The 63,661-nt window shown below is 39.8% G+C and overlaps 1 protein-coding gene across 1 annotated transcript; it reads right to left on the bottom strand.

The window, feature by feature from the left end:
- Positions 1–14,673: 14,673 nt before the first annotated feature.
- tmem170b (transmembrane protein 170B) lies at positions 14,674–31,101 on the bottom strand. The gene is made up of 3 exons (XM_039820758.1): positions 30,924–31,101; positions 22,704–22,874; positions 14,674–19,361 (listed from the first exon to the last, which is right to left on the bottom strand). Exons 1-3 carry the CDS (start codon positions 31,099–31,101, stop codon positions 19,231–19,233), a joined length of 480 nt encoding a protein of 159 aa, XP_039676692.1. The 3' UTR covers positions 14,674–19,230.
- Between the last annotated feature and the right edge of the window lie 32,560 nt (positions 31,102–63,661).

Below are 63,661 nucleotides of genomic sequence, written 5' to 3'. Positions count from 1 at the left end.
CATACTGAGCACTGTTGCTCATCCCACAAATGCATGTTCCTTACAAATGGGGCAACATTTGAAAAGGGAACTAAACAGGCTTTCCAACGGTATAAGATTTATTGCCGAAAAGCATTGTTACCACAGAGAAATAATCCAAACACAAATTTCCTTACTTTTTGTTTTAAGTTTATATTGTAAAGCGTCATTGTTAAACACTTCACTTAAATTATGTATATGAATTTCTTAGGTTTTTTTTATTGAATTGCAATTCTGCTTCCTCTAATTCAAATTTTAAGTGTAATTCTAGATCCTGTTTTTGACATCAATTCAAATTCAAGAATTGAAATTTAGGAGTCATTCTCAATTCAATTCTGAATTGTGCACAAGCCTGGCTAACAGTAGCTTTGTCAGTTGTTTCAGTTACTCTAACCATGCAACTGTGACACACAGTTACCAACTCTTAGCCAATGAAAGTAGCTAGCACTAGCTCCAAAGGTCGCTAAAAGTCAGGAGACAGAGACCCCGTGCTGTTGCAAGAAGAGCCGTGGACGGATTACTCTGAACAGCATGGATGGAAATCAATTACAATATAACATATTTTGCTTTTCTCCTGATGGTCTGAAGTCGTTAAATTTGTTGCTAGTTACTTTTTAGAAAATATAAAGTCGAAATGTCAACTAAACTTTTGTGGGTTGCGAGTCATACCATTTCCTAAAGGTGGAGTGGCGTAACGTTGCACTGAGCTCACCATTTCTTCAAAAAGAGATTGCAGATACTTCTAGGAATACTGAACTGAAAGTGAAAGGGCCATTTAAAAACTGGTATGCATCCTACTCCTTTTTTTTCCAAAACAGCGCATGAGAAAAGTATATGACTGCGTCTCTAACACCAGGGAAACACCAAAAATCATAAGCAAGGAGTTACTATCCCTTGCAGAAATCTACACCATTAGAATATGGACGAAAAAATACACAATATTTTTCATGACTCCTCTCACCCTGTGAAACACTTCCTCCCTACTTTTAAATGCCGAAAAGGTTTAGAACCAGAACAACCAGCTTTTGCAACAGCACTTAGGCTGTTCATGCATAACCTTAACTCTTGATCCTTAATGCTGTTAGTGCTGCTAGTATTCCTGTCTGTAAGACACTGTAAGGGTAGGTTTACTGACAGTGGTATGAAATGGTATGCATCATAGCTGCTGGTACTGATAGCATCCCTATAAGATTGCTTGCTTTAATTATTTATTATTTCTTAATTTATGTCCTAAGTGGTCACTGCTATGCAAGTGGGTTGTACGTGTTTTTGTTTTTTTGAGCTCACCAAACCAAATTCCTATCATGTATTAAAGTATTAAATCTTGAACTTTATATCTCAAGTATGACACAGCACCTCAAAGTTGGCAATGAGGTTTTCTTATCTTTTAAATCTTTTAAGTCTTCTTGGTTTGTTTCCACTTGTTAGCACTCTGAATGCGTGGAAAACGTTTACATGAAGAAGAGGGGAAAGAATCATGTCAGCCGTGTAACGCGTAACCCGTTCTCGCTCCGAACTCGTAAAATACAGACGCTTGGGCAGCGGCTGTCAGCATCAGATACGACGCAAAAATCACCCTTCAGTGTGTGTGGAACGCACCGGGGAGAGCAGCAGCTACACTGCGCTTGAAGATGATGTAGCATTAAGAGCGACAATGGTAGTGAGTCGTATGAAAGCCCAAAAATCTGCATAGGGAGGTTTGTTGGAGTGGTGGATGGGTCAAACAACACAGGACTTTCACCCAGGAGACCGGGGTTCGTGTCCCTTATGTCACATTTCCTAAACCCAACTGTCGCTTTCTTCTTTTCCTAAACCCAACTGTCCCGTTCTTGTCCCACGTGTTATGGAAACGTACCTTTTTATAAGCCCACCCACGACCTTTTCCTTAACCTAACTGGGGTCAAAAGTGAGTTTAGATAAAGCGCGTTTAGATATGGCGCTAAAGGAGACTTTTAGCGTCAATAACAACGCCAAAGGCACCTGACCAAGCGTCTGTATTTTACACGATGGGAGTGAGAATGTGTAGGTTGTTGCTACATTTCAATCCCTCACTGGAAAGGAAAAGAGAGCAGGAAACAAAGAAACGCACTGAGTTTGCTTGGAAAAATGCTGCATAAGCCAGAGCGGGGAGAAGGAGCCGGATACCGTTCCCCTGGTACTTCATACATCAGCTGATTTATGGGTTAGTACACACAGCACTTAATACCCTCTACTGTCCCTGTGAGCGATGGGCCCTGGGGACCGTCAAAGTAGTCCAACCCCTGAAGCAGAGAGCACAGAGACCCAGGGGTCAGTGTGCTGGGGAACCTCCAATTTAATGATCTATCAATTGTTCGGAGTGCTGCAAAGTAAATATTTTGTCCTTGACTTGGAGATCTACCTTATGTGATGTTTTTCACCTCAGATCCACACTGTTGAGCATTTAAGGTTTGTGTCACATTCAAATTCTGCTTTATTACAACAATAACACTGTGACAATGCTAAAAGATGTCCAAAACATCTGCAGTCATAATATCACACTGTTTGTAAACAAGTAAAAGCTAAACCATTTTATTTGGAGGGAACATTCAAAGTGAGCGCACCCAGATGGTGAGTATGGTAGGTCAAAGACAGACCATGGAAATCTGAAACGGTTATTGACAAACAAACAATTTAGGTAATAATTCTGCCGTTTTATTTTCCAAATAGACTTACCAATGGATTTGTTTACAACCAGGAATACACTTATTTGTCTTCTTTCCAAGAGTTACTTGAGAAGATTGATCCTACTCTCTAAATACAAAGCTACAGAGCCAGGAGACAGTTAGCTTAGCTTAGCATACCATGCTAAGCTAATGCCTACCAGGACCTCTAAAGCTCATCAATTAACAAGTTATACTTTGTTTGTTTAATCCGTACAAAAAGTGTAAAACTACAAGATGCGGTTTTACAAGGTTTACGTCCCAAACTGTTTTTGGTCAGGAGCCGAATTCCTGCAGTCTCGTCAGAAAACCATCGGACACTTGGTTTGTGCACGGATTAAACAAACAACATATGAAGGGTTAATGCTTTAGAGGTGCTGATAGACGGATTTTGTTACCTCTGGACAGAGCAAGGTCAGCTGCCCCACTCTGTTTACAGTCTTTATGCTAAGATAAGCTAGCTGTCTCCTAGCTTCAGCTTTATATCTAGTATAAAAAGTCTAATCAGTCTTCTTCTCATTTCACTCAACAAGACGGCAAATAAGCATATTTCCCAAAATTTCAAATTATACCTTTAAGATGGGAGACCAAGGCTCTTGTTGAGAGTAGAAATAAGTGATTTAAATGCTAGTTCCTGCATTTTTTATTTTTTAGCTTGTTTAGTTTATTTTTTAATTTACTGGTTAAAACTGATTTGTTTTGGTCTAGTTTCATCCTTGAACCGTTATCTGACATTAAGGAGGAGGAAAGTATCTCGGTTACTTGTTGTTGGCATATAGTGTTTCCCCAAAGAGACCTGAGTGGGTGAAAATGGGTTACTTCCTGCTGTCAGGGTCACGCAGAATACTTGAAGTACTTCCCTGTGGATATGAAACTATACAAGCTAATTATATTCTTAAAAATATATTTTTTTCTTCTAATCAACCTCAAAATATTTTCAAAATGTATCATATGTGTGTCTCAGTTGTGGGAAGTGTTTCTTCAAAATTATTTTTTCCAGACTTTCAACACTTCTTTCACTTCTTCAGTCAAATCTGACCGCAGTAGACTGGAAACATGTGATTAGTTTCTTTATAGTATCTTATATTAGCTGTAATCAAAATCAAATGCAGGCTTTCCCCATGCTGCTCTCTCACATCTTTACTGCTCTCTTGATACCACTGCTGGCAGCAGCTCTTGCTTTCATTTTCTTTTTCTCTCTGATAGTTAGACATTCAGGTTTAAAAAACAAAAACAAAAAAAACAAGTCTTCTTATTAGAAAATGTTATTGTTTAAGGATAATGCAGCATTCCTACAGGATCATGTTAATGGTAAAGTAGGAGGTATTTAGTTTACTGTTAAGGAGTTGATTGCAGTGGAGAATCATACATTTGTTACTGTTTAAAGCTCTCTTACGCCCCCTGTGGACAAATAAAATTAAAATAATTGAATATCTGACCCCAAACACTTTTGTTGTAATATTTATAAATAGATGAGTCTCAGTTCTTTACCTGATAAAAAAATAAAAATAAAATCACTTTATTTACAAAAACAATTTTTTTGTGGTGGCAGTTTTGCAGCATGCACAAAACATATATTATTTATTTCATTCTATGTAATTGCTCTGTATGTATGTATGTATGTATGTGTGCAACAGTGTAAAGTAAGTATTTGCTCAAGTAGGCTACAGTAAAATTAAACCTTAAATGCTAAGGGAGTTGTAGTGCTTGAGTATTTTAATTCCATGCTATTTTATACTTCTACTCCACTATTTTTATATATTAGGTATGGTATTCTACACTACATTTATTTGACATATCATATCTTAAAAATCCTATATAATACAATGCATCGTTATACACTAAATTCGGCCACCTGATAAAATGAGTGAAATCAGCAAGATGTGTGAAATGTTATCTTGTTTTTCCAACTGCGGACCTTTAAATAAAGTAAATTAAAGCACCTATAACCCTAATTGTTATACCAACAGTGGGTTAAATAACTAGTTGTATCTGAGGCTCACAGAGAATAATTACCTGACTCTGCAACTCCCCTCAGCACAGATCATTTTTGCATCTCTCTGCTCATTGTTTTGATTTTCCACCTCCCAACTTTATTGATTTGGTCCACTCTCACTGCTCTCATTTTGGCTGCAGCTGTGAGTCTAGAGACATCTGAGACTAGATTTGTGAACATAGTGGAGCATTTAGCAGCTAAAGAGACTGGTATTTCCCTACAGAATTGGAGGAGACCAAAACAGAGTTAAAAGAGAGAATATTGCCAGAAACACGACTCCAAAATGTGTGCAAATCACGATTATACAGTATGTCAGCGTTGTGTTTTACAGCTGTGGCCAAAACATTGCAGTTTTAAAATGAATTAAAATTGAATTGACTCTGGTACAACATTATATCCTCCTCCAACTCCTGGGAGATTTTTCAGTACATCCTCGTGTCTCCACTTCTGCTCTATCACTGTGACAATCTGATCTTTCTCTTCCCTTCCTGTCATATTAGATGATAACCGCTCTGTGCTGCAGCCTCTGGGCCATCTGTCACACTCACCACTGCAACTGACTGATTTAACACTCAAGTCTTGATTCTCACGTTCGTCCATGAAGAATCGAGCATCAAACCCAGAATGTTTTCGGGGGCTTGCTTGGGTATAAGAGCTACCCCTCAGTTGAGTCCCACATTGTTGAATTATACATGCCTCGCATCACACCTCCCACGCTCCATCTTATGTAATGTCAGCCACGCGTGGAGAAGCGTATGTGTATACGTGTGCCTATGTGGATGTATTTATATCCAGACTGGGATTGAGGGAACGGTGACTCATTCTCTTTGCTCTTTATTTTTACCCCACAATCTGCCAACCCACCCATTGCCTATTTCTAAGAAGAAGAAAAGAAAGAGTATTAGTTTAGACATTTCCCAACTGTACAAAGCTGTTATAATATCACTGCATCTTCCTCACCAAAACCAACAACATTTCTTTCCCAGAATGATGTTCAAAATAAATATAACAAGTTTGATCATTTTCTCCCAAATGCTGCAGGGTGAAATAGTGGAATGAATTAAAGGATCATTAGACATCTTTTCCAGGCACTTCCTCTACAATTTGTGTTTTCTTTGTTCCTCTCCAGAATCATCAAACTATTGGTTATCTACACGTCAATCTCCCAAGTGCTGTTTTCTTCAATCACAGGCTTTGGAATGTAAAATAAATCACAAAACATCAGTTAAAATAGCAAAATGTTTTTTCTATATGTATTTGAAACTCTTGAATACAAAAGGCAAGCAAGCCTTGGAGCAGTCAAATGTCTTTTTAGGGGCATTTTGAGTCACTGGGTATTCACTAAGTGACTCAGATCATTTCAGTAGTTAATACAGTTTTAGAAGAACCCAAAGCTGCTTCCCATAGCAGCTTAAACACCTTCTAATGTGCCTTGTATTATGCCTTATTTATATTTGTCTGCTTTTTGTAATTGTAAATCAGTTGGAGTATAATTTATTTTATAAAAAGTATAAAATAAAAGGCTTAGCTGATTAAATTATACAATAAAAACATCAAATGCATCTAATTCCAGGCAAGATATCATTATGATTACATTATGGAGATAAAGAGTGCAACACAGCAAACACCATAAAGTATACTCCATCCCATCATTATTTTAAGAGACTGCAGTGTGCACAAATCCAGCATTATGTTTCATTACATAACACTACACCTGCCTGAAACTCTCTCATCTGGTGCTCAGCAACCTGCAGGCTCAGTTCACACCTGCCAGCACATCACTGTCACATTCCTGCTCAGTACAACTGTGCTAATCAGCATTTACCGCCAAACCAACACTGATGAAAAGGTCAGCGTCCCAGCAAGTGGACTGAGAGTAATGGCCGGGATAAAACTGCTCCTATCCCTCCCATCGCTGAGGTAAAGTAACAGGATGGCAGACAAAGCCCAAATCAGCAGCGACATCTCAGCGGTGGCTTGTTACCGCCACAGACCTCGTGTGCTCAGTCAAAATGTCAGGGCTGGGGCCTAGCAGGAAGGCCGAGGTACAGGCAGGCAGGTCTGGAGGTGGCCTGATAGGGGTCCAACCATTGTCCCCTCCATCTTAAAGAATGCCATCCTCCCTGCCCGTGGCATTTTACTCGTCGGCCATGTGCTACACATGTGTCCCCCCGACCAGAGTCACACAGTTTTGGGTAGTTGGCTTGTTAGCATCATGGATGGATTACTGAGCTGAGCTTCTGGGTTCAGGCCCAGGTGCCCCAGAGAGACACAAAACAACCACAAAGAGACACAAAACGACCACAGAGACTTGAAATGATTTTAAAGAGATGCAAAACAACCACAAAGAGACAGAAAACGGCCACACAGAGAAAAAAAAAAAAATGAACATAAAGAGATGCAAAAGAGGCCCACAAAGAGATACAGAACGACCACAAAGAGAGACATAAAACGACCACAAAGAGACACAGAAGGACCACAAAGACACAGAACAACCACAACGACACAGAACAAAGAGACAGAACGACCACAAAGAGACAAACAAAGAGACACAGAACGACCACAAAGAGACAAACAAAGAGACACAGAACGACCACAAAGAGGCCGACCACAAACAGATGCAAGCATTATGTTTCATTACATAACCTAAGAGATGCAAAATGACTCTAATGACCTCTAATTATTTATTGCCACACATTTTTACTAACTTTACAAATGTGCCTACCTTCTTTAAAACTGAGCTCAAGTCCTCCTTCCCAGGTTTCTAACCCCGCCCCTGGTGTTACATAACTGTTCTGGTAGGATGGTCCTGAAGAGCAGGGACGACAAACGTTTTTACAGTTGGAATCTATTATTGATGAGGATGAAGATGCTTGTTTTTAGCACAACTCATTTGGATCAAGAAACCACCAGACACTTTGCAGTTATAACTGAACACATTACATAACTGTGCGTTGAAGTGGATGAAGGAGAAAATCCCTTAGTCTTGTGTCTGAAAAGCATCCGACATGCTCGCTGTGCAGCGTGATGCTATCTCGGTGGCGAGACATGTTCCGTCTCATCATCACACTGTAAAACTTGCCAGCCTCAAACAGACACATCGCATCTGATAGAGAGTCTTATCACAACGACAAATCACTTTTGGCCATCTGGCTGGATGGAATTTGTGCAGATGTGAACGTGTTTGCCAAAAGGTTTTAGAGGCAGAGTGACCAGAGGAATCCCAGTAAAAATCAACACAATTACAATCACATTTTATACTTCATATCCTGTTCCTCCTGGATGATTCTGTTAATTTCAGATGTCTTCTGCCTGATGTTCTTTTCAAACTTCTGTTTTATGACGTCATACAACTATACATTATATTGCTGTATCTTTCCAAGAGAAACGCCAAGAATGCACAATTACGAGGCTCAAACATGATTAGACAAAGTTAACCGGGTCACAAACATCATGAGAAAGAGAGAAAGGACCTCTGTCAAAACATTATCAGAATAATCAACTATATTAAAGATTGTTCTGTGATGAATGTCCATTTCTTTTAAGGAAACGTTGGCAGAGTTTTTGAAAATGTATAATTGTTAAAATAGTTGCTGATTATTTTTCTGTCGATCGACCAATCAATTAGTTGACTAATCGTTGCAGCTCTGTTGCCTTTTTAAGTTTCCTTCAGGTTCTCCAATGTCCTCCTACAATGCAAAGACATGCCGGCTGGGAGATTTGGAGACTAAACTGCCTGTAGGTGTGAATGTAAGCTTTAACCCTGTCTGTATCAGCCCTGTGATTTACCGATAAACTGTCCAGGAGGACCCTGCCTCTCACCCAATGTGAGCTTTGATGGACTGCAACCCTCCCCCACCCCCGGGACCCTGCACAGGATAAGTGGATATATTTGTAGATAATGGAAGGACGGATAGATGGATAATTACCTGTCAGTTAACTGTAACATCCACTTTACATGGATGTACTTAGTTTTTTTCTTTGCAAATATACCTCGTGGTGGTTGTGGTGAAAAGAGTTACTCATATATTTACTACAGAGTAGAAATACTCTGTTAAAGTCCTCCATTCAAAATCTTACTTAAGTAAAAGTATTCATCATAATATACTTGACAGTACCAAAAGTAAAAAAATAAATAATATAATAAAATATAAATATAAAATGTAAAATAAATAAAGGTGGTAGTAATTTGAACGATTTTATGTACTACAGGGTACCGTAGCTTAATTTGTTGTAAACAAAAAAAAAAAAAATCATTTATTAGTTGATTTATATTTTCTGTTATTGATCTGAAACGTAACTACTGTCAGTGCAGTAAAAAAATCTTATTTGTCTCTGAAATGTAGTGCAGTAGAAGTATAAAGTAGCACAACGTGGAAATACTCAAGTAAAAGTGCAACCTCAAATTTGTACTTAACTACAGTACTTGAGTAAATTTCTTCTCTGGATATGTAATCAAATAAAAACAGTAAAACCAGTACTCCTCCTGCAGATGGTTCATTTTTCCAAGCTTTCCTCCAGTTGGTGCCACAGCTCTGTGAGAAGCTTCAGAGAAGGCCATCACTCCTGCCAGGTCTCAGGTGAATATAAGGTTAATGCCACGATTTATGGGGGATCATCGCTGCTTGGATCAGATATTGACCGGCTAAATGAGCGATGGGCTCCCAGCGGCTCGGAGGCTGAATCATTGTGGGGATCCCAGTGGGTGATGTCTGGACAGCCAGCAGCCACAGAGTGAGGAATGTGATGCTGCTCTCTTGTGGCTTTTATAGAGAATAACAATTGATGTGGAGCGTTGAAAAACTGCAGCTGTCCATTCGTTATTCTAGAAACCTGCTACACCGACAGTACTGTAAAATCTCACAGCTGGTTGTACCGGATCGTTTATAATCTCTACCGTGTTCTGCTGTCAAGGTCTTGTTTGACTGAAGCTAGTAAAGAAAAACAAACTTGTCGGATACAAGTTGAGGTCCAGATGTGGTGAAGTAGATGTAATAACTGAACAAACTCTACACTCAAATAATTGCAATGACAGAAAATGTTTGTGCTTCGAAGATATAACCCTTTTGACCCTTAACACAATTTATTTTGAGTGTAAAATAACAGCATCTCTCTTTACAAAAAAGACAAGATAATAATAAAAGGACATATCTTCTAAGGAACATGAATGTGTTTAGATCCATTTACATCCATTTAAAAGTTGTCGATATATTTCAGTCTGGAAAGTGTTGGACAGACGGACGTTACCATCCCTGGAACCATGCTGCTAGTATACGGCTAAAGATATGCATGAATGAAATGGATGTAAAAGGCCAAAAGATCAAAGAAGAATGTGGGTATGTTTAAAGGTCCAGCCCTCATTTTTCAAAGTTTATCAGGCCCCATATTAAGGATTGTCAAGGCTTCCTGGATTCTCGCTCTGTCAAAGTGGATGGTCCTTCCTGTCTGGAGACCGAGCCAGAGAATCAGGGCTGTCTGCTGATGTTTGTCACACTGTCCCTTGCATGCGACCACTGTTGGTCGAGACAATAGTGCCTCATCAGAAAGTAATCATCAACGAGGGAGGAAGTCAGCAGGGGATCCCACATTGTTCTTACCTGGGAGTGTCGAGCTGACATTCTACAGAACAATGGACGCAAAGAAAAAAGGGTATTTTTCATCATCAATCTAATAATCTGTTAACAAAACCTGCCCCAGAGACAGGAAGAGGAGGTGACTTGCAATTTTTTAATTTTATTAATTGTAACCATGTTTTCTGTAATCCAATTATTTTGTTACCTATCTGATGATAAGAGACATTTATTCTAATATATCACCTGTGATTAGAAAACCTCCAGCTGCTGTTTTTTTTTTTTAAATCTACATACCGATATAAAGTCATCATCCATCCATTATCTGTAACAGTTTCTTTTTCGGGGTCAGAGAGAGGTGGGGTAATTTCAACTTCTTTCAGTGTACTTTAACTAACCCCTCAAAACCTGTCAGGGTGTCAGGTCTTCACCTTTGAACAACAAAGAGGAAAAGAAGCCTAAACGTCCACTGTTCATACACAATTAGCCAACTGCTTTCAGTGCTAACACTTCACTCAACATCTTTTTTTTAGTTTATACAAATTGAACTGGCACCAATTTCTTTCAGGACTTAAACTAAAACCTGCAGCTCAATTTCTCACCAACACTTCGGACATTTCATTTTCTTTCAGTGCTTGAACTTCAACTACATTCATCAGTTTTTCCTTTAACTGAGGTTTCAACTCCTTCAAATGCAGACACAGGCTGGTACTTCAAAGTCCTCATTGTCTCAGGTCCCCTTTGAACACCAACAAGAAAACGTCTCCAGCTTTTTACACTCCCCAAATTTCCACTGTTCATACACAATTATCCAACGGCTTTGAGTGCTTACATTCCAATCACACTTTAACTGAGATCTTTTGCTTATACACTTGAACTGGCGCTCATTTCTTTCAGGGCTTACACTTCAATTAATGGAAATCTGCAGCTCAATTTTTCCCCTGCACTTTGACTGACATGTCAACTCTTTTCAAAGCTTACAGTTCAACTCCTACTCAGTTGCTTACACTTTCAGTCCTTTCAGCACTTCCCCATTTTATCTGCCATTTCAACTTCTTTCAGTATTTGTATTTTAACTGCCACTTCAACTACATCTTCAACCATGGAAGTATTTTGGCTATTACAAATGTTTCAACAGCAAATGTATTTTCTAGTTATAATTTATAATCTTAAATAAAACCTTTGCTACCCTCAAATTCTGCAACCAGCTGCTGTTTTTCTTCTGATTAATCCATCAAAAGAATCATTATCAGGCCACAAACTGAACAAAAATTTGGAAAATAAAAGAGACATTCTTTCGAATGTAAACACAGCCCAGTCTTACTCAGATGCCATTGTGTTGACACTGTAGGAGAATATGTTCCATGGTTAGGACATTACAGGAATCGGAGGAAACCAAGACAGAGATCACAGCTTCATCCAGACGGCAGGCGCGGTTTGTTGTCTGTGCTTTATATACTGTACATTATGAGCAACTGGAGTCAAGTCAATGAGCACAAAGGTAAGGTCAATAATGTGAAGTGATCTGCCGGGTCAAAAGACTTGGCCCAGTCCCAGTCATTGTTGAAGGGGTGTTTTTTTTCCAAAGTAAGCATGCAATCCCCTTGTTTGCACTCACGCTAAACTCTTTGAGTATTTCCTGTGGAGGAATCAATAAGACAATAGCAGCGAGTGGCTCAGCGGTCAGCATGAAGGGGAGTCGGGGGCTCTTTACTGCATGATTGAATGTTTGGATATGCAAAGTGGCTGTAAACAAACTGTAAACGATCGCTGCAAACAATATAAATTTCCAGAGCCCCAAAGAATCTTTTCAGGAAAGTCTGTAACCTGTCCTGCAGTTGGAAACACAATGACAAAACAGAAATCAACCTTTAAAACACACACACACACACACACACACACACACACACACACACACACACACACACACACACACACACACACACACACACACACACACACACACACACACACACACACACACACATCCCATCTCTGGAAGATTTCATTAACTGATATTGTCATGGATTTATACACTTAAAGCTATAGCTAATTAAGCCTATCAGCTCCACAAAACTCACTATGTATTTCTCAGCATGGTGCCGCCTGGTGCCTTTTGCGCGCAGCAGCTTGAGTGATGCGTTTTTTACGCCACCGCTGAGACAGGATGAAGAAGACATCAAAATTACAAGATAATTATTTCTTCTGAAGAATCCTCCGTGTGCTCCTTGAGCTACTAGCAACTGCGTGGAAGAAGGCTGGGGGCGGTGTCCGTTCCTCAAAGACTTGTGTCATGTGGATGCACCAACAGTGTGGTTGTCATTATTTAGAATTCCTCATGGGGGCGACAGAAACTACACACTATATCTTTAACCTTTCAGCCCCTGACAAATAATTGCATATCTGTGCTACTTAAATATTTCTGCCTGTCAGTGTCAGGTAGGTGAATGTGAGGTAGCAAACACAGATAGTCCAGGTAGACAAGAAGAGTTCAGCTCCAGGACCAAGGCTCCAAATGACTGGAAATAAAAGCCACAAACATTCAGATATCAGAACAGGTTGGAGAATCTGAGGCGGTAAGGGGGGATCTGGTGGATGGATGGAGAATGGCAACGCAGAGAGCTCGGGAAGTGAGAATATTGCTGCAGGGAGGGACAGAGAGGCAGAGGTTGTGACACGATGGGTACATCCCAAGTTAGCACGACCTATAGTCAGACTGTAAACAAACTCTTTTTGGGAAAATTATGCATCAAATCTGCAAGAACACACGCAATAATGCATAGATAAATGATTCCCATGTTGCAGTGATTCAAGGTGATTTAGAGTCAGTTAAGAGCATAAACATTATTGTCTCTGCTGTAGGCCTAAAGTTCATTTTTCACGGTTTACCAAACACTCCACCACATTCCCTGGCCTCTTTTAAAACACGTCCTGCCCTTAGAGCAGCGACCGACCTCTTATCAGCTCTGCTCAGCCTTTTCTCTTCTATTGGTTATAAAACTGCCGTCCACATAGCTGCTGCTGCTGATGAGGGGAAACCAGGAGCACAGTCACAGGCTCTGTGCCATCAAATAATAAAATAACAAAAAACAAGGTGATAACAACTCAAGACCTTTGTCCCTTCAAATCCACAAGCATGCTGATTAAATTCCATCACAGTTATTCATAGCCCCCTTCCCTCCTCTCAGCATTATAAACATATCACATTAGACAACTGGCTCGACTGAGGCATGGCTATGTTAGCCTTAAAAAGTAGCCAGCGGTCAAATCCTTTCAAGCCAGGGAGGAAAGCACATCACACGGGTGGAATAGCAACAAAATGTCAAATCAGATATGAGAATTAAGTCTGGGTCTGAATTGTGTATTGTTCATTCATGGAGTCTTTGGTACAATCAAAATGTTTTAGGAGGTCCTGCCCCTGTCATTACAATCATGAGGCATCACGTACTGGAAGCTTTTTCTGGGAATGATACCACCAAATGAAAACAGCCAACTTCCTTGGACAAAACACGTTTGCTTCTCTAAAAATGGTTGCTGCAGGAGAGCACGTACAGGAAAGTGAAGTGCCTGAGTGGCTCTCAGCTGTGCCAGGAGGGCCGATGATCTCAGTCTGACCCGGTGCCACCAGGAGACGAGCCACGAATGGAGATGATGCTTCTGACCCCGAGGACAATAGAAAAAGAGACACAGTGAATCATAATGCATTCACAAACTGGGCTTTGTGTGCCAGTTTGATGCTGCCTCTAATTGTTTTCATAAAGAGGCAAACACAACAGTAACGGACACTAATGAGTCTGATACTTTACATTCATAGTCAGGCAGTCAATTTGGAGTCAGGCCGGATTAAATCATTTGCAAATGTGCACTTTCTGAGGGGGATATTAGCTGTTGAAAAGTCAAATACTTGAGTTTTCTGTTAAGTTATTCTTTGCTTTTAGGTTCAGTACCCAGAAAAACTGTCAGAGAATATTAACTGTAACTTTGAGAATATAAAAACAAACACAATGTCAGTTTATGTTTATCACAGACCATTATCAGCTCTAAGAGCAGACAAACGACTCCCGAATCAACACCTGTCAGCTTTAAATAAATGAGTTCTAATAAACAGTGGAAAATCTGCAGCATTCCTCGTTTTAAGGCTGACTGAGGTCGCCACCACGATGGATTGAATCCACACCACACAGCAGATTTCCCAGCCTTTAGATGAACTGTAGCTCTGAAAGAACTTAAATTACTGCAGAATGTGGAAAATTTTGCTGAGTTTAACTAAATTGGGAGAACATTTTCTCTCCTCAGCTAATGACGTATTTCATGTTCTGTCTAAGTAATGATTGGAAAGAGGACAGTGATGGTAAAAGGTAAAGAGCACAGGATGATAATACAGATAAAGAATGTAAACACCTGAGCGTTTATACTGCAAAAGATTTTTAATTCAACTCGCTGTTGAGTATGTACAGGAGGAACAATTTGTACATAAATAGGCAATAGTTATAAATATCAGCGGTTTGGCTGGTACAAAATTAAAAAAGAACATATTGTACATTATCTACAAGTGCCACTTTGGGTTTTTGTACAACATTGTCTCTTGTTGGATTGTCCATATAGTCCCATTCACACATTATCTGAGCTGCACTGCACATGCAATCACAGCGGGTACACAGCAAGTGTCCGAGGGGAAATATGTGGCATTTGGACAACAGGAGACTGAGGGGGCAGTTTTAGTTATAAGCCTATGAAAGAGACAGGATTATTGAGCTAGGCGTCTTGCTGCAGTGCGATGGCATTTTAAAACGTCTAGAGGGGATTATTAGTTGCTGGGTGTCTCCTTAGATATTGCAGTACACAGTCACACAGCCACTTAGACGGCGGCTGAATCACAGAACCTGGAGCAGAATAAAACGCAGTAGTCATCATCAGAGCGATCATGGCACTGGGTGTGAATACTCCCAAAATCACCTTGAATACTATCCAGTGGTTTGTTTGTTGATATCGGCTCTTGGTTACACTCTCCAGGTGAAGACTTGGTACACTATGGCTATATACAGCTCAGGATGTACAGTACATCACATCACACAACTTATGTCCAGTCTGCCGGTTTCATCTGTAGTAATAGTCATTTCTAACACATCAAATAAAAAAGTTTTCCAACACATTTTGTAAGACATTGCTCAGTGAGCTGCTCCTCTGAACGCGGTGTCACTTACAATTAAGTCCTCACCCTTTCTGACGCTTTAGGGGTCCGCTAAAGAATGTGAACAACCCACTCTAAGGAAAGAAAATAAATTCTGTTATACTACTCACATGCCGACACCAAATACAGCAACAATACTCACATGTCTCCTATGAACCACACATACAGACAAACATGCAGAAACTGCCCCACAAACAGCTTCACAGAGATTTCATTGCTATGACAGCAGGTGAGTCATCAGCAGCAACTCACATTTGGTCCCTGAAATTGAGCTAAAACATTCAAGCAGGTAGTATGAACAATATGTAGAGCATTCAGTGGATAAAAAGGAGGGGGGTTCTCAAATTTAACACTTACATTTTTGCGGGGGGAAAATTAGGATAGAAAACATGTTTTTTGTCCAATGTCTGTATCAAAACACTCTGTAGCACTTTCATTATTCTTTAAAATCCACAATCATCTTTCAGGCATTCAGGCTGCCACTTCATTTCTGTGCAATATCGCCCTCTTGTGTGCTGAGCTGGTACCGAAGGTGAGCTGTGTCAATTACATAACTCATTTACCTTTAGAGCTACAAAACTACACAGCACACACACTTAACGACACAAGCATCTTTTTTTCTTCTTTTCAAATTCATATAAACTGTGGTTTTATGAAGTTGTACCACAGGTCTGGGGGCCGAGCCAATGTGCAAATGTTTCTAAAAAAAAAAAAAAAAAAAATCCGTGGCTATGATATCAATTAAATGACTGGCACAAAGATAATAAATAAAGCTAGAACGTCAGTGATACTTTGGCATTACAACCTAACTCCTCTCACCCTGCTGCACAAAAGATAATCTGTTTGAATTTTGGGAGGACTTATGGGTTCACAAATGCATCAACATGATAAACCAGTTTGAGTAAATACAGTAGCTTCAAGCACATTCTTTTTCTTTGATTATCACTGATGTCTGTGAATAATAACAGTGTTTACTGGATTGGGTCACACCAGAGTGGTATCACCGCACGCTGTGCTAAAACAAGGCAGTTAATTTCAGTGCAATATGCAAAGTTAAACTTAAGGAACATGGGTTGATAAACAAAACAAGGAAAAGAGGAAGCCATAGAAAAATGGCCATCTGAGCAGCAGAATCGGTCTGACCTTCTCCAGGAGGGATGGCTTTTCACGGGGGGATGTATGCTGTAGCAGTTCAGACAACGTTCGTAATACTCTGGTTGGATTCCATTGTTATTACAGAAAATCTGCACCAGGACTCACAGACGCAGAATATTTTGTCTGAAAATGTAAATCTCAAGCAGCAAAACAACCCCCATCTTTCTTAAAACCTGAATAAGAGGAACCTGATCCTGATCTTACGCTAACCACACCCAAATCAAACCTGCTCAATGCAAACCCTTCCAAGGGCTCGTCCAGCCCGTTCTGTATACTTCAAAGACATATTTCAACGCTTAATCTCTTTCTTGCTGAGAGTTTGATTATCTGGCACCCACATTCTGCTTTAAAGTGCTCATATTATGCTCCTTTTCAGGTTCATAATTGTATTTAGAGGTTGTACCAGAATATGTTTATGTGGTTTAATTTTCAGAAAACACCATATTTTTGTTGTACTGGAGATTGCTGCAGCTCCTCTTTTCACCCTGTGTGTTGAGCTCTCTGTTTTAACTACAGAGTGAGACATCTCACTTCTGTTCATCTTTGTTGGGGGAGGGGTGAACCCATGAGCCTTATTTTTTTAAATATTTATGGTAGTGAATGGCAAGAGACAAATCATTTTTTTGACCTAGATTTAGACACAATGTTTCTCAATTTAAAAGATAATTTTGCAAGTCAAGAAAGTCTTAGTTTGTCGTAGGTGTGTCGTAGTACCACTTAGTATTGTGTGAAAGCAATCAATGAACTACATATCTCGTCTCACACAATATACGTCAACGAACATCACGTGTGTAATTCATGGCTCCATTCAAACGGGATCAATTAAATATTTGTCTCTCGTCATTCACCACTGTACATATTTATTTTCCGAAATAAGGCCCCATAGTGGTCCACCGGAAAGGGGAGGGACTTTGCCTCTCTATGTGGTGGACTATTTTTTGGCTTGGAACAACTACTCTCGACTCCATGTTCCAAGTTTTTGCTTCGAGCAAAGAGAAAGGCACACAAGCCCCGTAAAACTGCAAATTGTTGTATTTAAAGAGCCCCTATTATGCTTTTTGGATTTTCCCGTCTTTTAGTATGCTGTATAGTTTTTTGTGAATGTAGTAGATGTATAAAGTAAAAAAAACAAAAACATTTCACTCCAAATGGAGCTTTCTCTCCCACAGACAGCACTTTTTCTCAACTGCCTAAAAATTACCTCGCCCACATTCCTGACTGAAATTCCTCAATTAGTGATCTCATTGATTGAGAATGCCAGCCCAGTTTTTCATATGTGCTACCCACTGGTGCTGCCTGAGCAAGCACAGCCCGCCCAGTGGCTTTTTTGAATTTGGTTACCAATCACAACAGAGTGGGCCAGTTGACCAATCAGAGCAGACTGGGCTTTCCAGGAAGGTGGGCTAATAGCTCAGACAGAGTGTTTCAGGTGGAGGATCTGCAGCAATAGGCAGTATGAGAAACATAATATATTTTTTGAACATCAAAGCATGTAAACAGTAGACCCTAACAGTACAAATATGACGCGGAAAAGGAGTATAATAGGGGTTCTTTAAACTAAACAAGCTAACTTGGTAATGATTAAGCTTTAGAGTTGCTGGTAGGTAGATTTTGTTAACTTTGGACAGAGCCAGGCTAGCTGTTTCCTCCTGTTTCCAGTCTTTATGCTAAGCTAAGCTAGCCACCTGCGGACTGTAGCTTCATATTTACCATACAGACGGGAGAGTGGCATGTCCTTATGTATCTCTCAGCAAGAAAGCGAATGAGCATATTTCCCTATGTGTCAAAACATGCCCTTAACTCCAATCGTTAAGTTCTCGTTGGCACACAATGAAAATATATTTTAAACCAAACGTAGCGGCGATGCTGGTTTTCTCCTCCTCGTCTACTGATTTCACACACTGTTAGGCAAAAAGCGTCTCAAACATTTACAAAGTGCAAAATTCAAAGCTGCATGTCGCTCGTGAGTTGGAGGGTGCAGCTTTAAAACCAGTTAAGGGCAAGGACTGATCATGATAAACCGTACGTGAAGACCGAGAGGTGAGGCTGGGGTTTAATACTGAAGAAAAAATGTTGGGTCACTCCCTAAACACCTCGCATTGCTCAAATTTAGTTCTCCCACTGATCACCGAAGGAGATCATCAGATCATCCTTACAAGTCGTCACTCTGCTTTAAAAAACAAAAACAAAAAAAAGAAGAGGTTTCCCTTCCCCTCCGCCCACAAGTGCAACAGAAAGCCTTAAAGAGTCAGTGGCCATAAAAGGCATCTGGATGTCCCAGAGAAGGCTGTTGGCATATAGAAGTGATGTAACTCTGGAAACACCCCAAAACATGGCTTTCAAGCCAACAAGATAAGGATTGGGCCGTCTCCGCCTGGTGCTGCTCTCTGACACGAAGACAACCGGCCTGCATCGAGTTCCCTCTGAATTGCAGTGTGATTGTGGCAGTAACAGAGCAAAGACACCGGGGGGTGCTGTCTCCTACATCCAGCCCCAAAGGTCCAGAGCATCTCTGCCTCGTCTCCTTAAACAAACCCAGCCACCGAGAAATCTCGGACTGGCTTGATTCATTCGTTCTTGTCTCAGCGTCTGTGCTTCTACTCGTCGAGGGGTTTCGCTTCACAGAGTGGCGAGGACGCGTGAGAAGGATATGATGATGGAGAGGGCTGTCTGGCCCACGCCCAACACCAGAGCCTCCAGCGGTGCCATGTCCTTCCCTGCCACGCGGTACACCCCCGCCACCGCAGCGCCTGAGGGGGTCGACACATCACCAGCGTTAATACACACAGTGAGTAAACAGAAACACAAACACAGCTGACTGTCACGGCCTGTCACCATTACTGAGGATTGTCCATTCACAATGAGGACAAACACATCCGTCCTCATCTTTTCAACGTCCCGCCGCGAGTCAAGTATTCTGCACAAAAATCTGGTTTTTGTGTGTGAATATTTAGTAAAAGATGGTTAAAGCGTTCATGTGACCACGTTATTCAATTCACAGCCACACACTGTGTTCAAGCTTAGCCTCACAATATGCTGTTTGGGCCATCGTCATGGAAACAGACAGTGACAAGTGGAACTTTTTATGAATCTAATACCAGGACAAAAACAGAGTGGCCTGATTTTGGTCCAAAACTTAACAAACGGAGAGATTAAGTTAGATTCAAAAGCCTTACAGTTATTTATACTGTGAGCAATTTTAGTTAAAACTGGTTGGATTATTTCTGTCTGTGTTTTTTTGTCTGGGCTTTTGAAGCTGGATTTAGGAATATTTAAAGCAAACAGTGTCCAAGTTGTAATCTGTTTCATTGTGTTATTTTTTTCAGTTATCTCCTGTTTCTTTGTCAAATATATGTAAGAAGAAATCAAATTCACTCTCTTTTCTATTCTACAAATATAGGTCTAAAAAAAGCCATCGCAGACCTCTCTAAATTAACCTATATAATCCATTACACTCACAAATTTGCCGCATAATGAAAACAGTCTAACCGTAACTTTTAAAATCACAATGCGACAGCAATTATTATAGGTTTCTTTACTTGTGTTACCACTGTGTCAATAAAATCTGATCAAAACACACCCGCACAGATTATCGGAAACCAAGTGCTTGGGGGCTTTAAAGGTTGATGTTTTCTCTCCCTAACACTACATGACCTTTCCTTTCTTTCTGCTCGGCTGCTGCTTTTGCTCTGCCACACTTTGACTTTAAGCCAGGCTGGTGTACACATGGAGGGTGAGACTGAGGGGTGTGTGTGTGCTCACAGTCAATAGTCTGCTCTCCCTGATTGCTACACATTAATAATAAAATGTCTTTCTATTTTAGGGGCCAGCTTGCATCTATGATGAAGAGTGATTCACACAATTGAGCCCTGAAGAGCATCTGCCCTACGCTCAGATAGATTTTGGTCTATTTACACATCCTGTGATAACATGGAATGTAATAAAATACAAAGGAAGGCTTAAATAATATCTGGTGCTCTCGTAACAGGCAGACAAACTGTGGAGTGCATTCAGATAAACAAATATAAATAAAAAGGTGACTGGAAAGCAGACAGCCAGAAAATACAGGGCAAAGCTAGGACTGGGATACAATTGTAATTAAAATCTAACCAAATGAAATTTTCTCAAATAAAATTATTTTTTTTGTATTTCATTACATTTCATGTAAGTCAGGGGCCTCACCTAGCCTTGGCAAAGACAAATTTGATAGAGCAGAGGCCGAATCTATATCCCGACTTTTACTCCCTAGTTTGGTTTAATGTCCATAAATGCTGCATTCTAAAATTCCCATAATTGGGGCCTAGCTTGCACCCGGTGTTTAAGACCGACGCAGTTGTCAATTTCTTGTCCAGCGCCCATGTCATTTAAATAAAAATCTGTGCGCCCCTTACTCCTAATTTCCACTGGTTGCGGAACGGTTGCGGAACGGCTGCGGAACGGCTGCGGAACGGCTGCGGAACGGCTGCGGAACGGCTCCGCTGTGGAACGGCCCCGTGCTCTGCCGTCCATCAATACCCACCAGGTCCGGATTTGTTGCAGAACAGAGTAGAACCATAGACTGTTAAGTCTATGAGTAGAACCACAAAACCAACAACAGTTTGTTTCCAGCCAGAGGAGTAGAGGGGAAACAGCTCTGTGCTGTGTTTTCAAGGTGAAGTGCAGGGAAATATGTTCTGCCGTGAGCACAGTGTATTTTATTTAGAAAATTAACCGGATGTTTTATTTTGTTTCTGTGCTCGACTTCCTGTCCCGCACAATCTGAATTGTGCTGAATTGCTGCGGAGCTCTCCGGCGTCCGGCAAAAATAGAAGCTCTGCGTATCTGCTGCGGAGGGCTGCGGAGGGCTGCGGACTGCCAGAGCTGGGACGCAGTCGGAACGCAGCCGTTCCGCAGTCAGTGGAAATACACACATCGACTTTAATGGAAACCTAATGACTCCGCCGCCGTTCCACAACCGGTGGAAATTGCCAGTTACAGGGAGGTGTGTTCAGGTGCATTCTTGGCATATTGCTATCATGGGGCAGCGGCCATTGACCAACAAAAACCTGGTCTAAAGTCAATAATGCAGCATTTCATTGTTATTTTAACAGCATTAGTAAAATGCGCCTAGGCTCGTGCACAAGGCGCGTACACTATGCTTGTTACACACACAGGGACGCACAGCAGCACACAAACATGCAATAGACTAAAAATTTTAATATTACAATGTGAAATAGTATTATAATATGATCTGCTCACACACAAGCAGATCAGTTTCTTCTCCTGAAAATGTTTCCTTCCTGCTTAGCAAATCCGCCATCATAATAGCAATGCCCCAAGGGGTTAGGGTTTTCTGCCGTTAAACTAGCAAAAGTGGATTCGTACACGTCCTAAACGCACCTGCGCCAGGCGCTTCACGCCGTGCGCTTAGATCGTTAAAATAGGGCACTATGGCATCTTGTTGTCAGACTATCCCTGCCTTGTAGATGCCCACATTTTTCTAAAATCACAGTGCACAGCTGAGTAGTGTCCCCATGACCAGAAAACTGATCTCAATGTGTAAAATCGCTGGCGTGCCCTGTCATTTCAGTTTATATTATGATTGTGTGGTACATTAAGTATTAATAGAAATTAATTAAATTACCACAAATGAATTTGTCAGGGCCCCTGGGGGCATTTGGGCCCACTTTGTAATCCAGCCTTGCAGGTATCATGGTGGCATTAGTTTCTAAACATTTCTCAGCCCTAATGTAATGTTGTGACAGAGTTTAAATACTGAGGCTACATTTCTGCACTTACATGTTCAGTCATTATTTTTCTTGGGTGTACATACTTTGTAAATGCACCAATAGCCACCCTTAATTTATTATCACATTTTTCTAAATCAAGATATTGAATCTGGCCAAGAACAATAATATATTTGATTTTCACCCAGACATAGTTGAAGCTTCCTGTGCTACATAAACAAAAAGAAAGGTAAACATGTAAACAGTCTGAAATCTCTCTGTCATCTCCCGGCTTCTTCTGGCTGACTGGATGCTGAATGCTGTTGAGGTCAGTCTAAAAAAAGGATTAACAAAAAAACTAAAATGGCAGAGTATAACTGGACCTACTGGTGATGACGCCTCCGGAGAGGGAGGCCAGGAAACCCACGCTGACCAGCACCAGGGTGATGAGGCGACCCCTCTTATGGCGCTGCAGCATGACCAACATGAGCAGCCCCACCGCCCCGTAGACGAAGAGGGAGGAGAAGAGACACCACAGGAACACCCAGTACCACATCTCTGACAGGGGGGAGACAAAACATATCAGATACAGCCTGAAAACATATAAGTACAATAAGGAAAATGTGTGTTCCAAAGATTTCTGACTGAACAGATGAGCGATTTGATAGCTTAAATTCAGAAGTCCATCAGAGATATATTTAAACTTTAAGAAATGCTGAAATGATCAGTCAAATAACAGTGGTGGAATGTAACTAAGTCCATTTACTAAAGTACTGTAAGTACTGTACTGACATACTATTTTGAGGTACATTACATTTTATGCTATACTTCTATTCCACTACAAAAGAAAAGTCTGTGTTACAAACTGCAGCTGTGGATTTTTAAGATGTGGAAATTAGCCAGGATTGAAGATTCTAATCAAAGTTGCATTAGGGGAAATGTAGGATCCAGTTCTTGCAAAGCTTGGCCCATATTAGGGACTAAAAGTCAGGATATCCTGGCCTCTGCTGCTTAGATTTTGACCATTCCCTATCAAATCTGTCTCTCTCACAAGTCCCCCAACTTTATGCACGTGCATTGCTCCTTTAAAGGCTCTGACACACCAACCCAAGGCCGACTATCGGCAGAAAAGGCAGTCGGACTGATCATTCGGCTCCTGTCAGTCCACGTACGTTCTGCACGTGCGCGAGACATAATACGTCTCCATAACAGCAGGCGGTGCTAATCTGTATTGTCACCCAAAAAAATTAAAACCGGAAATGACGCGTCACGTGGGTGTGGCTTCTGCCGAATTTCAAAGCCGACCATAATGGCGGCTCGTTCAGAACACGATCTCGTATTTTACGAAAATAGTTCACCGAAACGTGTTTCTGAAAACATTTTAAGCGAGAAATAGGCCATACGTTTGCTTAATCTGTCTGTTTTTTTGATCGACAAAGGTCAGTTTGAAAGATTTTCGTCAGATTTTGAGAGGCATTCGTCACGCTCATCCCGCTTGTCATTTCTGGTAAGTGTTTTAACATAAGTGCACTAATTCGCTTGTCAAGGGCTAACACTCCACCAATCAGATTGGTCATTGAGTCCGACCAGTGGTGGAATGTAACAAAGTACAAATACTTTGTTACTGTACTTAAGTAAATTTTTTCACGTAGCTGTACTTTACTTCAATCAATAGTACATACTTTTGACTTTTATTATAGTACATTTTGCAGCAATTATCTATACTTTCTACTCCACTACATTTCTACAACGTTCCGTTACATTTTCGTTACATTTTCTGATCAGTTTTTCCCCCTGCCAAAACGTCCTCCTGACTGTCGGTCCCACATTTGCAGTCTGCAGGGAAGCCTTCAGCAGCGGCCGTCCAGCTCCCGGTATCGCTCGCGATATTACGAGTCCCATGCCAAGACCCGCCCTTCAATAGCATTTATTGGCCAGGCGCGTACTGCTCCCGGTACTACCGTTGCTCCCGTTACTGCTGCTGCCTATGGCCGCTGCTCCTGATACTTTGCTTGGTCATATGTGAAGCATCCGTTCACATAGGATTAATAAACAAGCCGTATATTTATCTTAAAAACACTCCTGGTCCTCCCCTGCTGTGAAGCCATGTAGCCTACTTGTTATCCAAGCCCATGTGTTCTCGCTAGATAAATGTGTGCAGCATTCACTGTCCCGTGGGAAATAATGCAAAGTCGAGCTACATGCAGATTACCCTGATAGATAACCAGAATTGTAAGTCAGAATGTATACTGGGCCACAGATGGTAAGCACAATTACATTAACCGAAAACTAACTTAATTAAAATGCCACGGCCCATATTTTTTTTTATTTTTTTTATTATTAGAATATAGACATTACTTTTTCTTTTAATACTTAAAGTACATTTAAAATCAGGTACTTTTTACTTTTACTTAAGTAGGGTTGTCATTGTTGTACTTCTACTTTTACTAAAGTAAATATGTCTCAGGTTATTTGTACTTTTACTTAAGTACTGAGATTCAGTACTTCCTCCACCACTGAGTCTGACTGCCCACCGTTGGCCGATTCAACAAGTCAAATCGGCCCAAATTAAAGCCAAAGGCTCCTCCGACTGACGACTTCACGGAACACACTAAACAGACATGAGTCACCGACCTCGCCAGACTGCCCGACAGCCGATATTCGGGTTGGTGTGTCAGCGCCTTAAGTAAAACTGGAGAGAAAATTTATTTCTGAAGGTTTTTCTTTACATTGAAGAATAGGATAAATATTCCTACCCTGGATAGGTAAAGATAAAACGTCCTTGTCATGCAAATTCAAACATGTCTTTGCTCAGAAAGAATGCTATCCTTCTGCGTAGGCCACTGGGAGATTTCCTGATGCAGTTTTACAGATTTACACATAACAGACCTTGTTTGAGAGCATATTGCATCTACGGTACAGATCAACATGCACAGATACAGATTCTCTTGGAGCTGCACACGTCTGTGAGGGAGGATTTCAATTTACAGCCGCCACAATCTAAGTCAGGGCTCATCGAGGAGGCAGCCGACCATGGTAATGGACCTGAGGTCGTGATGTATAAAACCGCTCTGAGTGAGATTTCACGAGCTGCAGGGAGCTAGACATTAAGCAGTAAATGGAAAATCTCGTCAGAAACAATAGCTCACAGTTGCCTTTTGTGAACGTATTCAGCTGGACTGTAGATGAACAATTCCACATTTGCACTGCTCGTTCAGTAGCTAAATTAAAAAATGATGAATTTGTCCCATTCCCGAACTGCCAACAATCACCTAATCATGCACCGAGCTCCATAAAACACAAGTGTTATTGCTGAGAAAACATATCACTGTGCTACCTTAATAACTGATTTCTTAAGAAAATCTGTATAGGAGCTTGACCAAATCAGAGGTCATGCCCATTCAAAATCTCTCTCATCATCTTCCTTCTCATACCTCTTTCTTTCTTTCTTTCTATTTAACAAACAGGCTTTACATAAAGATCCCTGGCCTAATTGCACTTCGCCAGCATGGGGCCTCACTTTGAACCACTGGCACTGTGGGAGCAAGGACAAGCCAGCTGGCCATAGATTATTCTAGAAGAAAAGATGTCGACATAAGAAGAATGACCAATCCAGAGGACAGGAATGTTGTGTAAAAAGCCCCAAGCCTCTCTTGTTTGGATGACAGGATATTAACAGGAAATGTGACATTGTTGTGTGGTGTATACATCTGAAGACCCAACTCTATTACAAAGTATTTTTCCAGCCCACAGGGAGCTCTGTAGCATAGCCATCTAACCTAGTTATTCCACAGTCGACTGAGCGCCTACATCTATTTATTGATCTGGTAATCAGCTGTCGAGCTGGGCGGAGAGAGACGTGACAGCACAGTATCACAACGGCTCTTTGTCCTGCATGACTGGGCACGACAGATCACGCTGCTGCATCACTGCCGTCTTTCTACAGCCATCGCCTTCCATCGAAGCAGGAGAGGAGGGAGATGTCTGTGACGTGACAGGGGATATACATGTCAGAGAGATGCTTCTTTCCATTCTGCTAATTATGCTTCCTCCCATCCTCCGCTCCTCCATTCTCCGGCCCGTGACCTGGAAATCGATTGAGGTCCGCCATCATCAAGGATGTCCCAATCGTTTAAATGTGTCTCCGAAGAGACGAGGAAAGAGGAGGCTCCCAAACTATCTTGTACAACGTTCAGAGCGTGAGTATAAGCAGCAGAGTGGGAAATACTGTTCACGTCAGCCTCCGACTTGTAAACTCGAGTGGGACATATCAGGAATTTCTTAAACCTGCGATATCTCCCACTTGGTGAAAGGAACTACAGAGGGGTCAACAAACAAAGCAGTTACATTAAAACAAAATCCAATATTAACACTAACACATTTAACATAGTTTGCTTGTATCTGGTTTCACTTGTTAACAAACTGCTAAAAATATGTTACACTGAGCCACGTGGGAACAATGAAAAGTACCCAGAGAGATCCAACCTGCTCCATTAGGATTTCCTCATCAGGTCCCGGTTGTACAGGCCGCGAGGCGGGGCATCTGTCGCCCAACTTAAGCCTCAACGGATTAACACAATGCTCAACACAGGAGCAATGTAGAGGCACAGGAAGCAAGCCGTGTCCCACAAACCCCAACTCTGTCATGTCCCGTGTCCAGCACAACCGGCACCCTAAGCATTGACTTAAGTGCAATATTAAGATACTTGTTTACTTGACTTTATTCATTTTATGCTACTCATATATATATATATATATATATATATATATATATATATATATATATATATATATATATATATACTCTGCTTTATTCCAAAGACAAATATTGTACTTTTTACTGCAAAACATTTAACTGACAGCTATAGCTACTAGATACGTTTCAAAATAAGATTTCACATACATACACATATGATCAGCTTATAAATAGCATTGTCAAAGAATAAACCAGTGGTTCCCAAGGTTTTTGGATTGTGACCCTTGGCAGGCAAAAACATTTTTAGTTTATGAGTTGTGAGCAGTTCCACCATTGAGCGATTTACCCTCTAAACTTCTCAGGTTGGTTAGATTTAAATTCAGTTTGAAGCTCAAAGAGGTTGAATTAAAGATAGGACTGGATTCCAAAAAAGAAAATCACCTTTCCTCCCCCAGTAATCATCTCACGGCCCCTCAGATTTATCTTGTGACTCTTTAGAGAAGATCCAACCCCTAGACTGGGAAACTCTGGGCATGGCTGTTAAATCTAGCTTATTGACCAACTGCAACAATGCATTAATGCATCAGTATTAACAATCTAATTATGTCAGGTATAATAAGTACTTTAAATTTTCAAAAGTACATTCAGCCAATTACACTTTTGCTATGTTTACTTTGGTTTTGAATGCAGGACTGTGTCTTGTAATGGAGTATTATTACATTATGATATTGGTACAGCGATCTGAATACTTCCTCCACTATTGCTGAGCACAACCCTTGATGGGCGGGGTCTTACACTGACACCCACAGAGAACCAAATGACAGTAAAATCTGTCTTTGGTGGATAAATTGGTAGCAGTCACCTGCCATACTGGCTGCTATAACATTTAAAACGTTTAAATAGTTGAAGGGATTCCGGTTACACTTCTTGATGAATTACAAGCTTGATGTGATCACAATTTAAATGAATGTGGGGTGAAATGGGGTGAAATGTTTCAAACATGGCTCGTTATTTACTCCGGCTGATAAAATTACTCTTGGCAGGTCATTTTTTTCAGTTTAGCAGATGCTAGAAGCTGAGCTGAACATTTAATTTCAGGGGACAGCAGTGCAGGTGGTTACAGCTACAAAACAGCACCTATGGGGTGAGAGATGTGCTCGTGCTGTGTCATGTTCAGAGATACTAAAACAGTCATGGCACAGCATTAACTTCTACTAATCCTCTAATACAGAACAAGGTCTTTGTCCACAAGGCAGCTTTAGAGCTCGCCTGTCAAAAGTGAAGCATACAAAAAAGCAGGGGATCATGTTTTTTGGTCGCTTAATAAGAGGTCAGAGTTTCTGCATGAGCACACAGGCCGCTGCAGAACATGAACAAGTCAAAGTGGCAGGACTGCAGGAGTTCATCCATCAGGAGGAAGAATGATGGATTTGTCCCGGTACAGGGAGACGGAGAGAGGTGAGATGTGGCCGGCTGGTAGTGATGAAGCTAAACACTGCATGGTGAATCCAGTATAGTCCCAGCTCAAGACAAAAGGTTTGCAGTCAGGGTCCCACAGTTTTGGACCTCCCTGCTTGAAAATCTGAGGCTTACAGAATCACTTACATCTTTTAAATCACTTTTTTAAAAAGCCTCTTATTAATGTTAGCCCAATGTTTGTTTATTTTACAGATTTTATTTTATTTCATTCTCTTCACTTTTGTTTGCTGGATTGCATTTATTTGTTCTGCTGTACTGTTTTTCCTGTGTAAGCCACTTTGTAGCCGTTTGATATCCTAAATATCCTGCTGACCCTAAATTTACTCTTATCCAATCAAGCTTTTTAATAAATTAATAAATACAAATTGGGGGCAGCTTCATAAGCTGTCAGCACGGCTCGCCTCAATTACGAGAAAACATATTTTGGGGGATTTATGCGTCTTCTGCTTGAAAATATTTCCAATAAAAACTGTTCACAGTGAGGACTATGGATTATCTAACGTGACAGGGAAATTATCTCTGGAAAGACAGAGAGTTTGAACTATTTTATTGTAACTTTTCTTAACACAGTTGCATTCACCTGCACTAAACATCTCAGATTGATATTTTAAAACCTAGGAACATAAAACTAAAACTATTTCAGCATGTTATCTACCATGTAGATGTTTTTCATAACTTGGGTGAACCAACCCATTGAAAGTTGTCTTTATAGAAACATAAAGCTTGCAAATAAAAGTCTGTTTTCTACACAATACTGTAGCTCATATTTGCAAGCCATAAAGCAAACTATGTTCCTTTTATGGTTTGCTGAAGTGAAACTGCTGCAAGCACACAAATCATAAACAGGAAATCCATTTGTTTAAGCAACTCCCTGGGGCCTCAAAGAAAGGGCAAAGGGGTTGACAGGTATCAAAAGTTTACATCTGCTTAAGGAGTGTATTGCTCTTGAATGTTTAGGGCTCACGCACTCTCTCCCCCTGTCCTCATCTCATGTATCAGGAGGTCGTTTTTCACCTGGTTGGTGATTCGGGGCTGAGGGGGAATTAGGTGGCAGTTTTGTGCACCAGCTGCTCACTGAAGTCCAGCTCCTCACAGCTTTTCTATTCGCTGCTGCAACTCTGCTTCCGCAAACTTCTACACGCGCTGCGGCTTCCTGCTGAGTAAGCATCATTAACTACCTTCTTTTTTTCAATCTTGCTTGATGTGTTTCTCAACACAGGATGTCAGCTGCATTTCATAAGATGGGTCTGTGCCAACTCGTCTATGACCACATGTCCGCCTCCGCTTCATCCTCCCTCTGCAGGGAGGAACTCAAGAATGTCTATAAGCTTGTGTTTATGAGACAGAGCAGTACTGTTGTTCCTGTATACATCGCCCCTTTTCCCCTTCATACATTTACCAGTGAGAAAATAATAAAAAAAATCTTCTGAACAGATGGCGGCGGCAATTTTGTTCTTGCTGAGGAAGTTCGGCCTGCCTGTAGAGGAAGAGATAAAATGCCCACATACTGCTTTTCTTGTTGCTACTTTCTTTTTTTATTTCATGTGGACTTGACTGTGACTGTGTTTCAACGCCACAAACTGTCTCTCTCGAAGCTCCTTATCAAAGATCCTTAAGAAAAGGTGTGGATCATCATCTTTACCTGAGAAAGAATATCTGTTGTAGAAACAATGTCAATCGTGTCCATGTGAAAATCATCTTGCAGGATTTTTTCCTTTTTGTGGTGTAGGCCTACATCATTGCTGACAGCAACTCTGAAGGATCCCCTTACTATGCTGTCATCTGCATCATGATGCTCCAACCATATTAGCAGTTTATTAATACCCATACATTAAAGCTTTTATCGCCTGACCCTACCATTCAAAAGCACATTGAAAAAAGCATTTTAACTCAACCTCACTATTTCTGAAGTCCAGACCATCCCAGACAGATGCCCAGAGTTGATGATGCTTCCTCTTATTGCCCCTTGATTACTGGACTGCAAGACAAAGGGAAGAGGACAAGGGAGGGAGGGAGGGAGGAGGGCTACACTTCATTTACTACACAGTGAAGGCGTATTCACGCAGAAGAAAGACTAATTAGTCGCATGGTGTGATTACTTTCATGTCATCCACTGACTCCGCACGCGTAGACAGAGGAGTGGCATTTTTATTGTGGCCCGGCCGGCATTCGCTAGCTGTGGAGAGGGCTGAGGTGGTACAGATGCAACCCCCCCCCCTTTCACGGGAACAGCTGGCTATGCCTTTTCTGCTCACTAAGCATGTGAGGTGAAAATGTCAAACATGTAGGATTACTCTGCTTTAAATGGACGCGCTAAAATGCCGGCATAGGAGACACAACTGTACAGTAACGTTACACACTGATGGTAAAGACTTGTGCGTAAACAGCTGAACACATGAAAACAGAAATACGGCACCTTTCATTCCGCATACCTGTGAAGTGCTGCAGCGTCGTGCCTTGCACCCAAAGGCTCAGCACTTGCTGCACCGACAGATTAACAGAATAATCCCTGTTTGTTGTCATGTTTCTGCCGCCGCCGCTACCGCTGCCACCGCCCGGGTTCGCACTCCTCTTTATCGAATAGCTGTACTTGGCTTTAGACGAAGGCATGGAGCAGACCGGGGTGGCATGGGATGAGGCGGCTCTCCCCGGAGCGGCTCGCCTCTACCGGTGCCTCTGCTTCGGCTTGACGTCCGTCTCCGCTCCGGGAAGGGAAGAGCCGCTGGCTGGTCGGTTCATCCTCGATGGTATAGGTGTGGAGGCCATGATGGGGATGGCAGCGGGAGCGCAGGCAGGCGGACGGGCGGTCAGCTCGTCCTACATCGGCTAGCCCGGCTACATAACCCTTAAAGGGCCAGTCGCCTGCTTTGTAAAGGGGTGGTTACCGTTTACGTTGACACATCTTCGGCTTACTGACGTCGCTTCATGAATGAGGAACAAAAGAGAGGACAAGGGCGTTTGCGCAGAAATGTGCGTAACGTTAGTCGCTTGGATAGCGGTAGAATGTCACGTAGCAACGTAATCACGGTACATTGATTACCCATAGGCTATTAATCAAATAGCTAGCTACTAATTATATTTATAGGCCTGGCTACACGTGGTTGTTACTAGCTAAAAATAACATCTTCATTTATTTGATTCTTTTACCCTATGTTTTTACCCATAGACTGTATAAAGTATATGTTTCTATGGTTTTACTTCAACAGTTAGCTAGCTAGCTAGCTAGCTGGTGATCAGCCAAACAATGTGGTTGCTAAGCGACAGACAAGAAACAGAAATTCCAACAGAAATCAAAACTGAGGACCACAACCGTGGGCTACCTACATATGAGGCTATATGTGTGTACATAAATATATATGTAGGTAATGTGTGTTTATTGATTTGTCATTTAAAAAAATTCCACACCAAACTCAAATGACGTGAAGTGCCAGCTACTACCAGGGCGTTGCCCATGAGGACGAATGGATGCAGGAGCTATCCGTGGTGCTGATTGGTTCACCCCAAAACGCCTGATATAATAATAAATAATATGATAGGATGGATCTGAGCAAGGCACAGAGGAATGGTGATTCTTAGTTGCAGGTTTTAGGGGGAAAATATTAAACATAACCAAAGGTTTCAATTGGAGAATAATAAACCTAAATGTTTAACTAAATCCAACATTTTAAGATGGACTACAGTAAACCTCACAGAGCACCTAGCCTACCTCAAACAACAGTGAGAATTGACTTGCTCTGTCAGCCCCAGTAGGGTTTAGACAGAATCTAAAACAGACAAAAGCTATTTTAAATAGTGTGAAGCTTTACACTTATGTGACATCTTTTTCTTACATGGTTGAGTGTCAGAAGGAAAAATGAAAAGTTGCATGTGGGAAGGCAGGGAGGGAACCTGAGTGTTATGTAGACACTGAATGTTCTGGAACATTTCTCTGAGGGGTTCAGTATTTTAAGAAGTGTCCCAGTTCAGAAGTATGAGGGCGAGGAAACATCTGACATTTGACATCTTTTGCATCTGTAGAATTTTCACTAAATGCAAAGGTTAACAAAGTGGGTTTTAATAGGCTGCTGGATCATACGGGAATTTATGCACACTCACATCTCCCTATAAATTCAGCTAAGAGAGGCAATACCATATATATTTTTCTTACATGCCAGATGGCCATTATTCTCCATCTTCATTTTAGTTTTGCATATATATATAAAACACCAGGTTGATTGATATTCCCTGGAGTGCAAAAAGAAATAAAGAAAGAAGTGGAGATATGTGTTTTCGCAAATTAACCCTTCATGTTTTTCTTTTTCTTTATACATTTTTTTTAGCAGACTTTGGCAAACTTCTTTTGGTAGTGGACTTGATTACACGACACAAGCAAGTCTGCTAATTTATTTGTATATTATATGGGAGTTTAATAAAAATAATGTATGTTTGTAAAGGTAGAAAATGCATTTACATTTCTGGTTAGTTAAAATTATGGTTAACTGTGATGTAAAGTGTGTGAGATATGTTTTAAATGGGCTAAAACATTCGAAACCACCGGTATGATTCTTTAATTGCAAAACAATCCTGTGGAAATGCTTTCACCAGAGAGTGAAATCAAAACTGGTGAATATGCTTTCATCTTCTCCTGTAGACATCCAGTTTCATCACAACTTCTTTTCAATATCCTCTTGCATCGTTATCTGCCCTGAGGGCTTGAAAGAGACTGACTAGTCTGAGGAAAAGTTCTGGCAAGATGTTGAAGATGAAAATGTTACTTTTTTTACTTAAAACTTAAAAACATTGATGGTATATTTTATGCTGCAAGGTGTTTTTGGCAAGCATCTCTCCGTGTGATCATTAGTGAAGATTGCTAGTCCCTTACTGTAACTATGAATCATACAATGGACATCAAAAATCGTTCCTTGCATATTTTAATTCAATGACTACTCCCCACTAGTTATTTTTTCACATACATCACACAAAATAAAGGAACAATGGAAGCATTCTAATGTAATTCTTGCTTTGCATTTTATGGTCAGCATGGATTTACATGCACTATTCTCTGTGAAACACAATAAAAGAAAAAAGATTTGCTACCTCACTCTGTAATACACTGACAGCTGGTCTTTGGGGGAACCGGCAGAGAAGACAGCAAAGAGTCATTGAGGGCAATGCTTGGTTTGCAAAGCAAATGTCAACCTTTGTTTCCTGTAAAAGCTGGACTTTTCAAACACAATCCACCAACAATGCACCACCATGAAATTCTTTAGAAAGCCTTTTTTCACTAGACACTTTACAGAAAAAGTTTCAACCAGAGAGCGTTCACATGGGTCTATATTCAGAGTTTAGAACATTTTGTTTAAGAATATATTCAACAGTTTGATCAAAGCATGTCAACTTCAAATCATTAAATAAAAACCATTCATCAAACATGGAAAAAGGTATTGTGTGATGATGCTAAATCAACAGGTTGTAATCATTTGTGTAGGAGGACATACAATCAATGTTTCAAAATTAAAGTTTATGAGGGGCGTCAGTCCAAAAAACAACAACATTCATTTAATAAGAAATGCTTTTTTAGAGTAAAAACTTGTGTATCAGCCTTTAAAAGTCAACATAAGTGTCAAACAATCAGGTAAACTTCACCTGTTATCATTTGGAGGTGATCTGTTGACTACTATTATGAACTCTATAGAAATGTAAACACATTTATTATATTTGTAATTAAGGCTTATATCTTGAGTTTCAAACTTATAGTAAAACTATAGTTTTGTTTCAATGCAAACAACAATTCTACACTTTGGTAATTTAAAAAAAATTTTAAAGTCAAGTTTGTAGGCAAAGTGCAGAAGAACAACTATATTTACACTGACTCTAATGAGCACTAACTCGGTCACAGAAATATATACATATAAACACACAGTATATCTGTATCTTGTTTTTTTTGTCTTAGTGTTTTTTTAATTATGGTTTTATGTAGAAACTATCTAGTTTGTAGGCAAAGTGCAGAAGAACAACTATATTTACACTGACTCTTATGAGCACTCAGTCACAGAAAGTCTTATATACACACACATACATACATACATATATATATATATATATATATATATATATATATATATATATATATATATATATATATATATATATATATATAAACACACAGTATATCTGTATCTTGCTACTTCGTTTTTTTTGTCTTAGTGTTTTTTTTTATTATGGTTTTATATAGAATATATCTGCATCACAAGCTAAAACTTATCTCCTGCAGCCTCTCTGAAGTATTCCTTTTGCATTTATACCAAAGGGGCGAAAATGAATTTTCAGTGTTTCAGTTTTTTATTGGGGAAATTGTGATGTGGAGGGTCGTCAGGGTGAAATGAACCATGTTGAGAGAGGTGGAGCTACATGGGTAGGGGAGATGAAGGAGCAGACACATCAATGGTCGTGGCAGTGGGATGAAAGAGTCCTTTGACTCTCCCACAGCTTTGCTGCATCTTTGAATTGATCTCAACTCTCTCTGTTTGGATCTGAGAACAAAAAAATGTGTTTACTTTTAGTTTACTGTCAGCTAATAACCACAAATACAAGCTGTGTGTGTTTTTCCCCCTTTCCCCAAGAGAATTGACTTTGCTTATTGAAGGAGGAGATTTCCAGCACATGGAAAACAAAATAATAAAGTTATTAACATATGAAATGCCGTCTGTGTCGTTTGGATTTAATGAACCACTGACTGAATGCTAAAATAAAGGTCAAATAAGAATTAGGTCAAAACATAATTAATAATCCTTGCTGATTAAAATGTCATGAAAAATGCCTCTCTGTTTTGAAATAGTATCCCAATTGGAAAACTGTGTGCTTTGATCAGTTAGATGATTCCTTCAGATGGCCAGTAGGTGGATTCCTTCTCCCATTTTTCTTACATCTCCTTTCCTGTAGTTTTCCATAACAGAGCTGCTTCTCTTTTCCAACAATCACGTCCATGTTTAGGTATTGGCAAAAGAAAAAAAAAAAATGTCAGTGAGTTAGAAGGTGATTAAAATTACAATGTATGACTACTTTCAGCGTACAAAATGTTGGTATTTGACTCTTGACTCACTCTCATTATCTCAGTGTGTGTGTGTGTCACCAAGCAAAGGCTTTACCACATCTGTCATTGCATACTTTTGAAATGTCAGTCCCTGCTTTTGAAAAACTGCAAAGGCCATGTGAATCCCCTTTTCCATGAGGGGTCCTTGACAAATGTTTTTGTCTCAAATGGGGATTTTTGGGGGGGGCAACATGAGACGTCACTGTATCCTGGACAGATTCATGCTGGCATTGTGCTCGCCCACAGAGTCAGCCCGAGGTTCTGTACAGACCTGCAGCATTTTGGACCTATTATCTGAAGGTTTTTTTTGATCTCACGTATATATTGAGCCTATTGTGTTCATTTTTGCCTCGGTGTAACTGAATCTCTTGGGTGAGATATCTATTCATCTGCGGGTGCTGAGGTCTTTCAGTCATCAGTCTCTAACCATCTTTTTTTGTCTCTGCCCCCCTCAGGCAGATGGCCTTGACTCAGGTGAATCACCAGCAAAGCCCCCTCATCTGGCTAACATCCCTGTCACAGCGAGGACATTAACTGGAACCAACTGGCTGTGATGATGACTCAAAGTACTGCTGCTTTACTATTACACAAAGACATGCAGTTTTCTTCCATATGTGTCTATTTTCTTGTTTTGGTCTATCTTTGGATGACCAGTTTTTTTCATTCATAGAAATAGGTTAAATCTCTCGAGGGGCAATTTGAGGCAAGCAAGTTTGCAAACACAAAAATACATAAACAATCCATTTACACGGATAAAAATAAGCACAAAACACAAAGAAATGATAACAAAAAAGTTGAAACACACAAGGGGTTAACAACAGTGGTGAATCCGTAGCTGCAACTGCATTTATCAATCTATACACAAAGTAAATTGACCCTCTCTTGTGTTGCAACTGTCCACAAATCTGCTTTATTGCAAAGATTTAAAGGAGAAGAACCCCCTAGAAAACGGCTAATTGTCGTCTTTACACTTCAGTTTTTCATGCTAGCTGTTTCCCCCTGTTTCTAGTCTGTATGCTAAGCTATTGTAACTGCCTGCTAGCTAAATATTTACCATACAGACATCAAACACAATTCACAAGTATTTGTAGGTCTGGATGATTTCAAAACTGCCATAAAAAACAGTTGAAAGACTGAAGTGTGTGGGTGAAACAATCAGTTATGTAGTTTTGGATCAGCAGCCCACAAATTCTTACATTAATTAGTTAAAGTGAATTGATCTGACTGACACTGTCACTAGCAGTACCAACTGTATGCCTAACAAACGTTTTAAAAACACACTATAACTCTATTGTTTGGTGCAGTACTGGTGTACAAATCTGAAGTCAAACAGAGTTCACGAGGGCTGGCGCTCTGATTCCCTTTTGTAGTGAGAACAAGGTATTCCCAGAGACTCAGAAGCCGGGTTATTCTAGCTCACCTTTGATGGCTCACTAAAGGCAGGTGTTCACAATCACATTTTAAACAACGACTGTGTTTGAAGTGGCACAGGTTATACAGAGAGAGCGAATGGCGGTTTGATCTCCCTTTGGCTCTACATGAAAATAGCTGCACCTGAGAGACCCGGAGCTTGACCACAACCAACGGCTATACCAGCATCTGACAAAATCTGCCCCCAGGATGTCTTGATCTTTTCTTTTTCTCTTTTATCTTCTTATAAAATCCAACCTCTTCAATAATTTGGTGCTGTTTTTGGCAATAAAATACCCCCATTTGAGATATTTTAGTTTTTAGTTCTTCTTTTGGTATCCTGGGAAATTACAACAAAATGACACAAATAATGAACAGCTATGTATTGGTAATTTATTGCAGCGAGTGGTAAAAGTCAGGGTTTATGTGATTAGAGGGATCTTGTCTCTTTGAAGGGTTACATCAAAACAAGTGTTGAGTGACCACTCATGCCGCTGTTTGACTGTGGGAAACTCGGAGCCAGATCCATATTGCTTGAGGCAATGTAAATCTGATGAAAGACAACTTACTGCTTAGATATGTTTAGCTAAGGCTCAAGACTCGAGCAGTGTGGATGAGTCACTACAGAGAGGACGAGCTGCTTCATGTTGCTACATGTGGGTGGATCTAGTCTTTCATTGAGAGAAACCTTTCCTCAGGGCACACATTTTCTGTTTTGGTCAATGGGAGTTAATCTTTATGGAGCAGTGTAATTTACTTGTCTTCTTAATACTAATAATTTTTATTTTGATGGGTTATTATTGCAGAGGAACAACAACACCACATTGTTTGTGATGGCAAAAAGAGTAAACGTGTTTGAGTTGTAAGTAAAAAACTGCTGAAATAACTTTGACAGGAAGTCAAAAACTAAACTTTTAAAATAAGATGATTAGTAGGTTTATTTAAAGTGTATACTCAAAGGTGTCGCTGCGAGGCTGCACAAGGCACTAGTAGGCCACAACTTTGAGCTAAATACTAATGTCAGCATGCTAACAATAACAATGCTAATGTGCTAATATTTAGGTACAATATATACCATCTTAGTTTAGTATGTTAGCATGCTATTTTTTTGCTAATTAGCACAAATCACAAAGTACAGCTGAGGCTGATGGGAATTTTTTTTGTTGCAGATATTTGGTCATAAACCAAAGAGTTGGGCAAATAAAAGTTTGGATCCAAAATTGCCGCTAGATGAAAAGTTGAAGGATCCCGAAAGTTATCACAGCTCATCCTGAAGGGGACATGAATACATGTACCAAATTTCATGGCAATCCAACATTGTCCAGACATTTCACTAAAACAAACAAGACAGAGAGTCTGCTACAGTCGTGGTCTAGAGCTGAATGCTAACATACGCACAATAATAATGCTAACATTTCAATGTTTTGCAGGTATAATGTTAGCAATGTCCACTATCTTAGGTTTGGGTGTTAGCATGCTAACATTTGCTAGTAAAAATCAAACACTTCTTGAGACATTTCACTAAAAAACAAGAATGTCAGTCTCATGGTGGTGCTAGAAAAAGTCAGGGGATCACCAAATTCATTAGGATTCATCATTTGGGGAACATGAATGTCTGTACAAAATTTCATGACAATCCATCCAATAGTTGTTGACATACTACAGTCTGAAACAAAGTGGTGGACTGGTAAAAAAACCCTGAAGATTTAGAGCAAGATAACTGGTGAGTAAGTAAAGTATTGTCACAGATGTCTTCATGCATGTTAAGAATTTAGAAGAAAAAAATAAACTTGTATAATATAAAAAGAACAGTAATGCAACCAAAGGCAGCATGGTCTGTTTCCGCCCTGTAAAATGCAGCGTAGCCAGCCAGTGTATTCATACAAGGAAGCAGCCAAAATCTGAAACTTCACTTATTCTAACTTAATTCTCCCCTAGAGGCCTATATCCATCCTAGGGTCACTATAACTTGTCTGGAGAGAGGGGGAAAAAAGGAAAGGGACGGATGCCAGCAGTTTGTGGGTGATGCAGACAAGCTTAACACTAAACTTTCCAGAAGCATAAATGTTCCCGGCACGTTTTGAGTCAGCCAAGCAGCCAAAAACCATCCAGTCCCAGCAGGCCTATCAGCGTCTGGGATCTGGCCTTACAGATCCTTCTGTAGGAGGGGGAACTCAATGACCCAAATAAAACTGCTGTGTAGATTACACTCAGCCTGTAAGGCCACTGTGCTGTTTTCATCACAGTCCAGGTAAGATATGAAATGCGACAGACTGTGCTGGTTTAACACCAGCGGAACTCAATGCTCAAACAAATGACCATGAGGCATTTATGGTCTGCGCTGATTAGACATTGTGACAAAAAGCTCTTGAATTACCAGCAAAGAGCCCTTATGTTGTTGTTGTCGGGGTCTAGGAGAGAAGATGAGAATGATTTCAACGACAAATACCTCAGCAGCATCCGTATCACCACCGAAGAATGTGTCAGAGCCTTATCAAGTGGATAGACTCAATAGACACTAGACAAACAACGGTACTTAGAGGCATTGTAAACGGTGTGATGCTGTTGTGCTCCCTCTTTGTCCCTGAATAAAGGAGTGCCATTTCTTTATCACAAACACAAGCTTCTGTCTAGACTACTACTATTTATGTATTTTCAGAATTTCAGTGTCTTAACTACCACTGCTCCAAGAGGAACCAATCTTAAGACTGAACTGAATCCACTGAATCACCATTGCCAGTAACTGAATCATCTTTTAGGCGTGGAGCTGCTGTGGCTGAGCTGTAATACAACGTACATTACTTTCCTTGTTAAACACTGCCAGCCCATAATGTTTTTCTATGCTTATTATTAATAGGAGTTATCATACTTTTTCTTATGAAACCAAAATAAATTTGCATTGTACATGAAGCCTTTTAAAATCTATGCGATTTTTTCCTCTGATGCCCAGCCTAAATAGGATTTTATTGTTACATAAGATCAAAATGTAATATCTGTATAACACTATAGAGACGGTGAAATCTGGCAAATGGTCTTCCTTATATATAGCTTTATTGTTTTACTAACATATTAAACATATAGTGATACATACATGGGTATTTTATCCTGGATTGAGGTGATTGAAGGTACAGACCTACACATATATTTTGGTAACACGTTGGCAAGATTCTGTATTATCTTTTTAAATGAAATGTTAACTTGTGAAAAAAGCCTCAAAGCACCCAGTCAGACCTACGGTTATCTTGCTAAAGTGACAGACACAGTCACTTGTCTCTGTCTCGGAGATGCCATCTTCACTGATAAGCCAGTCTAGCCTTACAGATAGAAAAACTCCACCACACAACTTCCTGTCTACCTTTTCCAACCAGACGAAAACTGTTCGCTTTCAGAATGACTTTTTATATTACATACTGTGGGTGTGTAGCTTACCCAGTTACAGTAGGCTATAATAAGCACATATTTACACTTACTTAGTTATTTACACACAGCTGCCCAGTAAGTTTCCCTCTGAATTTATTAGGACATACAACCTTGAACAAGTCATCCTTAAAGCCAGCAGTGGTGAGACTAAACAAAATGTATGTTATTCTTTGGAGCTGTGATGTCATTGGTGGAGGCCTGAATCCTTCTGAACTATTTTTTAAGTCACTATTTCCATTATCTGCTCCCTTCATTCCCAAAACTTATGAAGTAATATAATCGACAATGTTACCCGAACATGTCTTGCCTTCATTCCTGTAAAATCCAGCTGAACCTGTTGAAACATCCCCCAGTCACACAGTTAACTGTTTGCTAAACCCACCATTGTCCAATCATAGTTTAGCAACCAGAACCAACATGTCAAGTACTGAAACATGTTTTTTAATCATATTGCCAAAACCAAAAACAAGAGCAAAAGTGTAAGGAATTGATTATGGTGTTTGTCTATCTGCTTTTATGTAAGCTGTAAACATTAGCAAGCGGGGCTATGTAGCTTATTCACTAAAGTAATGACATTATGTTTTCTTTCTAAAGGGCAAGGGCATGTTAGCTAACTAGTCTCGCATTGCCAGACCTTCCTTCACAGCGCTGCGGAGGAGGGTCTGGCTAGTCCACAGAGCATTCCGGGATGGGAGAAAAATGTGCTCTGGTTTATTGGCATTTCTTTAAACCAATCACAAACGACTTGGGCGGCGCTAAGCACCAGACAGAGCAACGGTGCCGCTGCAAAATAGCCTCGGGAAGGAACTCGTTTTGGTGGAACATGTTTACGTTCAAAGGTTGTTTTAGTTGTGTAACAAAAAACTCAGATTGGACCGATAGTCTAGCTAGCTGTCTGGATTTACCCTGCAGAGATCTGAGGAGCAGTTAACCATAGTCCTCATAAATCCACCAGAGTTTAAAATTTCAACACAAAGAAAGCGGGAGAGAGGGACGTCCGGCGGATTTTCCGGTGGCGACGGACCAATCCCAGAAGTGGAACGCCGTGGATATAGACTATTGGCTAACAAACTATGTATAAGTGAGGTTCGGTTAAATTAGAGAAATACACTGTTCAAGACCATGCGATGCCAGTTCATCAGAGTTCAAGCTAACTTTTAGCAGCTCTGTTTTCAGCCAAAAGCGCATAAAATATCGTCATGTTAGACAAACTCATCAGTTAGGCCGATTCCTCATCCTCAAATCCTTTTCTCTTGTAAAAGTAAAGCATACTGTTTGAAAATATGAACATTAAAGCATAAATAACCTATGTGTTGCCTGCAATACACAATCAATGCTGCCCATTTTTTTCCCATGCCTTCTAAATGGATTATTAGCAGGTAAGGGGTGTTAGTGTTAGCTTCAGTCTTTTTGCATTATATTGTGTATTTAGCTACATTTAGCCAACTTTACTAGCTTTTACTTTCAAAATAAACCAGCTAAAAACATTTAAAAGTCAGATGGAGACAGAGTTCTGCCAAAATCAAAAAATTGTCCGCTAGAAATGAAGCTGCTTTTGTCTACTTGTGTGTGTGTAATCAAAGACTTAGAGTAATTCTCAGAGAATTGCCACAGGTGTGTGTGCTCAGATCATGACAGTAAGCTTGTGCCTCAGGACAAACAAATCCATTTCACAGATATGTGCTACTATTTACATTCCGAGTAATATCGAAACATTTGTGCTGGCAGTGAAATATTCCTCTGAATTATTTAATTTCCTTTACAGACCTCTGATCAGTTTCTGTTTCATGGCTGGCCAGTTTAATCAAAAGGGGAGCGTGGGGGCCAGGTGCACCGTCTCATTCCAGGTGAGATTTGTTCAAGCACGAAAGAGGAAAGTACTCCTATTAATTAATAAAGACAATTCAAGACGGCAGAAACGAGCACCAAGGTGTGGATGTGGGTAATGATTTATTGTAAATGTGATACATTAATGTACAAATGTGTCAAACAATGTGATTAATGTGATTTATCTTAAAATCACATTCAAAAGTACAAAAACTACCCAGTTGATTCACACAAAAGTGTCATTCATCCTGTGAAAAAGAAACCTGAGACTGAGAGGAGGACAATTTATGAACCACTAATGTTTTTTCTGGCATAGATGAATGCTATTGAGGCTGTAGTGTTTGTTGTTTTTGAGTAAGGTGTCTACTTCTGAGATCAAATTGCACCTTTACCTGAATTTTATGAGACTTGAGTGCTTATTTAGAGATAATAAAAACTTAAAGATCTCACAACAGTAGGCTCCTTTGTTACCAAAAACCTCAATTCACCAGTGTTTTAGGCCCTGAGAGGCATGTACTAACTGGACATACAACCCCCAACCCGTTACCTCCATATAAGGACTGCTATACAAGTGTCATTGCATAACACTGTTCAGCCCAGAATTGCTCAATACCTGCAAAAGAGAAGTAAGAACACGTTTTGTACATTGAGCCTTTCCTTGTATTTGTCTTTGTCTCCTGAATGAGCAACTGCTGCTAGTTAAACATAGTTCTTCTTTAGGATTTCGTGCTCAGAGAGCTGATGTCATTGGGCACTGAGCGGTAAAAATTACAGGGCATCACCAATAACACTTACTGACATGGATACGCTGCAAGGACAAACAAAAAACAATGTTCACCATCGCTGTCTGTTGACACTGGATTTCTTTTCTGTTTCTGTTTCTAATTTAAAATAAACAAAATGAGCAGTCATGATTATTATGAAAAGATGTGTTTAATCAAGATACTTTTAAAAAACAAACTACTGCCATGTTTCACAGATTAAAAAGCAGGAACAGCAGTTACCAACAATGCTATTTGTAGTTGTAATGACCCTATGTGCTATGAATAGCAACTTGAGTATTTCATAACACATGGAAAGTAAACAGTTGCTGAGTGTTAATAGAGATATGTGTCAGTTTCCTGGGCTACAACATGGCTTAGGTATTTTTCAAATTCAAACATCTGGATTTAGTTTAGTTTAGTTTCATTTTCTGAATTGGTCTTACCCAACATATTTTAGTATCATTATATGTTTTTAGTATTGTTTTCTCTATCTGATTATTGTTTTATCTGCAACTTTTTATGCTGCTGTTTTTTCCAGGTCTGCCTTAAAGACGATGTTTCAAACACAATATTTACTTGGTTCAATAAAGGTTAAATAAATCAAGTATAGACAAATATGTGGGATGTGTTCAATGTCCTTTTAAGATTATTTCTTGGCCATTTTTAGGCCTTTATTGACAGGACAGCTGAAGAAATGGAAGGGGAGGGGGGGGGGGAATTACATGAAGCAAAGGGCCGCAGGTCAGCGTCGAACCCAGGCCAGCTGCGTCGAGGAGTAAACCTGTATAGATGGGCGCCCGCTCTACCAACTGAGCTATCTGGGCGCCCAGTCCAAGATCCTTTTTAAGAATAATTTTAGAGGATAAGAGGATTAAGGTTTGTTTTTTTAACCTGAGGCAGATAATCCAATTGTATCCAGTGTTTACAAAACATTTGCTATCTGCTGTCATATATGCATAACAGTTTACACACATACACTGTCAGTCAAAATAACTTGCTTTGGATCTTTGTGAATTCATGTTTTCTCTGTCTTTTGCAAAATTCTTTTGTCGCCATTCCTTCAGTGATGAAGATGATTAAAGAGGGTATGGATGTACAGATGCCCCCTTCTCACTTTGCCCTTTATTTGAATGCATGTGGTGGTAGCCTGGGTTTGGGTCTTATCCCACTCATAAACATATTTTAGTACCATTATCTGTGTTCATAGATGCATGTGTTCTCTGTCTTCTGCTTCTTTTTATGACACCTTTCCTTCAATGATTTTATAGAGGGTGCGGATGTACAACAGATGCCCCCTTCTCACTTTGCCCTTTATTTGAATGCTTGTGGTGGTAGCCTGGGTTTGGGGGTCATTATGTATCCTGTCTGAGTGACTTAATGGGTCACAGTTCAGCAGTGGAGCTTCAAATGAGGAGGAAGGGGATGCCAGGCAAGGATGGCTGCTTCTTCCATTCACATTACCTTTGTTTCTGGCGGCTGCTCTCTCACTTACAGACCCTCGGCATCTTTTATCAGTGAAGAGCACAAAGTACCCACAAAAACCTCAGCCTGAACTTGAGGCGAAAAAGGGATCACACACAAAGGACAAGGCATACTGGGCTTTTACAGTCTCCCTTAGAGAGTATAGAGTATTATCCAAGAGTATTATCCCACAGGCTTTTTGATTGGGTTTGGACAAGAGGCAGCGTACCAGGGGCAAAAACTGGGTTGGAAAATAGTTGTGTGTGTGTGTGTGTATATATGTTTGAGAATAGAAAAATTCCTCGTCTTAAAACGTCCCGTTTCACCATCTGATATGTTTAGCAGAGTTGCCCCCAGAATGCAGAGTATTTTCTTGATCTGGGCTGAGCTAAAAGGGAAGGCATCCGGGCCTGATCCCAGGGTCACCACGCTTAAAGGTCCCATGGCATGAAAATTTCACTTTATGAGGTTTTTTAACATTAATATGCGTTCCCCCAGCCTGCCTATGGTCCCCAATTGGCTTAAAATGGTGATAGGTGTAAACCGAGCCCTGGGTGTCCTGCTCTGCCTTTGAGAAAATGAAAGCTCAGATGAGCCGTTCTGGAATCTTGCTCCTTATGAGGTCATAACAAGCAAGGTTACCTCCCCTTTCTCTGCTTTGCCCGCCCAGAGAATTTGGCCAACCCATGGGAGAGCGACATCATGGCTTTCAAACGAGAAAAGTGGCAGTTAGTCAAGGCCACACCCCCACCCTCCACCTTGCCCCGCCCTCTCTCCTCCTCAATAGCTAGAGACACAAAAATGGCACATCCTAAGGAAAGCTCATTGTGGGACTGGCTCTAGTGGCTGTAATTCTGCACCAAGGCTGAATTTCAGGGAAAGAGACTTCAGATACAGTATTAGGGGACCACTAAGGTCTATATAAAAGCATCCAAAGAGCACCATGTCATGGGACCTTTAAAAGCTGACAGCAGCCGGATCGAGTGAAGACCCTGACTCAAGTGAGCTCACCTGCATGTATGTTTGGGTGTCTTCTTGTTTGTCCTCGTCTGAGTCAGGCAGAGCAGAGCGGTTCTGAAGTATGAAGTATTTTGGTTTTATGTGTCCTCATAAAGTGAGACATCAGCTGGTTGGACACAATCCACAAGCCTCCCTCAAAGCTGCTAACAGACTCAACTTTTCCTGCAGTTTTCCTCTTCGCCAGATGAGGAAAAGCAGGGCTTTAACAGGAACAGCTGCCAGGACAGAGCTGGCGAGAGAGAGCTTTGGAAAGTGTGTATTAGCTACTGATGAAACTACTGTTTCTTCTGAACGTCATAGACCACAGTAAAAGATGCATACAGCACCTGTCACGTCACCTATTGTGCAAGTTTCTGAGGGGACCTTTTGGAGACTGAGTTCAGTTCAGCTTTAGTGAGCAAGGAGAAAGTACCATTGCGGAGTATCATGTTGCCAATTAAGCAACCCCCCCCCCCCCCTCCAAAAAGATGACCCTCTTTAAGCCTTTAATGATAAGTCTGGTGATATTCTATTCCCCAATGAATTAACAAGTATTCTCTGTGTGTCAGAAGCTATTAAAACACATAATTGAGCCACACTGTTGCACTGGGTGATGTGTTGCTTCATTACAATGAACCTGGGCACTCTAGTTTTTTTTCAATCCAAAATATAGCAATCTGGTTCTGTAAATACTCACTAACACACCACATTTTATTTAAGGCCTTTTTCCAATTAAACGCCACAAAAACCAAGGACATGGTCATGGATTTTAGGAAATCATCCCTCCCACCATCTCAGACATTCATGAAAGGAACTGGAACTGAGTTTGTTGAACAGTATAAGTACCTGGAAACCGTCATCGATAAAAACCTGAAATTTGATGTCAATTGTGATGCAGTCTGTAAGAAGGGACTGCAACGTTTGTACGTCCTCAGGAAGTTAAACACTTTTAATGCAGATAGGAAAATGAAGTCCTTATTTTATAAGTCCTTTATTGAATCTGTTCTTACTTTTGCCATGATTGCTTGGTACGGTAACCTGAACATCAGGGACAAAAAAACACCTCAGCCATATTGTAAAGATGGCTGGCAAGGTGATAGGTTTCCCACAGTCCCCCTTGATGGCTATGTTTAACCAGCAAGTACTCCGCAAGCCTCGGCTTATATTAGACTGCACAAACCACCCCCTTCACTCGGAGTTCGTAACACTCTCCTCAGGTCGCAGATTTAGAGTACCCCAGTTCAAGAGCAATAGGAGTAAAAACTCCTTTGTCCCATGTGCAATAACTCGGCTTAATTTGCACATGTAATGTTGAATTTTTTAGAGATTGTTCCAGTGGTGATAAATTGTGTGGTGTGTATTACTTACAGGAAAAAATTTTTTACTCATGTCTTTGTGTTGTTGTCTTCTTTATTTGTATGTTGTTTGAATGTGTTTCTTTTTATCTTGCACTCCTGACTGCATATCAAGTTTCCAATTTGGGATAATAAAGTGACTAAAGTGAAATGTGTATCAATCCGCAGCTGAAAATAGTCTCCAATAAATGCACTTTTAACTCCTGTTAGAGCAACGTGCGGTAAAACCTACAGTGCCCAGTTGTTTAAAGAAATCATGTGGCCTTCTCAAAAAACTAGACTTATGCATCCCATTTTGAAGATGTTGGTCTTCAGGACTTACCAATGGGCTTGGGGCTGGGAGCTGTGTTGAGAGATGAACTAACACACTGTTGCTTTGGGGTTTTGATGTTGGCTTTGTACATAAAGAGAGTTGATCAGCTTTTTCCTTTTCACTTATCAAATATAGTTTTAGTTGTTTTGGAGCCAACAACCATTAGCGTAACTGCTTATTACGTTAAATTACATTCATTCAGCTGGCGCTTTTAACCAAAGCGACTTACAATAAGTGCATTTAACCATGAAGATACCACCCGAAAATTGCAAGAATCATGCAAGTACATAAAATCAAATAAGCAAAACTGCCTCAAGTGCTACATTTTAGAAACAAGAGATATATGTTATTAAGGCACTAACATGGAGGCTAAGCTTTAGCCAAAGTTAAAATATGAAAATAAGGACCCAAAATGTACTGACCATAATCATAACCCTCAAAAGAAAAGAACAAAAGAAACAACAAGTAAAACAACCTCCAAACTTTGGTTTTCAATGAAAACAAAGGATTGCCACAGAAACTTTGAACCTTGGAGGTTTTACACGGCAACAGCAACATGTTTAACACAGCACCAGTACAGTAACTATGTACCCAGATGCCCATAATAACAGGGTTCCCATCATAACTCGCCCCCTCCCTCCCATTCAGAGAAGGATCCAGCCTCGTGGCTCAACAGCCAGGCAGCACATCTTAACTCCATGACACTCCTGAACCCCAAGCCACAGAGCTTTCACCAGTGAGGCCCCATGGAAAAATTAAACTGGACACTGCGAGGAAGCCCAGCTTTGTGGTCATGGCAGGGGAATATGATTGGATAAACACACAGCAAAGCCTCAAACCGGTTCACTCAGTGCCCGGTGGTGTTGTGACGAGAGGCAGGCAGTGAGGTTTTTATTCAGTGGTGTTGGATCTGCAGGGCACATTCTGTTCCTGAAAGCATCTGTGGTTCTGCAAAGGCCAGAGTTTCACAGAAGATGTAAAAGGACATTTATCTATGTAGAGCAGGCCAGGCAGCAGTGACATCCTCAGTCACTGTTTATTAAAAACAGGCCTAATTATCCAGCTCAGTCTGCCTGCCGGAGCTATTTCAGTCTGCACCGAGCAGGTGACTTGTGTTTCAGCAAACTGGGTCGTGTGTTCGTACGTCATCCACCCTCTAACCCGAGTGTGCCCCCGCTTGTTTTTCAATTAAAGGCCAATCATTACTGTGTTAGTTCCTGTTTGAATCTGCAACCAGCTGACATCATCAATGTGCTGCCTACGGGTGTGTGTTTTTTTGTGTGTGTGTGTGTGTGTGTGTGTGTGTGTGTGTGTGTGTGTGTGTGTGTGTGTGTGTGTGTGTGTGTGTGTGTGTGTGTGTGTCAGCCCAGTGCATTGTAAAACAAGCCACTAGAGGTCTTGAGGGACACATGCACAACATCATGTCCATCACAGCTGGACACTTTGAAGTGGATTTCTATATGGGTAGTTTTAAGGACTCACAGAAAGTATTTTTTACTTTTAGTCTTTACTTAAATCCTCTTTTTAAATCAATATAGCAAGGGAATATACAGTGTAACAGGAACACCTAGCTACAACTAATGCAGCCTAATACAATAGTATTGCAATAAATCCTCCCTTCATTAGGGTTATAATGTTTTTTGTTGGAACTGTTTTCGAGAGTTGTTTTCAGTTTGCGGTGCTTGCAACATACTGGGAGGTGATTTCTAATACTGTGCCCAACCCATATTATATGAGTAAATAATGAAAACACCTGAGAGTATAACGCAATACAGTTCAACAAAATCATAAACTGCAGAAGCAAAGTAATTGAATGAAGAGTTAAAAAGTAAACATACATTTCTTTCCGCAGATACCCCACCATTAAATATAATTACAATCTATGTGACAAAGTAATTGCTGTTATGAAACCAGCAGTTTGCTAAGTTAAAATTCCCTATTTGGCCTTATATCTCACAAAGCAGACATCATTTTGACAAATTCACCAGAGAATACTGCAGAAACTGTGCATGTACTTAATTATTTACTTACTTATTCCCCAACTGTGGATCTATAACAATTCGGATGGGAACCCTTGCTTTGTCTCCAATGGTCGTAGTAAAATAAACTCATCAGTCTCCCAAATTATCTGCAGTGCCAAGACGAAAATTCCTGCTATCTGTTCCTCATCAGGGTTTTTTCTTCTCTCACTCTGATGAACTCATTTGCATGTTATTATCCTGTCGTCTTCCACGAGAGGGAATTTAATTTGAAATGCAAATTCTGAGAAATAATTACTACTTGGCTGCACAGCGACAATTCATCTCCTTTTGCATTGCTAATGGCATCATCCAGAAGAAATAGGATAGACTATTTATTTTTTTTATCTACAATTTCTCTCCGTTTCTTTCTTTGTCTTTTTTTATTCCATTTTTATGCTTCTCTCTCAGAGATTAATTGTTTACCCAAAGACGAAATCCCATTAACTAGTCATTAGCCTGCCTCTGTCAAAGTAAACTTGTGAGTCACAAGAGTGTTTTTTAACAGATTGGTGTGAGAATTAAAACGTTTCCTCCAGACTGAATGCTCTCAAGCCAAAACAGATGTCAGCATCACAGTCGTCGACTGTCATGGAGTGATTTTAGTTATTTAAAGTTTGCAAACCACATTCCTCATTAAGACATGAGGAAAGGTTACGGATTTAAAAAAATGATTTTGTTGCAGTGGCAAGGTGGGATTTTGATCATACGTCCATTATAAGATCACGTTTACACTTAAGCCACTCTCTCTCCACTGTTTTATCCATTGTTAAGCTCTGAAATAAAAAGCTAGTAAATGCACCTTGAGTTAATATAATTTTCATCAAAGGGATGATTATGTTACTTTGAAAAAAATGGTATTAAAATTCAGCAAGTATATCTGCTACATTTAGATTATTTCACCCTATTGGTGTTTTAGGTACCAGGAAAGGTAAGAAAAGATTGAATCTATTTTAAAGACACATTATAGTACATTGTATTAAGCAATCAATTACAATATAATCATCTGTGGGGATTATGTACTGTAAATGTAGAGCTGATTGTAGAGAAAGAGAGGAAATAACTATGACTTACATTTATAGATGTTCTTACAGTTGTTTATCACAGATGTCACTTCTTTAACTACTAATAGAGCCAACATGTGTGTCAGTGTTTGTGTGACTCGAATGCCCAGCCGATGACAGAGATGAACCTCCGTCCGTGTTTAGACAGGCTTGTCAGAGAGTCTAGCAGTAAAGCTAATGGCTGCTTTTTGCTTTTTCAGGTGAAGCCACAGACAGTCGCTGAGGTCAGACAGAGACGGCGGCCTGCTGCTTCCTGTCCTTCCTCTGCTGTCCCAGTGGAGCTTACACTTATCAATACTTCTTCTCATACTCAGCTTTAAAATTCATCCTCATATTGGCCTTGCAGAGTGGTCCTCGTCTCACATTTTGTTCCTTTCTTAAATGTTGTGTATTTTTCAGTGGAGGAACGGAACTAAGTACATTTACTCAAGTACTGTATTTAAAGCTATAGTGCGTAGTTTCTGTCTCCCCCATGAGGAATTAAGTAATGACAACAAAACTGTCAGGCGTTTGATACAAGCCTTCCGTGATCGCGCACAGCCGCCATCCCTCCCTCACGCAGTTGCTAGTAGCCGAGGAGGACACAGAGGATTAAAAAAAACATGATGGAATCTTCAGAAGAGTTAGTTATCTTCACTTGAGTTTCTGCGCGGGAAAGTCGCCAGCCGACACAATCTTCTGAACATAGCCAGACTGAGAAATACAGAGAGAGTTGTGTGGAGCTGATAGTGTTAATTAGCTTTGTAACAGCTCATTTGGCAATGGCTTGAATGTACATCAATATAAAAAAGTTACGCACTAAAGCTTTAAGTACAAATGTGAGGTACTTGTACTTTACTTGAGTCTTTTCTTTTCATGCTACTTTCTCTTTCTACTCCGCTACATTTCAGAAATATTGTACTTTTTATTCCACTACATTCATCTGACAGCTTTAGTTCCTAGTTACTTTACAAATTAAGATTTTTCCACATGAAACACATGTAGTTTATTAAATATAATGCTTTATTATACGGTAAATGGAACTACCCAACAATATAACGGCCTATAAGTCCAGCTGAAATGATGGGATGATTAAACACTTAACTGTTTTGATCGTTTCCAGTTTCTAAAATGTGAGGATCTTCTGCATTGAGTTATTTTACCTTTAATACTTTAAATACATTTTCCTTAGGATACTTACACACTTTGACTTGTATTTTACATCATTAATTAGGTGTATGTATGGTCAGTGTTGTTGCTAGTTGCTCTATAGCTTGTTTTTGCTCTCTGCTTTACATAGAAACAATTTGTAAGAAAAAAAAAAATTTATTATTTCTATAACATTTCTTCTTTTGATTGATCAAAATGAACCCTACAAAGATGTTGTGAATCGAAACCTGGTGTCATTCTGGGTTTTAATGAAGAATTGCTCGTATAAATGTTTTAACAGCATATTTTTTACCTTGTTTAGAAAACAAATCTGCGGTGAACTCATATTTCCAGTCAAGTCCGTATGCTCAAAACGAGCTCGTCCTGCGGGTCCAGCCCAACAGCTGTGTCCTGACTCAGACACTTTTTTTGCTAACATTTCTCTTTAACTACCAATATAAATGATCAAGTAATGTTTTCACTTAAAAAAGTCTAACTTCTTGCCTTTTAAACAAATATCGTTTTAACCATTTACTTTAGTTTTGTCTTTACCAGTCGGTGAGAGGACGCCACTTAGTCCTGGGTCGGCCATCTTTCAGATCGCAATGTATCTATCTCAAGTGTTTTTCAAATTATTTTGCAAAAATAACATTGATTGACAGAAAATCTCTATTTAACTATTTAGAAAAATTATTAATCATCTAAGTAATTTTTTTTAAACTAAAATGCCAAAAATACAGATTCAGCTTTGGTTCCAAAGGTCAATTTTTGCTGTTTTTGTTTTGTTTTTTACAATAATAAAGCGAATATCTTCTAAGAAATTTAAAGACGTAAACTTTGACGATTAATTTAGGAAATAATTGGCATATTAATTAATAATGAATATAATCATTGGTTGCAGTCCAAAATAGTTGATTTCTTTTGCTTGGATGGCGCTACAGATGTTTCAAAGCTAAAAATGTACAAAGCTAAGTCTTTACTAGCTAAGACATGTCTTAAGTTATAATGGTACGACCCAATTTAGTAAACTGGAAACTAGCTAATAGTTAATATGAATAATTAAGAACTAAGCAATGACGTTACACAGAAACATAGTGGATTTTAGAATAGCTGGTGCAGCCCAGTCCAGATGTGTTGGTTCATATCAAGTGCTTTTTGTTGGATGGACTATAAAGATGGAAAAAAGACATGAGCCTCTCAATAGTCATTTTTCATCTCTTGACTTTCCTCCAACACTAAATATTCCATCAGTCACCCCACAGGGCTCGCTGCTGTTTCCATGCACATCCCGCTCCATGTTGAATCCCTGATGACTAAAACCTAGACTCAGTTAATCTCCTAGTGACGCGTTGGCTCGCCTTTTGATAAACTGCCTCAAATGATAAACTGCGCACGTGTTATGTCTCCTGGAGTAAGTGGCCGTCTGTGAGCACTGAACCAAAAGGCTGCATGATGAGGTAACGCTTTGTAGGAAAAGGACCAAAGAACAATCAGAGAGCTAAGTCTGCAGCCACCTGATGAGCAGAAAATGTGCTACAATTGTTCTTCTAATTTTCATACCATGATAAGACCGTCACAGCAACGATGCCATAAAAAAGATTTGTCACAGCTTGCAATAATCTCAGGTACAATTTGTTGAATTTACTGCTATGCTTGGTTCAAGCTACCGACACCAGTTTACTATGCAAAAAATACACGATCAAAACAGTGCATTTAAGAGCTGTTATTTCTATAAATTGATTTACAAAGACCTGTACAGCTGAATTGATCCCCTCCACGCTTGTGCCATTTTCATGGGAGTTTTTCTGTTGCCATTTGTGCCAATGGCTCCGGCACAGGAATATCACATCTTTATTCTTTATGTACATGTATCTATGAATTTAGGATTTTAGGTTGTTTTTCCTTCTGTTGTTCATGTTGTGTCCCTTTGTGGTCCTTTTCTGTTTTGTGATCATTTTGCATCTTCTTGTGATAATTTTGCATCTCTTTGCGTTTGTTTTGTTTCTCTTTTGGTCGTTTGGCGTCTCTTTGTAGTAGTTTTACCTCACTTTGTAGTCGTATGGCGTCTTTGTGGGCATTTGGCATCTCTGTGATCCTTTTGCATAGTTGTTTTGTGTGACTCTGGAGTTTTGCGTCTCTGTTGTCGTATAACATCTCTTTGTTGTCGTTTTGCATCTAAGCTAAGCTACATGTACTGTGGGCTAATCGCCTCCTGTCTCATCTAGCTCTTAGAAAGAAAGAAAATAATTCACTACAACTATCCTTCAGAAGCAATTACAGGTATATCCCACTAGGGGATTTTAAACTCATTTTAAGGGTACTGGAAAAAAACATCTTCCAAATCTTTTGTACTTGTTTTTAAATTTACTATGTTTTAAGTCTAGTCACATCTTTTAATATTTTTATGTAGTACATATTGTCCTATACTATATCAATTGTTTGTTTGTTTGTAAATATGTGTTTTATTTTTAAAACCCCCCTAAGAGAACCCTGTGTCTCAATGAGGTTACCTGTATGAATAAAGGTTAAATATATAAATAAAAATATCTCCAGCTTTAAGCATTGCAACATGGCTGATTTGGTGAACGTGCTGTGTGCAGTTTTAACAGGATTTGTCAGTGTTAAGTTCAATTTCTCAAACAGTTATCCCTTATGGTTGCCATTTGGAGCTGATGCTGTGCAAACTGTAGCTTTATAAGTATCGAGAGAAACACTTAACTATTTATTCATTCAACCTTAACATGTTGACCTTTGATTAGAGAAGGAAGGAAGCAAAAGAGCAGCTACTACATTACAATCAAATATCAATCTCTTTCTCTTGCTACCGTGGTATCACCCGGCTGAACTTCTCAGTGGGAGAAACATAAAAAACTAAGATTTAAACCTCATTTGGGTGCAAGAGCAGCAAAAACAAAAACTTCATGAGCAAACTAACTTCCATTCATCATCAACACGATGGTGCCAGATTTTACATCTGAGTGGCATTGGAGCAAAGGGTTGGTTGTCTAGTATCTAGCTTTCAGCCTGGTGCATGTTCACAAGTATTGACTGAAGTCTCCTGAGGCACAGACAGAACAAATGTGGTGTTTTGTTCTTTTTTTTTAACAGAAGACGTTCCCTTAAGAAAACACTAGCTGTCAGCTCAGCGTTTCTCAGCAGCTCTGAGAACACGCTGTGCTGTCAGTCTGTCTGTGGATCAATCCCCGGGGATTGTCCGGAAGACGAGATGAGCGTGAGATACGTGACGAGTGCAAAGGTCAGAGGTCCGGGGGGGCCTGCAGGGTTCAGGGGTTTAAACTTAAACTAAACGCTCTGTACCTGCGCTGCCTCGCAGACGCCACACATTCAGTCACGCAAACCTGCATATTTGAGGTCAAGCTGTTTCATTCATGGACAATAAAGCCACAGATGTTGAATGACAATCTTTTTTTGGGTGCATCATGATCATGTCCAGATTATGAGACAACGGGCCCCTGAGCGTGTAAAGGCCCCCGACCACTCCTACACAGCAGCAAGACACCCAGACTGGAAGAGACACAAAACAACTGGATAAAGACTTTGTACTAGTTTTGTGTTTCTTTGTGGTCACTTTTGTCTCTTAGTGGTTTTGCACCGTGTGGTTGTTGTGCGTCTCCTTGTGGTCTCCTTGTTCCTATTTGCATTGGTTTTATATCTTTTTGTGTTTGTCTCTTTGTGGCCATTTTGTATTCATTTTATGTCTCTTAGTTGTCATTTGGCATCTTTTTGTGGTCTTTATGTGTGACTTTGCATTTGTTTTGCATCTTTTTGTATTTGTTTTGTATCTCTTTGTCATCATTTTGCATCTTTCAGTGGCGGTTTTGCGTCTTTATGTAGTCACATTCAGTGAGTCACCCATGATCATACTTAATGACTTTAATACTTGACCATGTTTTCATATTATATCCTTCCATTTGTTGTTCAGCGTAAATGAGTCATAAAAGGACGTAGCCATGTTACTCACCTGAACAACTCCCTTTTCTCTCTGGAGGCCTCATGAGTCAACGTCTCATTGAGCTGCCCGGTGACATCATGCTCATTCATTGTGTGTCCCCTCCACTGTCCCCAAAGACTTCTTCTAACAAGCTGGGGGAATACCTGATCTCTCTTGTGCTTTAACTGGTTAACTCTCAGGTTTCACTCTCCGCTGGGGGTGAGATTCTTTCCCACAGAACGTTCTGTCCTGCATGAAACATTGGAAACCAGACACTCCTCTCTCCTAGATCCAGGCTGAAGAGATCGGAGCATGGAGGGAGATCATCTTTCAGCTCCCACGTCTAACTCTGGGTTTACCTGAGAGGGCCAAGCCAAGTTCAGGCTTGTTAGCTCTCTGCTGTAGCTGCTGCATTAGCACCTCAGGTAGTTTCATCCTTGAACTTTCATTTCTTCATTGCACACACTTTTGTGAGGTAGAGATCCAACAGATATGTTGTAATCAAACACTATGAATAAAAACACAAATTTTGACCAAAAAAAGTCCACTTATCTTTTTTGGAAGATTTCAACTGCCCTTCACAGTCTTCCTCCAGCGGATGTTAGTTTGCTCAGTTGTTAGATTGATAGATTTCTTTTTGTTCAACTAATGTTTCTAAGGTCAAGAATGAACTTTCATGCTCAAAATTATAACTCAGATAAATATAACTATATATAATTCAACCTGCATATGGACTGTATATCTTATCTTTGTTGTACTGAACATTAAAGTGATATGTTGAATATATGTCAAATAAAAACTTGAAACTTAGTAATATCCATCTCCAACTTATGGAAAACTGTCATGGCCATTCATTTTGACCTTTATTCAACCAATAAATATTATTTCTTGAACAAGTTTTGGCCAAAATGGCAGTGTTATGTGCTACTGAGCAGCAAAATTGTCCTTTTTTCCCTTTCATGTAGTCATTTGTTTACCGCAGTTGTAAGTAAAAACTCTAAGAACTAGTGACACTTAGTGTTAACATAATCTATAATTCGCAATCTAAATTTATAAATAAGATTGTTTTGTATGTATTTGAAGACGACCACATACAACATAAAAATAGTCAAAATAGATGGATTTCCTATTTGGCACACAGCTGGCCTTCAGTTCAGTCCGTCACGGTTCAACAGGTGTTTTTACCATCAGACGTTACAGTCTCAACACCAACACACTGCTGCGTTTCGCCCACTCTATAGACTCAGCTTTGGCCTCCATCTGCAGGGACGACTCCGTCAACTTTAGTTCAGTTGGACAGGACTGTGCTTCACATCAACTAAAGGAAACCTCAACAGAAATGTGTTTTCCACTTGAGAATAGGTCAATTCTTCTGGAAGCAGTGATGGAAAGTAATTAAGAGCATTCCCTCAAGTTCTTTTCTTAAAGTGGACATATTATGTTTTTCCGTATTTTCTGTTATATCTACAATGTTATAATGTTGGATTTTCATGTTAAACTTCAAATAATGAGGTAAACGTAAATTAAGACAAATCCCTGTGAGTTCTGAGTTCTAAACGCTCCGATGTCAACAGTTTTTTCAACTCTCAGCTGAGTGTTACGCAACACTTAGCCGGCCTTGACTGATCGGTCAACTCCAGGTAGGCAGGACTGGAGTGTTTGTTATTTTTTTAAGTTACTACGGCAGTAAAATATGTCATCTTGGCTTCCAATGTTGTTAAATTCTCCCCAATTCCAGGTCACATTACTCCTGAAACATTTTCGGTTATGTAGTATTTGGTTTAAAAACCTTAAAGGGGAACTATGCAGTTTTTTCAGATTAATTTACCTTAAGTGAACAGCTTCGGAGTGAATGTAATGGTTATATGACTTTTTGGGGGATGAATGGTGGTCGTCTCGCTTCCCCCTAGCGCCTGTGATCGGAAAAAACACCCTTGCAAATTTCGGCCGGCGGGTCGCCGGCCTCAGCATCAGGAAGTATCGCGTGATATCAGGTCTCGTGATCTAACAAATTGCTTCACAGCGCTGCACACATACAGGAACCGGCTAGCTATAAGAACAAGGTAGCGATGGAGTTTTTCACACTATCGTCATGGCTGAGCCGGCAAAAAAGAAGCAGAAAGCTAGGAAAGCATTGTCGGAGGAACAGAGACAAAGGAAACGGCAGACTGACTTTTTACACAGTGTTGCCAAATATCTATTCCGAAGCTGTAGGGGCAGCTCTATAGAGAAACCTGCGAGCAAAAAGTGAAGAAATTGCCAAAACTGCATAGTGCCCCTTTAATCTGTGATTTGGACTGTAGAAAGTGCTGCTACGCTCTTTAGGTTTTCACTGCTAACTATAGTAGCTACATACTAACATCATTGGCAGCATTGGCTTCCAATATTGTTAAATTTGCCCCAATTTCGGGTCGCATTACTGCTGAAACATGTCCAATTGGGTAGTATTTGGTTCAGAAGCCTTCATCTGCGATTATTGACGGTAGAAAGTGCTGTTTCGTTCCATTACAATCTAACGTTAGCCTACTGTTAAATATTAAGTAGCTGCATACTAACGCCAGATAGCTGTAATCTTGGCAGGCCAATACTAGTAATTTCTCCCAAATTACTGCTGGGACATGTCCGCTTGTGTAGTAATTTGGTTTCGAAGCCTTTATTTGTGATTTTTCACAGTACAAAGTCCTGCTATGCACTTTGTTGCAGTAGCTCCAGTTGTTACTAGTGAAACAAAACTGGAGCTCAGGGGAGATTCTAGGAAACACGCTGGCCAATCAGAGCAGACTGGGCTTTTCTGGGTGGGGGGGCTTAAAGAGATAGTCCAGCAGACCGTTTAATACAGAGGGTGAATACAGGAGCAGCAGCCATGGGCAGTATGAGAAAGAAACAGTTTTTTTTAACATTAACGCATGTAAACATGTCCTAGTACAAACACAAAATACAAGAATGAATCTGAAAATGCTATATGATATGATAGTTCCCCTTTAAGTACAATTTTGAGGTATTTGTACTTCAAGTACATACTATTTATGCTACTTTATACTTCTACTCCACTACATTTGAGAGGAAAAATATTGTAATGCACTACATTTATTTAACATCTATAGTTTGATTTTACATTCAAAACATAAAATCTACTTATTAAATATGATGCCTTGTTAAAGGCCCCACGTACTTAAGATAAAGAATTATATGTATAATCTTTCGGGACCTTGAAGACTCCATAATTTAACACTCTGAAAGGGGACATTTTGCATAGTGAGTACTTTTAGTTTTGATACTTATCTTGCAGGTATTACTTACGTACTTTTACTCAAGTAGAATGTCGAATGCAGTACTTTTACAGAGTTTTTTTTTTATAATATAGTATTGTTACTTTTACTTAAGTAAAGGATCTGAGTACTTCTTCCACCACTGCCTGGAAGAGAATAATTTAGTGCTAAGAAGATTTACATCCAGGAACATAGCACCATGCAAACCAAACTTCGCTTTGGTTACCTTTCTTTTAGGACTAAAGTGCCTTACCATGTTTCATTTCAGTTAAACAACAGTAGGATATTTTAACAAACCTATTCTGGATATATGAGGGACTTTCTGGTTTATATTTGGATGCTTTAGCTAGTGATCTTCAGCACTGTGCTTTTAATAAATGAACCTTTTTATTTCCCACTACATAAATGCTGACATTGCATGTAGTAGATTAACAACCTCCATTCTGCGACCAAATGCCCCGCTGGCATTGCACCAAAAATCTGGTTCTTGAGAAAAAGCAGGAATCTTATGCTTCAGCACAATGGGGATGTTTTATTTTCCGGTGGAGATGCATACACACAGGGTATGTGGGTTTTGTGTGTGTGTGCTTATGCATACATTCACAGGTGTTAGCAACTCTAACACCAGAGGATAGACCAGAAACAAGACGGTGTTAAGGAAGTGGATTTCTGGAAGTGAATAATGCAACTCTCATCCTGACCGGCTGCTCTGTGAGTTACTGTCACAGATCACAAACTGTATTTCCAGAGAAAGGTTGAATAGACACTGTCCTTGTTGTTGAGTCAGTCTTTTGGTTAACTCATTACAGAAACACCCTGAATCCCATCCAGACACATGGCTCTGTGGATCTTTTGGTCGGTCCACCACTTTGGTCCAGACTGAATTATCTTATCAACTATTTGATGGATTGCCGTGCCATTATGACATTCATGGTCCCCAGAGGATGATTCCTACTGACTATCCTAGTGAGCTTCAGACTTGTCCACTAGCTAAAAGAAATAAAAAAGAAAACTATCTTTATGTAACTTATCTTTTTATCTATTGTATGTTGTTGAAAAGTTTGTCACGTAATGCTGGATTTAATTCTTTCTATTCGGCAGAAACAATAGGCCTAAGTAAAGCTACAAGATTGTAGGCTACTTTGTAACTTCTCATTGAATAAACCGGAGCAAAATCCGATTTTTACAACAAATTGAAAATAAGCATTAGTTCAATATGTTTTTATTTAAATCTTAAACTTACAAATCAAAAACTCAGAGGCTAACTGGCGGACCACTGCAGCAATATTTCATCTTCCTATAAAAACAATGACACCACACACTCCCACCACCAGACACAAAGCCATGCCATGGATTATTGTTGTACCTCAGAAGGTACAAACTGGTTTCCAGCATGAACTCATTCTGGATGAACATAAGGATTCTTGGTTTCCCTCTTTAAGTGCTTTTTGTCCCTGCTGATGGGGGCTGCTGGGAGGGCAGAGGAGTACATGGGAAACAAGCTTGTTAATTCTACTTATAGCAGGATTTCTATAGGCTTCTCTTATATGGACAAAAGGGGGCGAAAACGAAAACTAACTGGCTTATTATTTGGTTTTGTTGTGCAGTAAAACCAACCAGCCAATGAAGCACATTCCTCACAGTGTGAACAGGAGTATAGACATGTTAGTTAAAGCGCAGATGATAGCTAGGATAAGAACACTGTGGCCTTTGGTTCTAGAGGGTAATTTCATGTGTTTTCAGATTTAACATAAAAAAAATGGCTGCTCACAAAAACTAAGCTTCATCAGCCCTAATTTAAAGAATTTGAAAGGTGCTATTTTTTATCCAAAACCTGAAACACAAGAGAAAAACTGTATGAAGGACTGGATTAAACTGAACTAATGAACTATTGCAGCACCTACAGCATTAATTGAGCATTTGTTGTATTTCCCAGTGCTGGAAGCTATCAGGCTAACATTAGCAGCTAAACACAACCCTAAAAAAAAACTTTTCTCTTGTAACATTAAATAAAAACCTACTGTTTGAAAATATAAACAAGTAGGTAAACTAAGCGAACAGGGTTGTGTAATGTCTTATCTTACATTTATATCATGCGTACCTCAGAGACGATTTTTTTCCATGTTAGCTTATTTAGCTAGCTAACTAGCTACAGTTGAAAACTGACAGTTGCTGGCTAGAAATGAGAAGCTGCTTTTGTCTTCTGCATTATTTTAGACTGCACTAAATGTGATTTCTGTTAAAGTATTAATAAAAACAAGTCTGCTTTTCGGTCATCTCCATCTTTTGGTGATGACAATTAAACAAATCTTTTGACTATATAAGATCTAAAAGGTCAGTTGTGGCTCTAGATCTCTGTAACCTGACAGAAAACAGTCTGGCTGTTCAGTTTACACTGAAACAAGCTTTGGGATGTTTCCTAAATAACATGCATGGGTTAGAGACACACCACAGGTTGGAGGGAGATAGGCAGCAGCTCTTCTGTACACATGTAACCTTGAAGTGGGGTTTAAATGCATAACAGACTAAGGGATTTATTATTATAATCCAGAAGCAGGGCACTGATATAACGCAATTTATCTTAACTGTTTTGGTCAAGCTTTAAATCAGCTATGTTGCCTCCAGAAGATACAGTATGAAGCCCCCCCCACCCCAGCCAGTTTGTTGACAGTGAAAACGTGTTTGTTGACCTCCGTTCTCCCCAGGGTCCTCTTCATGTTGTCTGGGATAAAGACTGAGCATCAGGAAAGCCGGGCCAGCGACCTCAGCCATCAGCCCCAAGGCTGGAGGGATTTCCCAGTGTATAAACAATGGTGTGATCCCTTTGAGTTCACTAATACACATGAAGTCTACAGGCCACATGTCCAAGCTGAAGGGATGAGCAAGAATAAATCCAACTCTAACATGATTTAGAGTCATCTAGAGTTAGGTTAAAATGGATATTCGTAGACGTAGCCTACGTGTATGTATGTATGTATGTATGTATGTATGTATGTGTGTATATATATATATATATATATATATACACACACACACATATATATTTAGACTGCACTATTTAGACTGCACTATATATCTTTATTTTATTTTTTTATTTAGGTTTGAGTAAAAAAAAAGCCTTTCTATGCATTCCAGTGGTGATGATATTCATTTACCTGGGAGGAGGATTTACAGAAAATTAAATAGCAACAATTTGTTGCTTTTCTGCTTTTCTCGGTTTTATATTATTGCACATTTAACATTGTAAGTAGTAGTAGTGTAAATAGACATTCAGCTAAAAACAAGGACAACAAAGCTGACATACATTATAACTATTATGTACATACAGTGCCTATATACAAATTGTAAACAGTAATACAATAGGGCAAAGAGTGCTGGGACAAATAATGAATATGTATTTTCTTTACATATGTAGTGGGAAATATGCTTGCATACATGTCTTGTGTACTTGGATTTATATTTGGCAAGGATAGGTTTGGTGATATTTTATATTTGTCCTGTTGTCAAAAATAACTATTAACAGATCAAAACCACAAGTTTTGTTGGGTAAAATTGACTTAAAATTAACTGGCAACTATTTTAATAATCAATTACTCGTTTCAGTCCAACTAAAGTGTGAAACATTTCCTGGTTCCAGCTTCTAAATTGTGATTCTTCTTTTCTTTGTCTTATGTGTTAAAACAAATTAATAATTTGGGTTTGTACAGTTGGTCAGACAAAACAAGACATTTGAGGACATCAGCTTGGGCTCACTTATGATGGGTATTTTTTCACTATTTTATTATTTTTTATAGACCAGATTATTAACAGATCAGTTGATATCGAGAATAATAGTTGCAGACAGTTATTTTTGTACAACTGGAAAGACAATTCCCTAGTCAATTTATCACAATAAACATGATGATGATTTGTGTTGTTTTTCCCTTTATCATCTCGTTTCATTGTGCCCAAGTTGCATTATCGTATCACTTCATTATGTTTCACTCTGTTTGCTGTCAATCAACTGCTGCCAACACAAAGAAACTGCCACAATATGTGGTGGAAATCTTTGTTTTGCTGGAACAACACGTTAATTTCAAGCTTGGTTTGACACAAAAACGGATAACAAATACAGTATGTTCACATAAGAAAAAGCGTATTGGCATACATGGCAACAGATTGGGAGGACTGTAAACTAAAGGTAGATGGGTGCAAATAGTAGGGAAGTGAAGAACAAACCTTGAAATTTTGTGTCTGATGCTGAGACAGCTCAGTAAAACAAAGCTGCATCTGTTCCTCTGCAGAGACGGATGTGAAAGCAGCAGGAGAGCAGGTATGAATCCCTGCAGGCCTCCACGCACTCACTCTATTCTCTCCTGTTAAACCTCTGAACAATATTTCTTAGATTTTTTCCCCATTTCTGTAACAAGGTAGAGAATAGGTTTCAAAGACATATCTTCAGAGCTCTAACCTAAATGTAGCAGCAGTGGAAAAGGCTTGAGGTTGACGTGCCAGTGGGACTCTGCAGTCTGGCAGGCTTTGCCGTCTGGTTAGGAAACAGCTGCCTTGGCCCACTTCTCTGCTCCATGTGAAGCTTGTCTCTGGATCTGATATGATATCTATTGTGTTATCATCCTGGTCTCTTACAGTTTGGACCTGAGCTAAAAGTGGCTGCACATAAAGAGCAGTGGAATCTGATCGATATACTGTAAACAGTGGTGGAATGTACCTAAGTACCAAGTACTACACTTAAGTACAATTTTGAGGTAGTTGTATTTCCATTTTGAGCTACTTTTTACTTCTATTCCACTACATTACTACTTACTACATTTATTTGACAGCTTTAGTTACTTTGCAGATTCATTAATACAAAATATAAGTCAACTAATAAATTATATATTATTATAGATTAAGATACTAGCAGTATATAAAGTCATAGCTCCACCTTTACCAACTGCAACATTAAAGTGATTGACACATTAATGCATCAATAATTAAATGCCATATTGTTATATGTTATATAATATTATTTTGAAATGGGCCATTCTAAAGAATGACCATTTTTCCTTTAGTACTTTAAGTATATTTTGTTATGTACTTGTTAGACCAGTTTGTGACTGGTCAATTGATACATTTCAG

Source organism: Perca fluviatilis, chromosome 13 (genome assembly GCF_010015445.1).
Source record: "Perca fluviatilis chromosome 13, GENO_Pfluv_1.0, whole genome shotgun sequence".
NCBI lineage: Eukaryota > Metazoa > Chordata > Actinopteri > Perciformes > Percidae > Perca > Perca fluviatilis.
The sequence above is the reverse complement of the archived record's forward strand: the minus strand, read 5'-3'. Positions and strand labels throughout refer to the sequence as shown.

What these genes read in the sequence shown, in the direction of transcription:
- tmem170b (XM_039820758.1), bottom strand. Translation starts at nt 31,101, where the DNA reads ATGCCTTCGTCTAAAGCCAAGTACAGCTATTCGATAAAGAGGAGTGCG. An exon ending in GACGCTGCAGCACTTCACAG is followed by an intron (nt 22,875 to 30,923) that starts GTATGCGGAATG and finishes CCCCCCTGTCAG; the next exon opens with AGATGTGGTACTGGGTGTTC. An exon ending in CTCCGGAGGCGTCATCACCA is followed by an intron (nt 19,362 to 22,703) that starts GTAGGTCCAGTT and finishes CGACCCCCTCAG; the next exon opens with GCGCTGCGGTGGCGGGGGTG.